At 47.1% G+C, this 66177-nt stretch overlaps 4 pseudogenes; all 4 read right to left on the minus strand.

The window, feature by feature from the left end:
* Positions 1 to 15750: 15750 nt before the first annotated feature.
* Positions 15751 to 16351, minus strand: LOC123184400 (putative invertase inhibitor; annotated as a pseudogene).
* A 13816-nt stretch (positions 16352 to 30167) lies between these two features.
* On the minus strand, positions 30168 to 30657 carry LOC123191375 (putative invertase inhibitor; annotated as a pseudogene).
* Positions 30658 to 38165: 7508 nt separating this feature from the next.
* Positions 38166 to 38654, minus strand: LOC123191376 (putative invertase inhibitor; annotated as a pseudogene).
* A 4162-nt stretch (positions 38655 to 42816) lies between these two features.
* Positions 42817 to 44153, minus strand: LOC123191377 (uncharacterized; annotated as a pseudogene).
* Positions 44154 to 66177: the final 22024 nt, after the last annotated feature.

The following is a 66177-nucleotide window of genomic DNA, read 5'->3' on the forward strand; positions in this document are numbered from 1 at the left end:
AACACAAGTATTCTTTAAATTCACAACTACTAAACTAGTATGACTCTAATATTATCACCTCCATATCTCAAAACAATTATCATGCTTCAATCTTCTCTTAGTATTCAACACACTCAAAAGAAAATTTCACAAATCATGAATACCAAGCATATTAACATTAAGCAATTTACCATGCTATTAAGACTCTCAAAATAATTTAAGTGAAGCATGAGAGATCAATAGTTTCTTTAAAACAAACCACCACCGTGCTCTAAAAGATCTAAGTGAAGCACACAGAGCAAAATTATAACGCTCAAAAGATATAAGTGAAGCACATTGAGCAAAACTACATAGCTCAAAAGATATAAGTGAAGCACATAGAGTATTCTATCAAATTCCAATTTATGTATGGCTCTCTCAAAAGGTGTGTACAGCAAGGATGATTGTGGCACACTAACAAATAGAGACACAAATAATACAAGACGCTCCAAGCAAAACACATATCATGTTGGTGAATAAAAATATAGCTCCAAGTAAATTACCGATGGAAGTGGACGAAAGAGGGGATGCCTTACGGGGCATCCCCAAGCTTTGACTTTTTGGTGTCCTTGGATTATATTGGTGGTGCCATGGGCATCCCAAGCTTAGGCTCTTGTCACTCCTTGTTCCATAATCCATCAAAAGAATTCACCCAAAACTTGAAAACTTCACAACACAAAACTCAACAGAAATCTCGTGAGCTCTGTTAGAGAAAGGAAACAAAAGACTAATTCAAAGTACTGTAATGAACTCATTATATATTTATATTGGTGTTAAACCTACTGTATTACAACTTCTCTATGGATCATAACATATTTTACTAACCATAGATTCATCAAAATAAGCAAACATCACACGAAAAACAGAATCTGTCAAAAACAGAAAAGTCTGTAGTAATCTGTAACTAACGCAAACTTCTGGAACCCAAACAATTCTACCAAAATTAGAAGACCTAGAAAATTTGTTTATTGATCAGAAGCAATTGGAATCAGTATTTTATCACTTTCTGATGATTTTTAATAATTCGGGCACTGAACACAAAGTTTCTGGAAATTACAGCAAGATCAAACAACTATCATCCAAGAAGATCCAATAGGTCTAGCTTGGCACAAACACTAATTAAAACACAAAACCACATCCAAACTGAGGGTAGATGGGTTATTTATTCCCTAACAGAAGAAAAACACAAAAAACTAAAAATAAAATTGGGTTGCCTCCCAACAAGCGCTATCGTTTAACGCCCCTAGCTAGGCATAAAAGCGAGGATAGATCTAGGTATTGCCATCTTTGGAAGGCAATCCATAAGTGGATCTCATGATAGTTTCATACGGCGATTTTATTTTATTTCTTGGAAAGTGTTCCATGCCCTTCTTTAATGGAAATTGGAATCTAATATTCCCTTCCTTCATATCAATAATCGCACCAACCGTTCTAAGGAAAGGTCTACCAAGAATAATAGGGCAAGAAGGATTGCAATCTATATCAAGAACAATGAAACTTATGGGCACATAATTCCTATTAGCAACAATAAGAATATCATTAATCCTTCCCATAGGTTTCTTAATAGTGGAATCCGCAAGATGCAAGTTTAGAGAGCAATCATCAAAATCGCGGAAATCTAGCAAATCACACAAAGTTTTGGGGATGGTTGAGACACTAGCACCCAAATCACACAAAGCATAAAACTCATGATCTTTAATTTTAATTTTAATAGTAGGTTCCCACCCACATAGAGTTTTCTAGGGATAGGAACTTTTAACTCAAGCTTTTCTTCATAAGATTGTATCAAGGCATCAACAATATGTTCCGTAAAGGCTTTCTTTTGACTATAAGCATGTGGAGAATTTAGCACGGCTTGCAACAAGGAAATACAATCAATCAAATAGCAACTTTCATAATTAAATTCCTTGAAATCCAATATAGTGGGTTTAGCAACATCTAGGGTCTTATTTCTTCCAATCCCACTTTCATCAATTTCATCATAAAGATCTAAATACTCCGAATTTTAGAACGCCTTCTAGGTAAGGGAAGATCATATTCAGTTTCATCAAGATTTATATTGCAAAACAAAGATTTGATAGGAGACACATCAATAACTTTTAGATCTTCATCTTGATTTTCATAGGTATTGGAAGAACACGCTATAATAAAGGCATCTTTGGAAGCACGCATCCTAGCGGTTCTTTCCTTGCACTCATCAATGGAAATTCTCATGGCTTTGAGAGACTCATTGATATCATGTTTAGGAGGAATAGATCTAAGCTTTAAAGAATCAACCTCAAGAGAAATTCTATCAACGTTCCTAGCCAAATCATCAACTTTAAGTAATTTCTCTTCAAGCAAAGCATTAAAATTCTTTTGTGAATTCATAAACTCTTTAACACTACTCTCAAATTCAGAGGGCATCTTATTATTATTTCCATAAGAGTTGTTGTAGGAATTTCCATAATTATTAGAAGGATTACTAGGATAAGGCCTAGGATTAAAATTCCCTCTATACGCGTTGTTACCAAAATTATTCCTACCAACAAAATTCACATCCATAGATTCATTATTATTCTCAATCAAAGTAGACAAAGGCATATCATTAGGTTCAGAAGAAACACTCTTAGTAGCAAATAATTTCATAAGTTCATCCATCTTTCCACTCAAAACATTGATTTCTTCTATCACATGCACTTTTTTATTAGAAGATCTTTCAGTGTGCCATTGAGAATAATTAACCATAATATTATCTAGGAGTTTATTAGCATATCCTAAAGTGATTTCCATAAAAGTGCCTCCCGCGGCCGAATCTAAAAGATTTCTAGAAGCAAAATTCAATCCGGCATAAAATTTTTGTATAATCATCCACAAGTTCAAACCATGAGCAGGGCAATTACGTATCATTAATTTCATTCTCTCCCAAGCTTGTGCAACATGTTCATGATCAAGTTGCTTAAAATTCGTAATGTCGTTTCTAAGAGAGATGAACTTAGCGCGAGGAAAATACTAAGAGATAAAAGCATCTTTGCACTTGTTCCAAGAATCAATACTATTTTTAGGCAAGGACGAAAACCAAGCTTTAGCACGATCTCTAAGCGAAAAAGGAAATAGCTTCAATTTAACAACGTCATTATCGACATCTTTTTTCTTTTGCATATCACATAAATCAACGAAGCTATTCAGATGAGTAGCGGCATCTTCACTAGGAAGGCCGGCGAATTGATCTTTCATAACAAGATTCAACAAAGCAGTATTGATTTCACAAGATTCAGTGTTGGCAAGAGGATCAATCGGAGTGCTAAGGAAATCATTATTGTTGGTATTGGTGAAGTCACACAATTTGGTAGTATCTTGAGCCATTGCGACAAACAAGCAACCCAACACACGAGCAAGCAAAAGGCAAGGGAGAAAAAGGTGAATGGAGAAGGAGAAGGAGAAGGAGAAGGAGAGGGCGAATAAAACGGCAAGGGTGAAGTGGGGGAGAGGAAAACGAGAGGCTGATACGTCCAAAACGTATCTATAATTTCTGCTTGCTCCATGCCTCTTTTGGGTGATATTGCTATGATATTTATACACTTCCATACAATTTTAATCATATTTGGACTAACCTATTAACTCAGTGCATCCCAGTGCCAGTTTCTGTTTTCTGCTGTTTTTGTATTTCAGGTTTTTCCATTACGAAAACTGCCAGAAAAATTCCGGAAAAAATATATAAAAAATCAGCGTTCCGGAACCTTCCAGGACCCCGAAGGAGAGCCGGAGGGGGGCCACCAGGGCCCCAGGCGCCCTGGTGGCGCGGGCCCCCTCCTGGCCGCGCCGGGGGGGGGGGCGCCTGGGCCCCCCAGGTGCCCTCTGACGTCACCGTTTGGCCTATATTTAACACTCGTCCGAAACCCTCGAGACGGGAACCCTTTTTCGCGATCTCATCTCTGTTCCGCCGCCGCCGCGCTTCCAAGATCGGGAGCGCCAGGAGAACTCTTCCCGGCACCCTGCCGGAGGGGAGGATCACCACCGGGACCTTCTCCACCACCATGGACGCCTCCCGGATGATGCGTGAGTAGTCTCCCTTGGACCATGGGTCCATGATCAGTAGCTATGTGATGTTCTCCTCCCCTTCTTGTGCTTCACTAATTAGACCTCGTGAGCTGCCCTACATGATCGAGGCACATATGTAATCCTTATGCTGTTGCTATGATGAGTTTGCTGGGATCCGATGGATTGTGAGATTATGTTCAGATTGTGTTTGAGTAATATATTTGATTTACCTCTTTTATATTTATGTTCGTAAGTAATTCTTGCATGTTCTCCGTTGCTGTTTATTGCTTTGGCCGAGTAGTAGATAGTAACTCCAAGAGGGAACGTTATGCTTGATTGTGGGTTCATGCCCCTCGATGACTAGCTTGAGTGACAGAAACATGAGTCTAGGGGATGTGCTGTTGCCACAAGGGGGAAAACAACGGTGCTTGTGCCCGCGGGTGCAAGGATTGTTTACTTTACGCAAAGTTATTTTAATGCAGTTGTCTGTTGCTTTGAGTTTACACTTTGGGTGGGGCTCGCAACTTAATACCAGCGAGATGTTCTGGATAGATATCTCAAGGTGGATGATTAGTAGTAGATGCAGATGGATTTCGGTCTACTTACCTTGGCGTACTGCCCATGCTTTGAACCTCTACCAATCTTGCAATATAGTTAGCATTGGTTTGCGCACATAATCCTGTCAATTGCCCAGCTGTAATTTGTTTACCTCGCATAGCTGTTTTATCGTCTTTTGGGAGAGACATCACTAGTGAACATCATGGCGCCCCGGTCCATATTCCTATCATTGATCACATCGCTATTTACTTTCCGCTTTTATTTACTTTTGCAGCATATCCATCACTATTATCACTTGCGTTTAATCCTTTGTAAACGACAAGGCCGGAGGGATTGACAACCTCTCTGTACTCGTTGGGAACAAAGTTATTTGTATCTGTGTGCAGGTCCACGTTGATTGCTAATACACGGTGCCGTTAGAGATTGACACCTTCTTGTTGAAACTGGGAGTCTCTGGGGATTCGATCCTTGGTATCTTTGCCAAGGGAAAACTACCGCTACACTGCATCTCAAACCTTACACTTGGGGTAACCAACGAGGGGCGAGAAGCCATCAAGGGTGTTTTCTGGCGCCGTTGCCGGGGACTCCACTCTCCGAGATAGGGGAGTTGCACGCTATATTTTACCTTTGTTTTTTGGTCTTGTTAGTTTACCTTTCAGTTTTTGCTTTAGTGTCCTTTATCGAAAATCACAAAAATAGTTATGTTGCTTGCTTGCTGCTATGGGTTCCACCAAGAACACCAAGTTGTGTGACTTCACTAGTCATAACAACGATGACTTTATCTGCACACCTATTACTGCACCTGCCACTTCAGCATCTTCTTATGAGATTAAACCTGCTTTATTGAACTTGGTCATGAAAGATCAATTCTCCGGTGCTGGAGATGATGCTGCTTTACACTTGAACAATTTTGTTGCACTCTGTGATATGCAAAAGTACCAAGAACTAGATGGTAATATTGTTAAGCTTAAGCTTTTTCCTTTCTCCTTGAGAGGAGGAGCTAAAGTTTGGTTTCAGTCTTTGCCTAGAAATAGCATAGATTCATGGGACAAGTGCAAAGATGCTTTTATTGGAAAGTACTATCCACCTGCTAAAATTATCCAACTAAGAAGTACCATAATGAATTTTAAACAATTGGATAATGAACACGTTGCCCAAGCTTGGGAACGCATGAAATCTCTTGTCAAGAACTGCCCTACTCACTGTTTGTCTACTTGGATGGTTATCCAAACTTTTTATGCAGGCTTGAACTTTACCTCGCGGAACTTGCTAGATTCGGCCGCGGGAGGAACATTTATGTCAACTACACTTGGTGCTGCCACAAAACTTCTCGATGAGATGATGACCAACTATTCCCAATGGCACACCGAACGCGCTCCAATAGGTAGGAAGGTAAACTCTGTCGAGGAGATCTCCTCCCTAAATGAAAAAGTTGACTTGATTATGTCTCTACTTTCGAAGCAATCTTCTGTTGATTGCTCAAGAACAAGTAGATGTGAACTTTGTCTCTAGAAACAATTTTAATAACAATGCTTATAGGAGTAATTTTGGTAGCAATCCTAGACCGTTCCCCTCTAACTCTTATGGGAACAACAATGCTTATCCTAGCACCAAGAACTCCACTACTGAACTAGAGATTATGCTTAAAGATTTCATCACTACTCAAAAAGCTTTTAATAAAAGTGTATAAGAGAAACTAAACAAACTAGATGATCTTTCTTCAAAGGTAGACAATTTAGCCCATGAGGTAGAATTGCTTAAAATTAGAACTTCTCCTCTTGAGGAGAGGACGGCCACTCCTATGAATGCTATTCAAGTGCAAATTAATGAAAACATTAGGATGTTGGCTAAACTTAAAGAAAGATGGGCTAGAGAAAGGGAGGAAGAAGATAGAATTAAGAGCCTTCCTACCCACCACACTGTTACTACTATCCAAGTTGTTGAAGATACCCAAACTCTTAGCACCCAACGCACTCCTGGTCCCATTGGACCTATTAATGGTGATGCTATGACTATAGAAACTACCAAACAAGTGATCCTAAAGGACACCACTACCACTTTACTTGATAGTAGTGACCTTGATTTTGATAATTGCACTCTTACCGAAGTTATTGATTTCCTTCACAAGATGTCTAGAGATCCACGCACTAGCACGCTTAACCTTGCCTTCACAGAGCATATCACTAATGCTCTCATCAAAGCTAGGGAGGAGAAACTTAAATTAGAAGCCTCCATTCCTAGAAAGCTAGAAGATGGTTGGGATCCTACGATTAAAATTAAACTGAATAACTTCTCTTGCCATGCTTTATGTGATGTTGGAGCTAGTACCTCCGTTATGCCCAAAAGGATATATGACATGCTTAATTTGAAACCTTATGATCCTTGTTCTTTTGGTATTCGTTTTGTTGATTCTTCCTTAAAGAAACCTTTGGGGAGGATTGATGATGTTCTTATTATTGTCAATGATAATTATGTTCCCGTTGATTTCACTATTATGGACATTGAGTGTGAACCTTCTTGTCCAATTATTTTGGGACGCCCTTTTCTTCGCACCGTTGGTACCATCATTGACATGAAAGAGGGGAATATAAGATTCCAATTTCCTCTCAAGAAAGGGATGGAACACTTCCCTCGAAAGAAGATTAAGTTACCGTTTGAGTCCGTGACACGGGCTAGCTATTCTCTTACTCTTGATAAGACTTGATCTCTATGCATTATGCCTAGCTTAAAGGCATAAAAGAAAGCGCTTTTGGGAGGCAACCCAAATGAATAAAATTTTATTTTGCTTTTGTTGTGTCTTGATGTTGTTACTACAGTAGCATCATCATTGTATCTTTACTTTTCAGTTTTGTGCCAGGTATAGCCTCTGATTGCAGGAAAGATCAAGAGTTGTGACGTGCTGTCCAGGAAACAGATTCTGTCCTCGTACAGAAAAATTCGCATAAAATCACCAGATCATCTTTTTGGTCTGAATTTTTTCCACAGCGTGATCTATATAATTGTCTTTCAGACGTCTGTTCTGAGTTTTTTGATTGGAGTTGCATAAGTGCCCCGAAAAAAATCATTTACTGCCTGCTGGTCTGTTTTTCACAGATTCTGTACTGTTTTGCCTTTCCTTCATTTTGCGAGCCTTAAGCTTGCTTATTCTTTGCAAAAAATTTATGGCAATCTAGAGAAACAGTATACTTTCAAGAATATATTTATTTCCAGCAAGGAACAATTATACTATTGTGGGTACTAACCTCGCTAATCAGATTATGATGAGTTTTGTATGAAGGGAGTTTTCAAGTGTTCGAGGGAAGATGATGAAAAGATTCAGGAGTGTCAAGCGCTCAAGCTTGGGGATGCCCCCGTGCACCCTCAAGAAATATTCAAGAAGACTCAAGCGTCTAAGCTTGGGGATGCCCCCCGTGCATCCCCTTCTCCATCGACATTATGAGTTCGTCTTTCGTTCCACTATATTTTTATCACTTCATGTGCTATGTGCTATGCTTGGAGAGTCTTGCTTTTAGTTTTCCTTTTAGTTTTCTTTAGCTTTTAATAACGAGTCGGAACTCGGCTTTCTTTATGTGGGAGAGAAACATGCTCCACTTCTACCTAGAACATAACATGGAATTTTCATGTCTATCTTTGCTGTGTGTGTTCTTTGTCTTTCAATAGCTACTACCTTGCTCAGCTCTTAGTTGTCATGCTTATCTTTTCAAAGAGCTTTTGTTTAGTTGGTTGCTTGAACTCTCTTACTATCATGATTATCTTATTAAGAGAGTTTGCTTCTGTTGCAATGTTGATATGTCTATGATAAAGATGCTACATGCATGATGTTGCTTGGTAATTTAAGTTTGCTTATGGTTAGTTTCAAATAGCTGGAGGGTTTCCAATGTGATATTGGAGTACCAACATGATTTGTTTGAATATGATGTGGTATGGTTAGTGATATCTTCCTTCGAGAATTTATTTTGATTGACTTGGCGTATGCTCACGCATATTCAAGACTGTAAAGAAAGTCTGTCAAGCCTTGATGATCTTTTATTTCTGAGTAGCGATATAACTTCCATGCCTGATTCAATGTTGCTTTGTCGCTCTGCATGATTATGACCGTCATTGCTCACTAAGTTGGTCGCTCCCAGTCTTTTGCTAGCCTTCGCCTGCACTAAGCGGACTGACTGCTTGTGCATCCAAATCCTTTAAACTAGTTATGCCATATGAGTCCACCATACCTTCCTATACATGGTATTTACCTGCCATTCCTAACGAAGACTTTCGTGTACCATCTCAAATATTCAAATAAAGTTCCTATATTGTGCCTCTGTTTTAAGTTTATGAGGAAGTAGTGGTTAATTCATGATCTTTTTAAGTTGGACAAGCTTCACCCCCGGGATTGCATGTATAATGTGCAACCCATAATATGAGAAGGAATTGGCATTGAGTGCACCCGGCTCATTAAAAATTAATATAACAAACGAATATTCCTTCACGCTTTGTTCATGAGAAATCAGAAAACTTTGGCAGTGATAAACAAAGGAGATTAAGAGGATGTTATGATCCTCATTCAGGAGCCATTCCTCGAAACTTGTCCAGCTCAAGAAGTAATTGGGTTAGCTGCTAGCATTCGTTGACAAAACATGCATATCAAAAAAATTATTACCCCTGTTTTTAAAACCAAGAGCTCTGGTACATGCTTTGTCTTTGTTTCCGACTACGGGTTTTCAACCTTGCCAACAAAAGCCACGGTTCGAGAGTCTCCACCTTCTTTTAAAAAGCACCGACAACTGAGAGCATGATTGTCATTCTGAGTGTAATGTGCATTGTCCCAAAGTAGCATTGTCTTTTGCATGATTGTGATATCGTTTATTCTGAAATCATTGTATCTAGTCGTCACTTAAACCTTGGAGGTGCCCCTGCATTTATGTTTTGCTTCACTAAAGGGGGCAAGCTAGATATCACTATATCATATTTACATACCATGCTCATTGCAAATCTATTTGATGCTTCAGTTTCATGTTAAAAAACTTTTAGTTCTTTGAGATTTTCTCAAAGCGACTTAATTACTATAGAATCATTGTCTCTGATAGCTTTTGTCATGTGACTATGAAAAAGTCCTATATGGTTAATAGCATGTCACCACAGAAATTATTCTTGTTATCATTTACCTACTCGAGGACGAGCAGGAAATCATTATTGTTGGTATTGGTGAAGTCACACAATTTGGTAGTATCTTGAGCCATTGCGACAAACAAGCAATCCAACACACGAGCAAGCAAAAGGCAAGGGAGAAAAAGGCGAATGGAGAAGGAGAAGGAGAAGGAGAAGGAGAGGGCGAATAAAACGGCAAGGGTGACGTGGGGGAGAGGAAAACGAGAGGCTGATACGTCCAAAATGTATCTATAATTTCTGCTTGCTCCATGCCTCTTTTGGGTGATATTGCTATGATATTTATACACTTCCATACAATTTTAATCATATTTGGACTAACCTATTAACTCAGTGCATCCCAGTGCCAGTTTCTGTTTTCTGCTGTTTTTGTATTTCAGGTTTTTCCATTACGAAAACTGCCAGAAAAATTCCGGAAAAATATATAAAAAATCAGCGTTCCGGAACCTTCCAGGACCCCGAAGGAGAGCCGGAGGGGGGCCACCAGGGCCCCAGGCGCCCTGGTGGCGCGGGCCCCCTCCTGGCCGCGCCGGGGGGGGGGGGGGCGCCTGGGTCCCCCCAGGTGCCCTCTGACGTCACCGTTTGGCCTATATTTAACACTCGTGCCGAAACCCTCGAGACGGGAACCCTTTTTCGCGATCTCATCTCTGTTCCGCCGCCGCCGCGCTTCCAAGATCTGGAGCGCCAGGAGAACTCTTCCCGGCACCCTGCCGGAGGGGAGGATCACCACCGGGACCTTCTCCACCACCATGGACGCCTCCCGGATGATGCGTGAGTAGTCTCCCTTGGACCATGGGTCCATGATCAGTAGCTATGTGATGTTCTCCTCCCCTTCTTGTGCTTCACTAATTAGACCTCGTGAGCTGCCCTACATGATCGAGGCACATATGTAATCCTTATGCTGTTGCTATGATGAGTTTGCTGGGATCCGATGGATTGTGAGATTATGTTCAGATTGTGTTTGAGTAATATATTTGATTTACCTCTTTTATATTTATGTTCGTAAGTAATTCTTGCATGTTCTCCGTTGCTGTGTATTGCTTTGGCCGAGTAGTAGATAGTAACTCCAAGAGGGAACGTTATGCTTGATTGTGGGTTCATGCCCCTCGATGACTAGCTTGAGTGACAGAAACATGAGTCTAGGGGATATGCTGTTGCCACAAGGGGGAAAACAACGGTGCTTGTGCCCGCGGGTGCAAGGATTGTTTACTTTACGCAAAGTTATTTTAATGCAGTTGTCTGTTGCTTTGAGTTTACACTTTGGGTGGGGCTCGCAACTTAATACCAGCGAGATGTTCTGGATAGATATCTCAAGGTGGATGATTAGTAGTAGATGCAGATGGATTTCGGTCTACTTACCTTGGCGTACTGCCCATGCTTTGAACCTCTACCAATCTTGCAATATAGTTAGCATTGGTTTGCGCACATAATCCTGTCAATTGCCCAGCTGTAATTTGTTTACCTCGCATAGCTGTTTTATCATCTTTTGGGAGAGACATCACTAGTGAACATCATGGCGCCCCGGTCCATATTCCTATCATTGATCACATCGCTATTTACTTGCCTGCTTTTATTTACTTTTTGCAGCTATCCATCACTATTATCACTTGCGTTTAATCCTTTGTAAACGACAAGGCCGGAGGGATTGACAACCTCTATGTACTCGTTGGGAACAAAGTTATTTGTATCTGTGTGCAGGTCCACGTTGATTGCTAATACACGGTGCCGTTAGCGATTGACACCTTCTTGTTGAAACTGGGAGTCTCTGGGGATTCGATCCTTGGTATCTTTGCCAAGGGAAAACTACCGCTACACTGCATCTCAAACCTTACACTTGGGGTAACCAACGAGGGGCGAGAAGCCATCAGAGGCAAATGGCAACTAATGTAATGCGAGAGATAGGGATTGTGATGGGTACTTGGTATGTTGACTTTTTGCGTAGACTCCCCGGCAACGGCGCCAGAAATTCTTCTTGCTACCTCTTGAGCTTGCTTGGTTTTCCCCGAAGAGGAAAGGATGATGCAGCAGAGTAGCGTAAGTATTTCCCTCAGTTTTTGAGAACCAAGGTATCAATCCAGTAGGAGGCCACGCGCAAGTCCCTCGTACCTACACAACACAAAGAGCTCAACGCAACCAACACGATTAGGGGTTGTCAATCCCTTCACGGTCACTTACGAGAGTGAGATCTGATAGATAATATTTTTGGTATTTTTGGTATAGAGATGCAAAGTAAAAGTAAAAGGGCAAAGTAAAAAGCAAAGCAAAGTAAAAGTGATGGAGATTGATGTGATGAGAATAGACCCGGGGGCCATAGGTTTCACTAGTGGCTTCTCTCAAGAGCATAAGTATTCTACGGTGGGTGAACAAATTACTGTTGAGCAATTGACAGAATTGAGCATAGTTATGAGAATATCTAGGCATGATCATGTATATAGGCACCACGTCCGTGACAAGTAGATCGAAGCGATTCTGCATCTACTACTATTACTCCACTCATCGACCGCTATCCAGCATGCATCTAGAGTATTAAGTTAAAAACAGAGTAACGCTTTAAGCAAGATGACATGATGTAGAGAGATAAATTCATGCAATATGAAATAAACCCCATCTTGTTATCCTCGATGGCAACGATACAATATGTGCCTTGCTGCCCCTTCTGTCACTGGGAAAGGACACCGCAAGATCGAACCCAAAGCTAAGCACTTCTCCCATGGCAAGAACTACCAATCTAATTGGCCAAACCAAACGGATAATTCGAAGAGACTTGCAAAGATAACCAATCATACATAAAAGAATTCAGAGAAGATTCAAATATTATTCATAGATAGACTTGATCATAAACCCACAATTCATCGGTCTCAACAAACACACCACAAAAAGAAGAAGATTACATCGAATAGATCTCCACAAGAGAGGGGGAGAACATTGTATTGAGATCCAAAAAGAGAGAAGAAGCCATCTAGCTACTAACTATGGACCCGAAGGTCTGAGGTAAACTACTCACACTTCATCGGAGAGGCTATGATAATGTAGAAGCCCTCCGTGATGACGGCCCTCTCCGGCGGAGCTCCGGAACAGGCCCCAAGATGGGATCTCGTGGATACAGAAAGTTGCGGCGGTGGAATTAGGTTTTTGGCTCCTTTTCTGTTTGTTTGGGGGTATGTGGATATATATAAGAGGAGGAAGTACATTGGTGGAGCGTCGAGGGGCCCACGAGGCAGGGGGCGCGCCCTAGGGGGGGGGGGGGGGCGCCCCTACCCTCGTTACCGCCCCCGGCGTTCCTTGGCGTAGGGTCCAAGTTTCCTGTGTCATATTCGGGAAGAAAATCACGTTCCAAAAAGGATTTTTCTGTTTGGACTCCGTTTGATATTCCGTTTCTTCGAAACACTGAAATAGGCAAAAAACAACAATTCTGGGTTGTGCCTCCGGTTAATAGGTTAGTCCCAAAAACAATATAAAAGTGGAAAATAAAGCCCAATATAGTCCAAAACAGTAGATAATATAGCATGGAGCAATCAAAAATTATAGATACGTTGGAGACGTATCACTGATCTTTTAAAGTACTTAACGAATGAATACATTCGAAAGCAATAAGTGCGTTATCTGAAATTAACCTTCCAGGGATAAAGGAACAGAGATCATACCATCCAGAATAGGTCTCAGTCTATTCACTAGGCACTTCGAAATAATTTTATAAATGACATTGCAAAGGCTGATCGGTCTGAATTCCTCGATGGACTGAGGATTTTTCACTTTGGGAATAAGAACAATGGTAGTATCATTTACAACTTCGGGCATAATTCCTGATATAAAGAATTGCTGAACCGCCTTAACAATGTCCTGATTAATTAAACCCGGTCACTCTATTATTAGTACTTCACTTCGTTGTCACCCCGCTCCAAATCCTTTTGGTGTTCCCTCCAAATTTGACAATTTGTTGAGTCCCATCATCCTAGATAATTGCTCGTGCATCTCAACGGGGCACAAATATTTATCCTCATGCATATGTTGCAATTGTCAATTGTTTAACCTTTTTTAGCCAAAATGTTTATGTTAAATCAGTTAGAATTGAATAGCACCCTATCTAGAAACATTGACCTGCCAACAAATATGGAGGTAATGAGATGCGTCTCTCATTTATATACACATAATAGTTAAAACATTTGCATTCAAGCAAATATGGGATGTAATGAGAGGCGCACCTCTCATGTTTACACACAACAGTTACAGTAGCAGGTGATGAAACCCCTAGATTCTGGAACATTTTCCCGTCGATGAAAATGCGGATACGTAGGCCTCTTTGGGAGGCAAAAGCATTTCAATGTTTCATTTTCTTTTCAACCACATACCCAAGTGCGACTCATATTTTTGTTACTTTTAGCGTTTTTGAGTTGTTTGTAAATTGCGATCCCTAATCCCATTCCACTAACAATTAATCAATCCATTCTTTGTAGTTGCACCTCATAATTGTGCAGAGCCCTAATCCCATTCTACTACCCATTAATCAATCCACGCTTTGTAGTTGCAACTCATAACTGTGCAGAGCCCTAATCCCATTTCACTACCCATTAACCAACCCATTCTTTGTAGTTGCATCTCATTGTTTCTAAATTGCGAGCCCTAATCACATTCCACTGCCCATTAATCAATCCATCTCACAAGTTTAGTACATTTTTTTCCACAAGTATAGCAGTTGAATAATGCCCAAGAACCTGAAATCATTCACTTACAAAGAAAGAGGGAAGACACAATACCGTCTTGTTAGCTCACCAGTAAACAATTTGAGTCGGTGACGAAGTGGATTACCAAAGAGAACACAGGGGAAACCATCGTATCAGTGTGTGGCATACTCGACTCCTTCCTTTCTCATCACTATCGTTGTTCATGTTCTCTGCTGGTTGCTGTTCAAGAAAGAACATTTGTGAGGCCAAATAACAAAAAAAAAAATCTTGTTTATATAGACATAATAAAATAAATGGTGAACTACACAAAAATGTCTGATTAATCATACAATAAGCTGGCCCTACTCACATGAAAAATACAGGAAACAATATGTATATAATGATTTTACCTCATAATGAATTTTTGAGAATCATATTATATATGTAGATGGCTGCACTCCAAAAGTATGAAACTCCTCAAGTTGAAAACCTAAAATAAGGGAAATTCCTTCGAACATTTCAACAAAAGTAGAAAAGGTTATATTAGCGACCAATCGGGATTCTGGAAAGTTCAGCACATCAGTCTCTTTCAGGAAATGTACACCTGCAAAGCAATTATTTCACTGAGTGAACCCTGAACTCTTTTGTGTAACATGTAAACGATTTTTTTGTAACATCTAAATATAACATTAAATTACAGTAGAGAAACATGGTGTACATGCATGTGCCGTAGGTGGGCCTATGGGCCTACCAGAATCACAAGAAAGGCATTTAGTTATGAGAACGTCTTTTTTGTAAAGGCCAGAGAGGTTACATAATGAAAAGGAGATTCAGCGAAAAGTACCACGTACACAAGACACATGTAGCTGGAGAATCACTGAACCCTCAATCAAAAAGCTAATTGTCAGTGAAAATCGAACGGTAACCTTCCTCGCCTGATCTGAATGAACTTTTGTGAATCAGAAAAAATCTTCAGCGTCATTTTTCAAATAAATAAATACTGATAAGACCACAGCGTCCTACAATCTGGACGCAGCTCCTCTGACGTACGGCCCACACACTGCCGTGTGGGCCCGGACCCACCTGTCAGTGGCCCACGTCAGGGGCCGTACGTCAGGGGATCCTGCTCCCTACAATCTCCATTGGAAATTGTCAAGTTATTTATTATTACTCATTATATTGTTGCACGTCACATATTTCATTGCCGGAAAAGATGGCCATTTCTCTTCCGGAGGTAGAAGAAGGCCTCTGCTACTTGCTCATTTTTCCCTATTGTTTACGGCATGCCACAAGATATTAAACGCCAGCTCGATCACACTGTCCAGCTCGCGGTCCGCGTCGGTCAGCGGCGACCTCTCGCCGGCCCAGAGGACGAACATCTTGTCACAGCGCACCGGCGTGCCACGAACCTCCAGCAAGGCGGTCACCTCCCTCAGCCTGTCCTCGTCCCCGCCCGTGGCGAAGTCCTTGACGGCGCGCTCCAGCCGGCGCACCGTCCAGGCGTAATCCTTGGCGCACTCGTCCAGCCCCAGACGCCGCCGGGGCGACGTCTCGGCGGCCCGCAGCTGGGCGATGCGGTCGCCGGTGGCCTTGGCCGTCACCCTGGCCATCCTCAACGCGATGACGGCCAGGCCGAGCTCGTCGGCCGTCGCGCTCGCCGGGTGCGCCCCCAGCGTCTTCACGCAGAAGTCGTAGTCCTGCGACCCGCCGGTGCCGACGAGCCTGCACGTGTCCTCCAGCGTGCTCGCCCTCGCCGTGCGCGCGTGCTGCGTGAGGAGCAGGAGGACGAGGACGGAGGAGAGGGCTTGGAGAGGAGCCATGGTCGTCGTCTGATTTGTTTCTCTCTCGACTCGACCTATATATACCGTAAGACGTATGAGTAATTAGATTAGATGGTGGCGCTAGCTATAAATTTGTGTTTATGGTTTCAAACGTTTCCATTCGTTGCTCATGCATCAAAGTGAAACTCTTTTAGTAGTTAAAATCACATTGAACAAAATTGAATGTGTAATAAAACAGTTTTACTAAGTACTCCGTCGACTGAGACATGCGTTACGTCTCAATCGATACTATATTCTTTTGATCTTCCATTTTCATGGAGATTCATGCAAAAAAGGAAAAATCATCTTCATTTTTTTCTTTTTCTTCTTGTACTACATCACTGACTGAGACTTCTCAGTCGACTGAGACATAGCCACATCTACAATAAAATTTTGACAAATGTAATTAACAAATGGTAAAAAAAATAGAGAAACTATTCACCGATCACGGACAGCGTTCCGCTGTCCACATAGCATTGGATCCCATCTGATCCTACCGCACATGTTCACATATGTTTTTACTAGCCCCAACCAGCCATGTGCCCCTTACCTTATCTTCAAAAACCTCCGTTGTCTTCTCCCAGCCATTTCCCTCTCTTTCTTCGAGCTCTCATCCTCGCAGGACGCATGTTCCATCTGTAGCCGCCCCAAGTCCTCAAGTCGCGTCCGCCGTATCGGGAGCACTGGCGTCCGCATCCACGGGGAGCAGCGTCTGCCGTCGCCCCGCCCTCCCGAGGGAGCACCTGCGTGGACAAGCATGCATGGTTGTTGCCTCCTCGAGCTCAGTCACAACCGCTGGTGCCGTCATAACAACAGTTCCCTCAAGTGTGCTAGTGTTGTGCTACGCGACAACGTTTATGCAACAAGACCTATGTTGCAAAAGGGTTCTCACAACACGACTTCTGTTACAAAAGCGAGGAAGACACTCGGCCGTGAGATCATGTCAGATTCGACGGCTCAGAACCCGACGGATTTTTTAAAAAGATCCGCCGGCCGACGCGTAGCACACCCCAAGGAATTAGCCAGAGATTGAGGGGAAATAGATCTATTAATGAAAACTAGTAGAACGCCGTGCGTTGCCACGAGCCAACAAATAATGGATCTATCACGAGCCCCTCAATTCAGCTCTTCGGGCACTCTATTATTATTACTTCACTTTGTTGTCAGCCCGCTCCAAATCAATCTGGTGTTCCCTCCAAATTTGACAATTTGTTAAGTCCCATCATCTAGATAATTGCTCGTGCATTTCAACGGGGCACAAATATTATCCGCATGCATATGTTGCAATATTGTCAATTGTGTAACCTTTTTTTAGCCAAAATGTTTATGTTAAATCAGTTAGAATTGAATAGCACCCTATCCAGAAACATTAACCTGCCAACAAATATGGAGGTAATGAGATGCGTCTCTCATTTATACTAGATGATACCCCGCGCGTTGCTGCGGAAAATATTGCCTAAAGTTGATGTTTTACATATCAACTGACTCTCCTAAAACGACAAAACGATGACTAAATGATTCTTATTTGAACATACTTTAGAATGATAGATAGGTAAGTAAGATCAAACCTTCAACTTATATCATTCAAAGATTGGACAATAGACAAACAATCCGAAGGAGAATGGTTAAACCTTTTCAATATATGCTACCATCTCCACTATCTCTGCAAGTGGAATAAACTATCAAGCTGCAGCTAAAACTTGAACACATAGCTACAACCCCAAGTCTTGATTGTGCGCAATCTGCATCCTAACACCCATGTACATTTACTTTAGTCAATCCCACAACAGGAAATAAACAAATGTCATTAGTCCCGATAGAACCTTACGGCTTTGATCTTCTAAATATACATATAGTGTCTAGTTGTACCTGCATCAGAAAGCTCCCTCTTCTGACTAATTCTGTGCATTGGATAACAAAACTCTACAGAAAGAAAATAAAATACTGTCATTATGCAACTTGTTCTTAACAATCACTCACTTCGAGTGCCAAAAGTAGCTCAATTACATAGATTAAATGCACCAGTAGGATACAGTCACGCATGCCCACTGAACCCGTTGCTTTCACACAAAGTCTGAAATTCACAATTTGTTGATTCTTCATAGAGGATTAACAGAGAGAGAGAGAGAGAGGGAGAGAGAGTTAACACAGAGAGTAGAGAGAGAAACATATTGAGAGAGAGACCGAATTAACAGAGAGAATCTCCAGTCCACTGCCGCCTAGCTCCTGGTTGATGGCCCCACTTTTGTGCACCTGCAATCAAAGGAGAAGGAATAGTACAGTGCCCTTGGAATCATCTCGGAGAGAGTAACACCAGCACAACCGGCCGGTGCATGCACGCACACCCGGACGGCACACACCACACACGCATGCTCACCCGGCCAGCGAACAACACACACCAAAAAAACTCATTACTGCTGCAAGGATTGTTGAGATGATCCAAACAGGCATACATGTCAATTACAGAAACCACATATTGGAATTTAAGGCGAGCATATCCAAATACTGTTGGAAGGATTGTTGAGATGACAACCCAAACAGGCATAGTTGTCGTCAATTACAGAAATCAACTGCTTGAATGGACATATGCAGAACTTCAGCTCGAATAAGACCTCGCGGGTGGTCCTCCTGGACTCGCATATCATTAAGACAAACGCAAACTTGTCCAAGTATTTCACATTCCATTATGACAATTCCTGCAAGAAACAGTTTGGAGAAACCAGCCAAATTGACCGAAATCAGATGAAATAAATCATTTCACAGATACAAGGCACCGTATGACCTGCGCGGTGGAATCAGTGGCTGTGGAAAGTACAGCTGAATGCTCCATCTATAGTGATGACTGTTGGCCTGATGATGAAGTAACGAACTGACTGATACCAACAGACAGGAGAACTAATCGGCAGGAAACGGAGTTGCAGACGACACGGGAGGTGGTGCCGATGTGTGGGTGGGCGGCGAAGGCCTCCAGCCATCCAGTCACATCCACCTAGGTTTGATTGTTCCTTCCCAGTCGCACACATGGCCGGCGCGGAGCACACAGACCATCCAGAGGGATCTAGGGATCTAGAGAGAGAGAGAGAGAGAGAGAGAGAGAGAGAGAGAGAGAGAGAGAGCAGGAGATGGACTCACCTTGATCCGGTGCTAAAGGCCTCCATTCGCTGCTGATGTGTGCCCACGCTCCGTAGCTGCCGCAAGTCTCGAGAGGGGAGGGAGGAAGAGCACACTCAATTTTCCGTGAGGTGAGGGAACCGCCCCGTCGTCCCCAGGCCTCCGCCGCCTGATTCCCTCAAGCCGCTGCCACATCTTCATACACAGACGCCGCTAGGGAGAAGTCGCCTCGTGAAGTACATCGGGGCGAGGATGTGAAGGAAAACTGTTTTTATTCGAAGCCTTGAAGGCAAATTTTGTGGAGATATATTGATTCAGGGAAGATGAAGAGGAACCATCGGGATAGGCTTCTGAATATGGGCGACGTCACTACTCCGGCCGGCCGCTCAAATGCCTCCTCAATTAATCTTATGGAACGTGTGGGATAGTGGGAATTAACTGAAAGTACATAGTGGATGGTGGCTTGAGGTCGCGACGCGCTGGTAAAAAACCATCGGGGGGAAATATGCCAGCAAGGATGCTATGTGAGCCTGGAGAAGAAACAAATAATGAAGAGATGAAGTGACCGGGACTCCTGCATCACCCCGACCCGGCGGCCTCGCGCCATGCGGCGGCCAATCATAGCCGCCCTGCCGCCCGCCGTCGCCGGCTTCATCTCGGACTCCGCCGCCACCCCGTCTCCATCGAGCGGCGTCCCCAACCTCGCGCGCGATCGGTTTGATCACCCGCTCGCCGCCGCGATCCGCCTCATCTACGCCGCGCGACCGACCTGGCCCGTCGGTTACGCGCGCCTCCGCGGGTCCCGTGAAGGTCGTCCCCGAGTTCAGCGCGCCTCTCCACCGATCGAGCATTGGGCTGCCACTGCGTCGCCCCGTCGGGCCGCAGCGCCGCCGCCACGTGGTTCTCCTCACGGCTGCACCGACCCGCGTCACCGCTGCGTCGCCCCCTCGGGCCGTAGTGCTGCGGCCCGCGGTCCACCGCCGCCCCGGGGCCGTCCGCTCCAGACCGTCCCCGTGGCTGCACCGACCCTCGCGCCGCCACTGCGTCGCCCCGTCGGGCCGTAGCGAGCGTGGCACGCGGTCCACGCCGCCGTCACGAGGCCGTTCCCGCGGTTGCACCGACTCGCGAACCGCCGTTGCGTCGCCCCTTCGGGCCGCAGCGTCGCGGCCCGCGGTCCCTGCCGCTGCCCTGAGGTCTTCCGTCGTCGCCCCGACCCGCCTGCCGCCGCTGCGTCGCCTTTTCGGGCCATAGCGCCGCGGCCCGCGGTCCACTCCGCCGGCACCATGCGTCGACCTCCCGTGGTATGCGCCGCGCCGTCTTCCTTGGCGCGGGAACGCCACCGTCCGCGCCGGTCTTCGTCACGCTGTCGGGTTCTATCGCCTACTTCGAGCACCGCCGCCGCACTACTAACCTAGCCGCCGCCGCCGCCGTAAGGCCGCCGCCGCCGCTCTTCTTTGGCCGCCGCCGCCGCTACCGCCGTAGCCGCCGCCGCCGCCCGCCACCTCCATCGTCTTCGTCCAGCACCAGCTCGTCGCCAGCGTCGCCGTCATCTACCCCGACCGCTTCATCTACTCCGACAACCGCGAGCGACATTGGCGCCGCGCCGATTGGCGCCGCAACCGTCGTCGAGTCCTTCTCTGCTGGCCTCTCCGACTTCTTCGACATGGCGTACAGCTCGTGCAGGTCCCAGTCTACGCATGCCCGGTGCTGGCAACACCGATGCGTGCCTTCATCCACGACGTGTCCCCGGGCCTGGCAAGCCTGGTCGGCGCTTCGTCAACTTCGTCTTCGTCCGTCTACGCATGCCCGGTGCTGGCAACACCGGTGCGTGCCTTCGTCCACGATGTATCCCCGGGCTTGGCAAACCCGCCGCGACGCGTCGTCAACAACATCTCCTTCCCGGCGCACCACTACTTCGACACCACTGCGCCCTTGCTAACTCGGCGCCCCCTTGCGCCCGCGGCTCCACGGCGACTTCCTCGACACCGGCTACCCCGACTCGACATCGACCACGGCATTCTTCGCACGGCTACCTCGACCACGGCTCCACCACCCACGCTCTCGGCTACATCGACAAACGGCACAAAGGGCTACCGCCTTACTTGAGCAACCTCGTTGGTTTCCACTCCAGCCACGACTCCGCGATGCGTCGACCGTTACGACTGTGGGGGGGGTGTCCGTCGGCTTGCCTTCGGATTCTTCTCCAGTCTCACCGTCTGCGTCGCTACCGTTGTGACTGCGGGGGGATGTTGAGTAACGTGATTGTATTAGGAAACATAGGTTAGACTAGGAATTATTCTGGCTTGCCTTGTACTCCAAGTAGATCATGTACTCCTATATATATGCCCACGAGGCTCAAGCAATATAACAACTATTCCACCAAATCCCTCTCTCCCTTCCAACATAGATGATGATGTGGACGGGCTGCATGTTGAGAGAATTGGAATTAGTGGGGATCAACTTCTTAAGAATGTAAGATACGCACAATAGTTAAAACATTTGCATTCAAGCAAATATGGGATGTAATGAGAGGCGCACCTCTCATGTTTACACACAACAGTTACAGTAGCAGGTGATGAAACCCCCAGATTCTAGAACATTTTCCCTTCGATGAAAATTTGGGTAGGCCTCTTTGGGAGGCAGAAGCATTTCAATGATTCATTTTCTTTTCAACCACGTACCCAAGTGCGACTCATATTTTTGTTACTTTTAGCGTTTTTGAGTTGTTTGTAAATTGCGATCCCTAATCCCATTTCACTACCCATTAATCAATCCATTCTTTGTAGTTGCAACTCATAATTGTGCATAGCCCTAATCCCATTCTACTACCCATTAATCAATCCATTCTTTGTAGTTGCAACTCATAACTATGCAGAGCCCTAATCCCATTCCACTGCCCATTAATCAATCCATTCTTTGCAGTCGCAACTCATTGTTTGTAAATTGCGAGCCCTAATCCCATTCCACTGCCCATGAATCAATCCATCTCACAAGTTTAGTACATTTTTTCCCACAAGTATAGCAGTTGAATAATGCCCAAGAACATGAAATCATTCACTTACAAAGAAAGAGGGAAACCATCGTAAACAATACCGTCTTGTTAGCTCACCAGTAAACAATTTGAGTCAGTGATGAAGTGGATTACCAAAGAGAACACAGGGGAAACCATCGTATCAGTGTGTGGCATACTCGGCTCCTTCCTTTCTCATCACTATCGTTGTTCATGTTCTCTGCTGGTTGTTGTTCAAGAAAGAACATTTGTGAGGCCAAATAACAAAAAAGAAATCTTTGTTTATACAGACATAATAAAATAAATGGTGAACTACACAAAATGTCTTATTAATCATACAATAAGCTGGCCCTCCTACTGCCTTTCCCGCCGCCGAGCTCGCCCACCCCGCCGCCCACGACCCCCTCCTCTCCTGCAACTCCGGCCCGCCGCTGAGCTAGCCCGCCCTGCCACCCACGAACCCCTCCTATCCTGCAACTCCGGCCCGCCGCCGTCGAGACACGCACAGACCGCGGCCATCGTCCTCTGCCACCACCGCATCCTCCTTCCACTACCTCTTCTCACCTACTCCTTCGCCCCCTCCAACCTCCGCTGATCCGCTGCCATGGTGGCCAAGCTGCCGTCCGTCTGTCACTCCTCGCGTCCGGAACCCTAGCTCATGGCCATAGCGACCGTACGCGCCTCTGACAGGGAAGGAGCTACAACACTCCAACACGTCGACAAGGGAGGTATGAATCTGACCCGCATCCCATTCGTTGGTTTTCTACATCTCGATCTGCTATCGGGAGAGGAGGACCTTACCTCACCTTCTCTTCCTTTAATTTTCTGCAGGTCGCCATGGGCGTGGAGGTGACGACAGGAGGGCGCCAGCATTGTCCTGCTCGAGGAGGAGGAGGAGGAGGGTGGTATGGATCCCTCCTCCCTTGCCGTCGTCACAAGAGGAGAGGGAGAACAGCCAGCCATGGCAGCAGTCAAATCCACACTGGGAACAGGAGACCGACGCCAATGCCATGAAGTTGCTTTGCAGTTCGTCAAGGTAAGACCCCAGTGAGTGCAAACGCCCTTCCTCTTGCTCATCTTTGATTTCATCTTCTTGCTCTTCTTTGATTTGATTTACGTACTTCCTCTTGCTCTTCCTCGATTTAATTTGTTCATGCTTGCTTTGTAGGAAATGAATTTGATAGTCACTATGATTCTTATAGGCCCAATAATTTAATCCCTAGAATTCCCTTCTTTGTGCAGATTCATTTGTGTATGTGCCTATAAGATGCCACCAACAGCGAGATCTGGGAGAAAGAGGAGACAGAGAGGGAGATGGGGTAGGAAGAAGAGAGAGTGGAAGTATCTCCTTGGGACTTCCATGGCTAGGCCTGTTATTGCTAAGGTGAAATAGCTAAAGAAGTTGTATTTTGTGATTTGTGCACACATTACTTCTGCAACATAATTGTCTTACAAGTAAATTTGAAATGAATCTTTTGTTGATCTTCAGTTGGCAGCCCCTCACACTGTTGCACACTGCTGCATCTGTACTACCCCTAGCAGGTCCAAGTAGAGGAGTAGAGGAGATAAGGTGCATATCTCTTTTGTCGCTGCTGATATATATGATTGATTAATGCCCACAAATTTTTACTGAATTAACCATGAGATGTTATGTCTGACAAAATGCTCATGAGAGGATAAGATGCATAGGTCACACAGAACACAGTCTGTAATAAAGAGCAAGATTTCCTTATGGTGGTGAGTGTTGCATGGTACCTTTAGATTGTTACTAGCTTCTCCCTTCCTTTGCTAACTATTGTTGCTTCACGCATTGTTGTTATTCCAGGGTCAACTTTGCTGTGATTTGTGTTTATTCATTCAGAGGAAGCTACTGTTTGATGGAAATTGAGAGGAAGCAACGGATGGATGCTGCAGTTCCTATTTCCTCAGGTATTATCTTTCCTGTAAGCATTTGGGGCTTCAGGTTCAGTCATTGGAGGGTAACTGTGTATCATATGAGGAATGCGGTGACAGAAGAGCAAGTTTCTTTAATGGAGGAGCTCACGATTTTCTTCTTTTAATATAATATACTAGTCGTTTACTCATCGTCAAAAAATATTAATGTATACAAATTACTATCTTTGGACTGCACGTCCTAATATAATTTGCCTTTGCTTAATGTCTACAATATAAGGTACTACCTCTTTACCAAAATATAAGACGCTTTTGTAGGCTAAACTAGCCTACAAAAGCGTATTTTTGTACAGAGGGAGTATGTTTTAGATGCTCTGAACAACGTGACTGTCTGATGGTGATTCAGTTTAGGCTTTAAACTTTGAAAGATTTCGTTTTAGCCTTTTAGATATTCTCTCAGATGGCGTGAATGATTGTGTGCTTGATATCTAGGCATTATTGATCTACATAATGCTTATTCTTTAGTGTCCACATTAACTAGGTTTGGCTATTTTCTCTTTGATCCTTTCTGAAGGCGGGTAAGAAAAGAGGACAGAAAAATGCTTATTAATATGAGTGTTTTTATTTTGTACAAATCATTCGATTTTTATAATGTGAGATGCAACAGACAAAAAATGAGAGCACACACCCTCTGGCGGAGCTACGTTGGTAGCTGCATGGCCCCCTAGCCTGGTTAAAATATGTGAAAGTTTTTTGTTTAGAGGAGACGATTAGGAGAAATAAAGTCTTTTGGTCCCCCTAAACATCTCTATTTTGTATCCCCCCATACACACCAAAGGATCTTACCAAGCTCCACCACTGCATGAACCTTTTTTTTTTTATTTGATGGCGTTCCATTTTCTTTAGATATATTGGTAGTATATCTGGATTGTTCATGTCTTGCCCAATGGCAATCATTGTAGGTTTCATTTTGGCAAAATCTGCTAATTATTAATGTGCTCTTTACTTTCTGTTTTGGAAACTGTTATGCATATCAATCCTTTTTTCTCACTCAAATATGATTGATGGTAGCAGCTAAAATATCTAGGGCCCTGTTTGTTTGGGCTTTTGCTTCTGCTTTCGCAGCTTTTTCATGTTGGCCAAAAAGCCACAAAAGCTCCTACATAGGTGCTTTTGGAGCCAAATATTGTTATATTTATTCAACAAAAGCTCCAAAAGCTCCAAAAGCACCTATTTAGTAGCTTTTATGGCTTCTTTGTCAAAATGGAAAAGCTGCAAAAGCAGAAGCAAAAGCCCAAACAAACAGGGCCTAGGTTTCAACTCACTTTAGTTCCGAATTGCATAATTAATATTTATATTACATGGATGACAAGGTTCTCAACTAATTTATGCTTCTAATAAAATGGAAATAATACTCATGTAGCTTGATTAAGGTGGTGTTCTGTTTCCTTAATTTTAAGAATTCATGTGTTGTTTGATTCCTTGGAACTCATTCGCATAGTTATATATCCACATAAAGAGACTGTAGTGCTAATGTTGGATATGATCATGCTTCGCTAAACTTCTGAAGTTGGTGGTTTCTTCTTCATTTGGATGCACCCAGTATCTTAGTGTGTTTATGGCACTCAGTATCTTAGTGTGTTTATGTCACCCAGTATCTCTTGATTGCATTACCACTGTCTGTAGGGCTGTTGGCATATATAGTAGCTTTGATTGTGATTAGAGTTTAATTATATGATAGCCTATCGGTGCTTTCCTTTATATGTTGATCCTATGAAATTAAACTTTTACCTAATCCTCCGATCTTTTCTTTTTCGCTGTCCTGCAGGGATGTGAGGGCTTTATAATGCTAATGATGTTCCAGCTCAGAGAAGGAAAACTCACAAACATAAGCCAGGTGACGATTATTTTTTAGAACTTTTGACTTATTTTAAAAAATGGTTCAATGATGTTCCAGCTAGGAGAAGACAAACTCACATACTAACTATTTTTGCTAAATTTTTTCTTTTGCTACTATTCTTTTTTCACTGAATAATGTTATGCGATGTTATTGTTAATACTGAATAAACACTGCAACACTCAATACATGATTCTATCAGGGAGCTGCGATGGCAAGGTGAATAAAAATGTTGGAGCATGATGAATGGTAGGGAATAGAGGAGCATGATGAAGTGTTTGGCTGCTGGCAATGAAGACTAGCTGGACTTGAAGCTGTATCAATCATGAGGCTAAATTGTCCATGCCCCCAGCATTTAAATTATACACATGTGATAAATTTTCTTATCTTCTACCTCTCTTTGTTAAATTGTTTGCTTACATGCTAATCCCAACCTCTGATAACTTGTCCTGAACACTAGAGCATATATACTCTGAATTTTGCTCCATCTCGCTCCCGATTGGCTCGCCTCCTCATCTCGATCTGTAATGAACCATGGGCACCAACTTTCTCCTTACACTTTCGTGACAATCCATTTTTGTTATCCTTTTGATCAAATTTTCTCGATCTGTCATTATTGAGACAAAAGGCTAGCTGGACCTATTAATGAAAGGTGTACTAATTTACTTTATTATTCTTTGTTTTCTTTTTGTTTCGTGGCTCTCTCTCTCTCTCTCTCTCTCTACATCTACATATATTACACCAGCTGGTCTAGGTAGAGGGGCAATGGCCACAAAATTTTACTGAAATAACCATGCGAGCTTACCATCTAACAAGATTCTCATAGGAGTACAGAATGTGGGTATATATATATAAATATTATAACATTGCTGTTAGATATGTTTACTCAGATGGTCCAAGAACTGAATGAACTATTGAAACAAAGTACCTCTCTGTTGCTTTAAAAATTGTACAGTCAGCATGCTAATATTATGATTATATTATCTTCTCTACTTAAACTTTGTTTGGTGGCTGAGCTAGCGAAGGTTGGGATTTTGATTTCTAATGTGCATATCTTGCTTTTCCTAAAGCTCAACCCTTGGTCGAGCTGGTCGTTGTTTGTTTGCTTTTGTTTCTGTCTCATCTCACATATCACAGGTTGCAACTTGAAAGTGTGAGTACTATCTTTGAGCATACTGCTGTAAGTTGCAACCCAAAACTGCATTTGTATTGCGTTGTGGCATGACCATTGGATGGTGGATTAGCATCAGTGCCTAACTATGTCCCTGGGATGTATACTTTGGATTGCGGAGTTCAGTTTTGTAATCTCAGTAAATGTATAAAATATGTAGATGCAATATTTTTATTTGTGTAAGATAACTAGCATGCATCTCATATATGCTTGCATCTGTGTATATCCTGTGTCGTAGTACAAGTTAAAGGAAACCTTTCACTGACTTTTTTCTTGCGTTATAAGACTGACCATTTCGATCCAGCCAACGACAAATTTGGCTATTTTAGTAGTAAAATTAAATTATTTGTGCGTTCATTGTAGGGAGGCTGGCGAGGAATGTGCTCCATACCAGCAAGGTGCTGCTCAATGGCAAGAAGAGGCGGCTCAATTTTGGCGCAGTGGTGAGGTATCTCCTGCAACCAAACTTATCATGAGCTGCATACTCATTTTCTCAATCAAGATGTCAAGAAAATGAAATTTCAGTACTATGCTTATGATTTCTTTAATCGCTTGAAGGATTTTTCAGGCGCTCATCGATTGATTTGGAGGTTGAGGGCACTCTTTCTTTACAAAAAAAACTAACACCAACTAACAACCCATGTTCCTTTTGATTCCCTCTAATTTTTTAGTCATACTTAATTCACGACACCCTGTGCAATTTGTATCAGGCATATTAATTTTTGTGTTCCCCGTCTTCTAACAAATCATAGTTTTATGATGTTGAAGATAAATGCATTTATAAAATGCTCTCTTCTTGAGATTATGTGTAAATGTTCCTTTTGTAGGAATGCCTTGCTCTAAGAATTATGTAGTATCCTTTCTACTTGGTAAATGTCAGCAGATGCACTGCTCAAGCCTTGCTCACCTTGCATAAAAATGCCATCCTTTAATTATTTTGTGTTTGTCCTTATGGCTTGGTGAATGTAAATCTCAGTGATGCGTTACTACTATATATATATTCTCCTTTAAAATTGTACATGCCCTGTTTATCATCACCACTCTCTCTGCGATATACCTTTGAATGTCCACATATAATTGCTTTCCCATTCCCAACATCTAGGATACATAGATGGGGATGACATTGCTCAAAGGCGGACGCACGTGGCCGTGTTGAAGGAGTTGTGGCCTCTGTCTCTTCCTTAAATGTCGGTGATGGCTCTCTGTGCTAGCTCTCCCATGTCCTCTTTACTTTGTTTGTTCAGTGAATGTTGGATTAGACAAGAATGATTTATTCACGCTGGATTTGTACAACTATAAACTATTTGTGCAATCTTGTATTTAACTTTGAAATGAGAGGATGAAATGTTGGGTTTGAGCAATGGTGTTGGATGTTTTTTTTTGGTGTTGGGTTATTGATATGAATCACTGCAAGTGGAATTGTCGCACTACAAGTTATCATGTCATGAAGTGTTATGCTTGTGTATATTATCCAAGAATCTAAGATCTACTACCATTTTTATGTATTGTGAACTGGTGCATAGGCTCTTGCTCCTGAGTGATCAGTTTTTGCATGTCTATTACTTGCATATCATGACAACTCTTCCCTGAAGGAATACCATCTCTATATGAACTTTTTTGTTTACCATGTTTTCCAGTAATGCTTGCATGCTTGATCTTAATTCTTGGATAAAATGTCATTCTACCTCACGGGATGCAATAGGGCAGTACGTAATGCGCAATTGACGACTACATAATTTCTACTCCGTGTGGATGTTGTTTAACTATATATTTGTTGGCGACTGTTTCTTAAATAGTTAGCTGGCCATGTTGTGTAATTTGTTGAGCCTTTTGATGCTCCCTTCGATTGCCGATCCATTATTTGTGTCTGATTGAGCTTACCAATGCTGCCATCAATATGGCTTGCTTTTGGACTGAAGCCTTTTGTTATTTCCTGGACCAATTGCTATGTACAAAATGTGTATAATATAAACTTGATATATACGATTCAATGGCTGTATTACCAGATTGGATATGACTATACCCGACAGCATCGTTGTCGGGTGCGGCAAGTCGCATTTCCTACCTGGTACTCCCTCCGGTCCTTTTTACTCCGCGTATTAGATTTGTGTCAAGTCAAACTTTGTAATGTTTGACCAAAATTATACTAAAAACTGTCAACATCTACAATATCAAATAGATATATTATGAAACTACATTTCATAATGAATCTAACCGTATCGATTTGCCACTGGGCATGTTGATACTTTTTTCTATAAGTATGGTCAAAGTAGAAGTATTTTGACTTCGGACAAAACTTATATGCAGACTAAAAAGGACCGGAGGAAGTAACATTAAATTACAGTAGAGAAACATGGTGTACACGCATGTGTCGTAGGTGGGCCTATCAGAATCACAAGAAAGACATGTAGTTATGAGAACGTCTTTTTTGTAAAGGCCAGAGAGGTTACATACTGAAAAGAAGATTCAGAGAAAGGTAACACAAGACATGTAGCTGGAGAATCACAGAACCCTCAATAGAAAAGCTAATTGTCAGTGAAAATCGAACGGTAACATTCCTTGCCTGATCTGAATGAACTCTTGTGAATCAGAGAAAATCTTCAGCGTCATTTTTGAAATAAATAAATACTGATAAAAAGGCCACAACGTTCTACAATCTCCATTGGAAATTTTGCAAAGTTATTATTATTATATTTGTTGCACATCACAAGTTTTGCTGTCCGGAAAGATGATCATTTTCTTCCGGAGGTAGAAGAAGGCCTCGTGCTACTTGCTCATTTTGCCCCGTTGTTTAAGCAATGCCGCAAGATTTTCAACGCCAGCATGGTCACGTCGTTGAGCTCGTGGACGGCGTGGGTCAGGGGCGTCCTCTCGCCGGCCCTGAAGATGAACGCCTTGTCGCAGCGCACCGGCGTGCCACGAACCTGCTCCAGCAGGGTGGCCGCCTCCGTCAGCCGGTCCTCGTCCCCGCCCGTGGCGAAGTCTCCGGCGGCGCGCCCCAGCCGGCGCACGGTCAAGGCGCAGTCCTTGGCGCACTCGTTCAGGACCAGCCGCCGCCGGGGCGACGTCTCGACGGCCTGCAGCTGGGCGATGCGGTCGCCGGTGGCCTTGGCGGTCGCACCGGCGATCCTCACCGCGATGACGACCAGGCCGAGCTCGTCGGCCGTCACGCTCGCCGGGTCCGCCCCCAGCGTCTTCACGCAGAAGTCGTAGTCGTGCGCGGCCTCCCAGGAGGCGGTGGCGACGAGCCTACACGTGTCCTCCAGCGTGCTCGCCCTCGCCGTGCGCGCGTGCTGCACGACGAGCAGGAGGAGGAGGATGAAGGAGAGAGCTTGGAGAGGAGCCATGGTCGTCGTCTGATTTGTTTCTCTCTCGAGTCTCGACTCGACCTATATATACTGTAAGACTAGGAGTAATTAGATGGTGGCGCTGTAAATTTGGTTGTGTTTATGGTTTCAAACGTTTCCATTCGTTGCTCATGCATCAACGTGAAACTCTTTTACTAGTAGTTACAATCACATTGAACAAAATTGAATGTATAATAAAACAGCTTTGCCAAGTACTCCGTCGACTGAGACTTTGTTACGTCTCAATCGATACTATATTCTTTTGATCTTGCATGAAGATTCATGCAAAAAAGGAAAAATCTTTATTTTTTTCTTTTTCTCCTTGTACTATATCACTCAATCGATACTATATTCTTTTGATCTTGCATGAAGATTCATGCAAAAAAGGAAAATCTTCATTTTTTTTCTTTTTCTCCTTGTACTATATCACTTGACTGAGACTTGGACTGAGACGTAGACATATCCACAATAAAATTTTGACAAATGTAATTAACAAATGGTAAAAAAGTTTAGAGAAACCATTCACCGATCACGGACAGCGTTCCGCCGCCCACACAGCATTGGATCCCATCTGATCCTACCGCACACGTTCACATATGTTTTTACTAGACCCAACCAGCCATGTGCCCCTTACATTATCTTCAAAAACCTCCGTTGTCTTCTCCCAGACATTTTCCTCTCTTTCTCCGAGATCTCATCCTCGCAGGACGCATGTTCCATCTGTAGCCGCCCCAAGTCCTCAAGTCGCGTCCGCCGTATCGGAAGCACTAGCGTCCGCATCCACGGGGAGCAGCGTCTGCCGTCACCCCGCCCTCCCGAGGGAGCACCGGCGTGGACAAGCATCCATGGTTGTTGCCTCCTCGAGCTCAGTCACAACTGCTGGTGCCGCCATAACAACAGTTCCCGCAAGTGTGCTAGTGTTGTGCTACGCGACGATGTTTATGCAACAAGACCTATGTTGCAAAAGGGTTCTCACAACACGACTTCTGTTATAAAAGCGAGGAAGATGCTCGGCCGCGAGATCATGTCAGATTCGACGGCTCAGAACCCGACGGATCTTTTAAAAAGATCCGCCGGCCGACGCGTAGCACGCCCCAAAGAATTATCCAGAGATTGAGGGGAAATAGATCTATTAATGAAAACTAGTAGAACGCCCGTGCGTTACCACGGTCCAACAATTGGATCTATCACGAGCCCCTCAATTTCAGCTCTTCGGTCAGTCTATTATTATTACTTCACTTTGTTGTCAGCCCGCTCCAAATCCATCCGGTGTTCCCTCCAAATTTGACAATTTGTTAGGTTCCATCATCCTAGATAATTGCTCGTGCATTTCAACGGGGCACAAATATTATCCTCATGCATATGTTGCAATATTGTCAATTGTTTAACCTTTTTTTAGCCAAAATGTTTATGTTAAATCAGTTAGAATTGAATAGCACCCTATCCAGAAACATTGACCTGCCAACAAATGTGGAGGTAATGAGATGCGTCTCTCATTTATATACACATAATAGTTAAAACATTTGCATTCAAGCAAATATGGGATGAAACCCCCAGATTCTGGAACATTTTCCCTTCGATGAAAATACGAGTAGGTCTCTTTGGGAGGCAGAAGCATTTCAATGATTCATTTTCTTTTCAACCACGTACCCAAGTGCGACTCATATTTTTGTTACTTTTAGCGTTTTTTAGTTGTTTGTAAATTGCGATCCCTAATCCCATTCCACTACCAATTAATCAATCCATTCTTTGTATTGCAACTCACAATTGTGCAGAGCCCTAATCCCATTCTACTACCCATTAATCAATCCATTCTTTGTAGTTGCAACTCATAACTATGCAGAGCCCTAATCGCATTCCACTGCCCATTAATCAATCCATTCTTTGTAGTTGCAACTCATTGTTTGTAAATTGCGAGCCCTAATCCCATTCCACTGCCCATTAATCAATCCATCTCACAAGTTTAGTACATTTTTTTCCACAAATATAGCAGTTGAATAATGCCCAAGAACCTGAAATCATTCACTTACAAAGAAAGAGGGAAGACACAATACCGTTTTGTTAGCTCACCAGTAAACAATTTGAGTAAGTGACGAAGTGGATTACCAAAGAGAACACAGGGGAAACCATCGTATCAGTGTGTGGCATACTCGGCTCCTTCCTTTCTAATCACTATCATTGTTCATGTTCTCTGCCGGTTGATGTTCAAGAAATAACATTTGTGAGGCCAAATAACAAAAAAACATCTTGTTTATACAAACATAATAAAATAAATGGTGGACTACACAAAAATGTCTTATTAATCATACAATAAGCTGGCCCTACTCACATAAAAAATACATGAAACATTATGTATATAATGATTTTACCTCATAATGAATTTTTGAGAATAATATTATATATGTGGATGGTTCCACTCCAAAAGTATTAAACTTCTCAAGTTGAAAACCTAAAATAAGGGAAATTCCTTCGAACATTTCAACAAAAGGATAAAAGGTTATATTAGCGACTAATCGGAATTCCGGAAAGTTCAGCACATCAGCGAAAAACTTCTTTGGTGCACGGCGTCCAGTGGTATGCTTATCGGCACCACTCGTTTGTATGTGGATCGCCATAGCGCAATTATGAACCAATGTATAACAGCGTAGCGGTTCTTTTACATCATGCAGTATATCACGGGTAAAGCACATTGTTTGGTCCTGGATTCGTTCACTAGTAGTAGCAAATGTTCCCCGATCCATCCCCTTAGTATGACAAAATCTGGAAATGGTTGCAACAAGTACCACACTCAGCACAATTTGTCCCTTGTTAGCCTGTCCTACCACACTCGGCCGTCTTGTCACTCGAGCATGCAATAAATTTCTTTTTTGTTTGCAGACTAGGCGATGCAATTTCTTTTTCAAACTCTTAATGTACAATTCGTCATGGCGAACCACGCTTAATGAGTCTGAAGGCAGTAGTCAAGTTTTATGAAACTCTCAATGTACCGTTTAAGACAGATCCATGTTCTTTTTAATCAACACAATGCAAGTTGTAATAGTCATTAGCGAAGAGCAAGGTTTTGGCATACAATGCAGCACTTTATGACTTGGTTTTAATTTCCATCTCATGCACATTCCACCAGTGCTAATCGTCACTAGGACAATAGCACTAGTCACCACACAGGTCAGGAGGATTTGAATGTTTTCCTACACAAGAAATTCCATGCATTCTTTTCGTACATATTCAATTAATGGGTTGGCTGATGCATGCACCATTTAACTCTCCGTTTTGGCGACTCGTTTGGCGACCTCAGCACCTGGGCTCCCGCCGTCGATCTCGTCAGGTCCCCTAGCTTCCGCTGCTCTCGTCGGCGTCGTGAGGTGAGGGGGCCCAGATCCATGTGTGGGTTGTGTATATAGCGTAGTTTGGTGGCTCTGTACCTAGGCTTTTGCTGTCGTTGTGGGCTCCTAGGTGTAGCAATTGGCTCTGGTCGGGCGGCGAGGGTGGCGGAGACGCCCACGACTTGGTGTGCTCCGGGGGCTGCGTTGTCTCGTCGCCTGTCGATCTAAGTATTCGAAATAGAAATCAGGATAGAAAAAAACAAAATCCAACCAAGAACAAATAAGTTCTTAACACTTCACCTTAGCTGACTCTCCATGTCGATCCAGATGTATCCCCGAGCCCCCTCCCCCCCCCCCCCCCCCGCCGCCGTGCAGTATGTGATTTTTTTAGCTGCTAGCCGGGAATGGGTCCAAGCCAACAAATGCGCGTCCCAAAACATGTACCAGGTCTTGGTTGGGCCATATCACACGCCGCATGCAAAGCAGACATGTGCCAGGTTTCACATCCGGTACGAGCAACCGTGGAACAAGTACCCGACGAAGGGGGGCAGTTGGACAGTAAAGTGAGTTAAACGTACCACCTCCATGCAGTATATGCCTCGCGTATTGCTGATATATTAGAGCATGGGGCACATTGGACCAATCACGATGCATGTAGCGCACGGCATGGATAAAGTGCGCCAATGCCGCCGTGCACTGAAAGTGCGCTCTGAGCACATTAGTCTCTTTTAGGAAATGTATACCTGCAAAGTAATTATTTCTCTGAGTGAACCCGGAACTCTTTTATGTAACATGTAATTAATTTTTTTTGTAACATCTAAATATAAAATGGAGAGGACAGAAGGCGAAGGAGGTGGAGGATACCGGCTTCAAGCTGTGGTACACGGGGACGGCTGCAAACAGAAATGGCGTAGGCATCTTGATCAACAAGAGCCTCAAGTATGGAGTGGTAGACGTCAAGAGACGTGGAGACCGGATTATCCTGGTCAATCTGGTAGTTGAGGACTTGGTTCTCAATGTTATCAGCGTGTATGCCCCGCAAGTAGGCCACAATGAGAACACCAAGAGGGAGTTCTGGGAAGGCTTGGAAGACATGGTTAGGAGTGTACCGATTGGTGAGAAGCTCTTCATAGGAGGAGACCTCAATGGCCACGTGAGTACATCTAACACAGGTTTTGAAGGGGCGCATGGTGGCTTTGGCTATGGCATCAGGAATCAAGAATGAGAAGATGTCTTAAGCTTTGCTCTAGCCTACAACATGATTGTAGCTAACACCCTCTTTAGAAAGAGAGAATCACATCTGGTGACTTTTAGTAGTGGCCAACACTCTAGCCAGATTGATTTCATCCTCTCGAGAAGAGAAGATAGGCGTGCGTTCCTAGACTGTAAGGTGATACCTGGAGAGAGTGTTGTACCCCAGCATAAGCTGGTGGTTGCTGACTTCCGCTTTTGGATTCGTGTCCAGTGAGATAAGCGTGCCAAAGTCGCTAGAACGAAGTGGTGGAAGCTCAAGGGGGAGGTAGCTCAGGTGTTCAAGGAGAGGGTCATTAAGGAGGGCCCTTGGGAGGAAGGGGGGGATGCGGACAATGTGTGGATGAAGATGGCGACTTGCATTTGTAAGGTGGCCTCGGAGGAGTTTGGAGTGTCCAGGGGAAGGAGAAGCGAAGATAAGGATACCTGGTGGTGGAATGATGACGTCCAGAAGGCGATTAAAGAGAAGAAAGATTGCTTCAGACGCCTATACTTGGATAGGAGTGCAGACAACATAGAGAAGTACAAGATGGCGAAGAAGGCCGCAAAGCGAGCTCTTGGTGAAGCAAGGGGTCGGGCATATGAGGACCTCTACCAACGGTTAGGCACGAAGGAAGGTGAAAGGGTCATCTATAAGATGGCCAAGATCCGAGAGAGGAAGACGAGGGACATTGGCCAAGTCAAATGCATCAAGGACGGAGCAGGCCAACTCTTGGTGAAGGACGAGGAGATTAAGCATAGATGGCGGGAGTACTTCGACAAGCTGTTCAATGGGGAGAATGAGAGTTCTACCATTGAACTGCACGACTCCTTTGATGAGACCAGCATGCGTTTTGTGCGGCGAATCCAGGAGTCTGAGGTGAAGGAGGTTTTAAAAAGGATGAAAGGAGGCAAGGCGATGGGCCCTGATTGTATCCCCATTGAGGTGTGGAAAGGTCTCGGGGACATAGCAATAGTATGGCTAACCAAGCTTTTCAACCGCATTTTTCGGGCAAACAAGATGCCAGAAGAATGGAGAAGGAGTATATTAGTACCAATCTTCAAGAACAAGGGGGATGTTCACAGTTGTACTAATTACCGTGGAATTAAGCTGATGAGCCATACAATGAAGCTATGGGAGAGAGTCATTGAGCACCGCTTAAGAAGAATGACAAGCGTGACCAAAAATCAGTTTGGTTTCATGCCTGGGAGGTCAACCATGGAAGCAATTTTCTTGGTACGACAACTTATGGAGAGATATAGGGAGCAAAAGAAGGACTTGCATATGGTGTTCATTGACTTGGAGAAGGCCTATGATAAGATACCGCGGAATGTCATGTGGTGGGTCTTGGAGAAACACAAAGTCCCAGCAAAGTACATTACCCTTATCAAGGACATGCACGATAATGTTGTGACAAGTGTTCGAACAAGTGATGTCGACACCGATGACTTCCCGATTAAGATAGGACTGCATCAGGGGTCAGCTTTGAGCCCTTATCTTTTTGCATTGGTGATGGATGAGGTCACAAGGGATATACAAGGAGATATCCCATGGTGTATGCTCTTTGCGGATGATGTGGTGCTAGTTGATGATAGTCGGACGGGGGTAAATAGGAAGTTAGAGTTATGGAGACAAACCTTGGAATCGAAAGGGTTTAGGCTTAGTAGAACTAAAACCGAGTACATGATGTGCGGTTTCAGTACTACTAGGTGTGAGGAGGAGGAGGTTAGCCTTGATGGCCAGGTGGTACCTCGGAAGGACACCTTTCGGTATTTGGGGTCAATGTTGCAGGAGGATGGGGGTATTGATGAAGATGTGAACCATCGAATCAAAGCCAGATGGATGAAGTGGCGCCAAGCTTCTGGCATTCTCTGTGACAAGAGAGTGCCACAAAAGCTAAAAGGCAAGTTCTACAGGACGGCGGTTCGACCCGCAGTGTTGTATGGCGTAGAGTGTTGGCCGACTAAAAGGCGACATGTTCAACAGTTAGATGTGGCGGAGATGCGTATGTTGAGATGGATGTGTGGCCACACGAGGAAGGATTGAGTCCGGAATGATGATATACGAGATAGAGTTGGGGTAGCACCAATTGAGGAGAAGCTTGTCCAACATCGTCTGAGATGGTTTGGGCATATTCAGCGCAGGCCTCCAGAAGCTCCAGTGCATAGCGGACGGCTAAAGCGTGTGGAGAATGTCAAGAGAGGGTAGGGTAGACCGAATTTCACATGGGAGGAGTCCGTTAAGAGAGACCTAAAGGATTGGAGTATCACCAAAGAGCTAGCTATGGACAGGGGTGCGTGGAAGCTTGCTATCCATGTGCCACAACCATGAGTTGGTTGCGAGATCTTATGGGTTTCACCTCTAGCCTACCCCAACTTGTTTGAGACTAAAGGCTTTGTTGTTGTTGTTGTTGTTGTTGTATCTAAATATAAAATTAAATTACAATAGAGAAACATGGTGTACATGCATGTGTCGTAGGTGGGCCTATCAGAATCACAAGAAAGACATTTAGTTATGAGAACGTCTTTTTTGTAAAGCCCAGAGAGGTTACATAATGAAAAGAAGATTCAGAGAAAGGTAACACAAGACATGTAGCTGGAGAATCACAGAACCCTCAATCAAAAAGCTAATTTTCAGTGAACTCGTACAGTAACCTTCCTCGCCTGATCTGAATGAACTCTTGTGAATTAGAGAAAATCTTCAGCGTCATTTTTGAAATAATTAAATACTGATAAGATCACCGCGTTCTACAATCTCCATTGGAAATTTTGCAAAGTAATTATTATTATATTTGTTGCACATCACAAGTTTTGCTGTCCGGAAAGATGATCATTTTATTCCGGAGGTAGAAGAAGGCCTCGTGCTACTTGCTCATTTTGCCCCGTTGTTTAAGCAATGCCGCAAGATTTTCAACGCCAGCACGGTCACGTCGTTGAGCTCGTGGTCTGCGTCAGTCAGCGGCGTCCTCTCACGGGCCTGGAAGACGAACGCCTTGTCGCAGCGCGTCGGCGTGCCACAAACCTGCTCCAGCAGGGTGGCCGCCTTCGTCAGCAGGTCCTCGTCCCCGCCCACGGCAAAGTCCCTGGCGGCGCGCCCCAGCTGGCGCACGGTCAAGGCGTAGTCCTTGGCGCACTCGTACAGGACCAGCCGCCGCCGGGGCGACGTCTCGACGACCTGCAGCTGGGCGATGCGGTCGCCGGTGGCCTTGGCGGTAGCCCCGACGATCCTCACCGCGATGACGACCAAACCGAGCTCGTCGGTCGTCGCACTCGCCGGGTCCGCCCCCAGCGTCTTCACGCAGAAGTCGTAGTCGTGCGCTGCCTCCCAGGAGGCGGTGGCGACGAGCCTGCACGTGTCCTCCAGCGTGCTCGCCCTCGCCCTCCAGCGTGCTGCACGACGAGCAGGAGGACGAGGGCGGAGGAGAGAGCTTGGAGAGTAGCCATGGTCGTGGTCTTATTTGTTTCTCTGCCCGACTCGAATCGAGCTATATATAAAGATGTACGTAGGATTAATTAGATGGTGGCACTATAACTTTGTGTTTATGGTTGAAACGTTTCCATTCGTTGCAACAACTGAAATCTGTATTTAAAGTACTCGTCAGTCGGTCGTTCGATACCACCACTGGTAGAAAAAAGCCCTTTAGTCCCGGTTCGCAACAGCCTTTAGTCCCGGCTGTGCAATCGGGACTAAATATGCGCGACTAAAGACCCCCCCTTTAGCTGCGGCTCTTACGGACTGCGACAAAAGTCTTTAGTCCCGGTTCTTGTGGCTGACCGGGACTAAAGGCCCGCAACGTGGGCGCCCGTGGTTCGTCGGGGCCGAGGACCTTTAGTCCCGGTTCTCGTGGCTAACCGGGACTAAAGGCCTCCTCCGCAGGTTTAAATTTTTCTGCGATTTTTTTTTGCAAATTTTTACAATTTTTTTTATTTTCAAATTTCTGAATTATTTTAACTTCTAATCTCTAATCACCACCCCTCATCACTGCTCAATTTATCCTCTAATCTCTAATCACCCCTCATCATTCCAAATCATCTAACTTCCCGAACGGTCACCCATCTTCCCACTCCCCCAGCCTGAGCACGCTTAACTTCCGGGTTCTATTCTCCCTCGTTTCCAAGTCTGCACTTGTTGTTTTCCTGACAATAGTAGGATGTCAATTCTATTAACCCTCAGGTATTTAGCTTGAGCATGAAGTGACACATTTCACTGTTTGAGTTTGAAACTATTGTTTTAAAAAACAGTAATTATTTAGTAACACTAATATTTCTGGAATAATTAGTTTGACCATTTTTTGACCACAGTTTGACCAGATTTGACCAAAATTTAAAAAAACTGAAATAATTATTTAGTTACAATAATATTCTAGAATAATTAGTTTGACCATTGGTTGACCACAGTTTGACCAGAATTTGAATTTTTTTGAATTTTTTTGCCTCTCCAGAACTTAAAAGCCCCGTATCTTTTTTTCTGTTAGGTTTTTGGGGATTCTAAAAATGTTTAACGGGGCTCCCCCAGTTAAATTTGAATGTAACTTTTCGAGTAGATGATTTTTTATATAAAAAACTTGTTCATCCGAGTTAGTATGCAAAAGTTATGCCCATTTTTACAAATTCTCGAGAGATTTTGCAAATGAAGTCGAAATTCATATTTGCAAATTTTCCCAACAACTAGACCACATATCACATGGAAAACTTATTTTATTTTATTTTTTTGACATTTCCATAATTTTCTTTTGTTTTTTCTAAAACTGAAAAGGCGATCGGGGGGGGGTAGAGTTTGAAAATGAGGCCTCAAATCCCTTTAGTCGCGGTTGGCCAGACCAACCGGGACTAAAGGTCTAACCTTTAATCCCGGTTGGCCTGTCCAACCGGGACTAAAGGTCAAATCCCTTTAGTCGCGGTTGGCCAGACCAACCGGGTCTAAAGGTCTAACCTTTAATCCCGGTTGGCCTGGCCAACCGCGACTAAAGGCCTTCGGGCCAGCCTGAGGACCTTTAGTCCCGGTTGGCCAGGCCAACCGAGACTAAAGCCCCTCCCGTCCGCCAGCTGTCAACCGAGCGCGCTGGGCCCAGATAGTTGGTCGCGGATCTCCTCCCGAACCGCGACTAAAGACCCCTTTAGTCCCGGTTCTATTATTTTGGGGACTAATGGGGGCGTATGGAAGCCTCTTTTTCTACTAGTGCTTGCATCAAAGTGAAACTCTTTTAGTAGTTACATCAACACTGAACAAAACCGAATGTAATAAAATTTTCACAAATGTAATTAATGAATGGTAAAAAATCACCACATATTAACCATGCATATTAATCATCGGAATATTAGTAAATATTTCTGACGCCCAAGAGCCTACTGAATATATAATATCTTGAGAATTCAGACAAAACAAAAGGAAAAGAAAAAAAATGAAACAGCTTGCGGGCTAGTATTGGGCCCACAACCCATTTTCACCATTGAACCCTATCTTTCCGTCCCTCAAATCCCACCCCCACAGTCACTCCCCCCCCCCCCCCTCTGTTCTCTTTCCCCCTTCTTGCAAATCCGGCCCTTCTCTCGCACATCGATCTCGGAGGGTTCAGGTGACCTTCAGCTGCACTGCCATGAGGAAGCCATGGTGGTCAAGCCGCCGCATCGGAGCTCGCCTTCCGCCCTACCATCTAATCGTGTGTTGTTAAGATACAATCAGTTAGGTAGATTGCACTAACTAGTACGTGATGTTGGCTAGGTGATTCGAACTTGTGTTGATCGTATTTTCTTAAGGGAACGGCTAGATGTGAGGTGACTGAATTTATAATTTGGGTAAGTCACTCTTTGACTACCGTTAGATCAATGGACAGATGGCGTTAATCTACAACAAAAAATGGCTGACCTAAATAATCTTTTTTCTAGGGGTAGCTAGGTCAGTCATTATTTAGGCTGACCTAAATAATCTATCAGTCGATTCTGTGCTATTGCCTTTCTAATCAGGATGTGGGTAATCCGAGGGCCTGACTTGACTAAGAGTAGTATGCATGGTCAATTTTCAGCTACTTTTCTCCCGCAGTTTGTGTGCCCGTTTCTGGCGATGCCGCACTATAAACCTAGGATGTCCAGTTAAAAAAACCTATGATGTCAAGTACAAGTTATCTAAATATTTAAATATTTTCTTTGTGCATGCAAAATGCTTGTATCGAGAGAGATTTGCACAAAAACCGTGTAGTCAATTGACCACACAGCAAAAGCGTGGCTTTGCCACGTTTGTAGCATGAAACGTCTGCATGTACGGTCTAAGAGCAAGAGAAAAATAACTAACATGTGCACATTACTAACCAATTTTAAGCTGAATGCTTTATAATTTGTACTAAGTGTTACTAGTAATTTGTACGTGCTTTGCACGTTAGACTTTTTTATGTGATCAAAGTACTAAATTATTTAAATTAAAAGTAAATATCATATGTTATAATAAAATTATCATGTAATTTTCAAAAGTACATTTGTGTTTTCTGTTGGGAACGAAGCAATTTTTTGAACTATTCGTATCAAATCACGGCAGCACAACGGATTTCTATATGAATGATGCATTAAAATACCATATACTTTTATTCCAAAAGAAAATGTTACTTACGTGTTTGTGAAATATAGTTTTTTAAATTCAAGCTTCAAGTATACTCCAAACCTTCAAGTCAGCATTTTCTTATAAACTCTATTTTATTTTTGTGTTCTCGGTCGCATAATGTTTTAAATAACTTCACGCCCCATTAAGAAAAATAAAGTAAAATCTAAGTCTCAATTTTGTACTGGTTGTTTGAATATTTCTTTCCACGAATAGCACTGCTGCCATTCGTACATTTTTTTCTATGGTGTACTAATTATTTTGAGAAAAAAAATGCTTCCATGCATGCATCCAACAGTACTCATGTGAGGAGCAAATTGCTACTGTGGTAATATAGGCTGCTACCCTCAATGTGCACATTTGTTTAGATGCTTCTAGTCTATACTGGAGTACTACCTTGTCTAACAGGGCCAGTTCACAACATACAGCCTCACGTGGAAGTTCTCCAGCAAAGTCAGGTCAGATGCCAGGTGTGGTTACCTCTAGAAAGATGGCCCGACCTCGTTTTGGCGCCCGGCCGTGCCCAACGAATCCAACAAACCTTGACCGTTCGATCAGTTGGGTTCAACATTGGTAAATGGCAACGATTCACCCTGTGAAATAAATCAACAGCTAGCAAATGCTTCTATGTCACCATGGGTGGCTAATCCAGGTTTGAAATTTTGTGTACTATAGTAGTAGAGATCTTAGTTAGAGCAATGCTGTTTCAGTACAAAATTCACAGTAGACACTAAAAAATCAATGGATTATCAAATCCACTGTAATATGTAAGACACATTTGATCAAAAAATCATAAAGTAATGTACCAATGATTAAGTGACAAGTTCTTTGCGAATATCTTGTGTATCTAGATTTGTTTATTTGCATGCGTGTAATCAAGGACCACTGTAAAAAAATATTTCGTCTATCATATACTTTCGAGATCCCTAATAAGATATTTAAGAACACACACAAAGTGATATACACGACATTCATGCAATAGTTAGAAATTAATCTAAGAATGTATAATGTGTTCATTTTAAATATGTTTTAAGATGTAATGTGTTAAAAATGATTCATTTATTAGAAAACAAAGTGTAAATTTATCATACTATATTACAATGTTTGTGATTTGATAAAAATATATTTGTAATAAGTACTAAAAATTAGTATAAATGATTATATTTATTAAAATTAATGTTGGGCCAAATATTTGGTTGAGTCGGTCTTTAAGAGCGAAATGTGTAATTTGTGAATAAGTGCCCTAAACTTCATAATGCACACCCATGTGTATCCTCCTCGGGTACAACAACATATAGTGACCGAGTTAAAATGAGGGCAACATTTCACACAATAAGAATAGTCAAAACCGACAATAAGAAATGAGTTACTTAGAGGTATCAAATGAGTTACCACAGCGGTCTACAATAATCTCTATTGGAAATTTTGCAAGTTATTAGTATTAGATTTGTTGCACATCATAAGTTTTGCTGTCCGGAAAGATGATCATTTTCTTCCGGAGGTAGAAGAAGAAGGCCCCGTGCTACTTTCTCATTTTGTCCCCTTGTTTAAGCTATACCACAAGATTTTAAACGCCAGCACGATCACGCCGTCGAGCTCGCGGTCCGCGTCGGTCGGCGGCGACCTCTCGCCGGCCCCTAACACGAACGCCTTGTCGCAGCGCGCTAGCGTGCCACGAACGTGCTCCAGTAGGGTGGCCGCCTCCGTCAGCTGGTCCTCTTTGAAACAGGCTTTTGCCCCGCTTTGTAGATAAAAGATACGTCCATACAACCACATCTCAAGCACAGTCATAAAAGAGAAATGCTGGGCCACAAGACAAATACGCCCAAATGAAAGAAGAAGAAACAAAAAGGCCTCCAAGGGTGAGCTACGAAACATGTGAGCGGTCGGAGAGCCGAGTGCGCGGTAGACACCAGGGTGTCCAGGAATAGCTGAAGTCGACCACGATCCCTCGGCCCAGCGAGCGGATGCCAGTGCTGCAAAGTCCCTGGTAGTGCGCCCCAGCCGGCGCACGGTCGCGGCGTAGTCCTTGGCGCACACGTCCAGGGCCTGCCGCCGCTTGGGCGACATCTCGGCGGCCTGCAGCCAGACGATGCGGTCGCCGGTGGCCTTGGCGTTCGCCCTGGCGGTCCTCAACGTGATGACGGCCGGCCGAGCTTGTTGGCCGTCGCGCTCTCCGGGTCCGCCCCCAGCGTCTTCACGCACATGTCGTAGTAGTCGTGCGCCGCCTCCTCACCAGCGCCGGAGGCGACGAGCCTGCACGTGTCCTCCAGAGTGCTCGCCCTTGCTGTGCGCACGTGCTGTGCAAGGAGCAGCAAGACGAGGACGGAGGAGAGAGCTTGGAGAGTAGCCATGGTCGATTTGTTTCTCTGTCCACTCAGAGCTATATATAAGAAGATGTACTAAGATTAATTAGATGGTGGCGCTCTGTAAATTTGTGTTTATGTTGAAACGTTTCCATTCGTTGCTCATGCATCAAAGTGAAACTATTTTACGATTACAATCACATTGAACAAAATTGAATGTAATAAAGGGTAAAAAAATTAGCCACATAATAACCGTGTATATTAATCATCGCAATGTTAGTAAGCACTGGCGGAGCTTGACTGAAATACTTTGGGGGGGGGGGGGGGGGGGGGATGCACAGCCCCTCAGGGATGATGGCAATAAGCCATGCACATGGTGATGGCGACGGGCGTGAAGATGACCAGATCGAGTCTGTAGCGTGTGTGTCCCCCGGCGTGAGCCCGTGGTTGCGTTCGTGGAGTGAAGGAGCTGCATGCGCAGAGCCGTTGCGATCTGTTGGAGTCAGGTGCGATGTGCGCGCGGCTGGAGGGAGTTAGTTGCAAGCTAGCTAGATGGTTGGCCGGGTCATGCTAGTGCATGCATGGGCTAGCCCGGCGGGTCATGTGGTCATGCATGGATATGGATCGTGCATGTAGTGGTTAGCTTAGTGCGTGAGTTAGTTGCCGGGTGTGCAGGCCGTGTGGTGTGTGTGCACGGGTATAAAAACCCCTCCTCCATGTACTGATCGAGTTGAGCCGGTGTGTAGCCATGTAGCCACTGTAAGGAAGAAAAGGATTGGGGCGTTCGTGCGCCCGTGGCGGCGTTCGTGCGCCGGCCGGAAAATCTTGTGTCTTCTTCTACCTCTAGTCGGGTGTGAGAGAGGGCTGCGGTTCCAACAATTGGCATCAGAGCTTCGAGTTCGGAGGAGCTCGCCGGCGATGGCGCTCGTCCCGTGCGGCGGCGGAGCACGGTGATGTCGTGCGTGCGGGGAGCGCGGCGGCCGCGGCGGACCAGCGCGGTGGCGCAGAGGCTGCGGTGGCGCGGCGTGGCTCGGCGGAGGGAAGGCCAAGCTCCGGGACACGCCGGATCGGCCGCGTTGATCGCGTCGGAGCGCGATCATGGCGCGAGCTGGAGGCGTGCGGAGTGTGGCGAATAAGCCGCGACGACGGGTCTGGCATGTCTAGCGCGTGTATGGGCACGAGCTGGACGCGTCGGGCGCGTCGGGACCGCGGGAGTGGACTGCGTCGAGGCGCTGGACGCCTGGACCTGGTTGCGCAGATCGCGTACGTGCGCGGCGGGAGCGCGGGACGGGAGCGCGGGGACGTGGGGAGTGCGCGCGAAGGGCACGACGGTCGCGGAGACGAGGAGGTCGCGAAGGACCTGCGTGGTGGCGCAGAGGTCGCGACGGCTCGGGGCGACAACCGTGGAAGGTGCGTGGCACGGAGGCACAGCGTGGCGGCTGCCATGGCGGACACGGAGGCGGCACACGGTGAGCGTCTGGTGCTGTCGGGCTCGTCGGGCGCGTCGGGTGCGCGCGGGACGTGCGAGGCGCCGAGGGACGTCAGGCGTGTGTCGCCAGCGGAGAAGGAGCTCGGCGTGTGCGCCGGAGTCGTGACGGAGCACGGTGCGACCGGCGTCGTTGCGCCAGGTCGGGTCCGCGGGCTGGGTCACGGTCGTGACGAGATCGATGACAGGAGCTGCAACAACTCCGACGACGACGATGTCATGGCTTAGGGGGTGAGTGATGGCAATAAGCCATGCACATGGTGATGGCGACGGGCGTGAAGATGACCAGATCGAGTCTGTAGCGTGTGTGTCCCCCGGCGTGAGCCCGTGGTTGCGTTCGTGGAGTGAAGGAGCTGCATGCGCAGAGCCGTTGCGATCTGTTGGAGTCAGGTGCGATGTGCGCGCGGCTGGAGGGAGTTAGTTGCAAGCTAGCTAGATGGTTGGCCGGGTCATGCTAGTGCATGCATGGGCTAGCCCGGCGGGTCATGTGGTCATGCATGGATATGGATCGTGCATGTAGTGGTTAGCTTAGTGCGTGAGTTAGTTGCCGGGTGTGCAGGCCGTGTGGTGTGTGTGCACGGGTATAAAAACCCCTCCTCCATGTACTGATCGAGTTGAGCCGGTGTGTAGCCATGTAGCCACTGTAAGGAAGAAAAGGATTGGGGCGTTCGTGCGCCCGTGGCGGCGTTCGTGCGCCGGCCGGAAAATCTTGTGTCTTCTTCTACCTCTAGTCGGGTGTGAGAGAGGGCTGCGGTTCCAACAATTGGCATCAGAGCTTCGAGTTCGGAGGAGCTCGCCGGCGATGGCGCTCGTCCCGTGCGGCGGCGGAGCACGGTGATGTCGTGCGTGCGGGGAGCGCGGCGGCCGCGGCGGACCAGCGCGGTGGCGCAGAGGCTGCGGTGGCGCGGCGTGGCTCGGCGGAGGGAAGGCCAAGCTCCGGGACACGCCGGATCGGCCGCGTTGATCGCGTCGGAGCGCGATCATGGCGCGAGCTGGAGGCGTGCGGAGTGTGGCGAATAAGCCGCGACGACGGGTCTGGCATGTCTAGCGCGTGTATGGGCACGAGCTGGACGCGTCGGGCGCGTCGGGACCGCGGGAGTGGACTGCGTCGAGGCGCTGGACGCCTGGACCTGGTTGCGCAGATCGCGTACGTGCGCGGCGGGAGCGCGGGACGGGAGCGCGGGGACGTGGGGAGTGCGCGCGAAGGGCACGACGGTCGCGGAGACGAGGAGGTCGCGAAGGACCTGCGTGGTGGCGCAGAGGTCGCGACGGCTCGGGGCGACAACCGTGGAAGGTGCGTGGCACGGAGGCACAGCGTGGCGGCTGCCATGGCGGACACGGAGGCGGCACACGGTGAGCGTCTGGTGCTGTCGGGCTCGTCGGGCGCGTCGGGTGCGCGCGGGACGTGCGAGGCGCCGAGGGACGTCAGGCGTGTGTCGCCAGCGGAGAAGGAGCTCGGCGTGTGCGCCGGAGTCGTGACGGAGCACGGTGCGACCGGCGTCGTTGCGCCAGGTCGGGTCCGCGGGCTGGGTCACGGTCGTGACGAGATCGATGACAGGAGCTGCAACAACTCCGACGACGACGATGTCATGGCTTAGGGGGTGAGTGATGGCAATAAGCCATGCACATGGTGATGGCGACGGGCGTGAAGATGACCAGATCGAGTCTGTAGCGTGTGTGTCCCCCGGCGTGAGCCCGTGGTTGCGTTCGTGGAGTGAAGGAGCTGCATGCGCAGAGCCGTTGCGATCTGTTGGAGTCAGGTGCGATGTGCGCGCGGCTGGAGGGAGTTAGTTGCAAGCTAGCTAGATGGTTGGCCGGGTCATGCTAGTGCATGCATGGGCTAGCCCGGCGGGTCATGTGGTCATGCATGGATATGGATCGTGCATGTAGTGGTTAGCTTAGTGCGTGAGTTAGTTGCCGGGTGTGCAGGCCGTGTGGTGTGTGTGCACGGGTATAAAAACCCCTCCTCCATGTACTGATCGAGTTGAGCCGGTGTGTAGCCATGTAGCCACTGTAAGGAAGAAAAGGATTGGGGCGTTTGTGCGCCCGTGGCGGCGTTCGTGCGCCGGCCGGAAAATCTTGTGTCTTTTTCTACCTCTAGTCGGGTGTGAGAGAGGGCTGCGGTTCCAACAAGGGATACACATAGCCCCGCCTCTGTTAGTAAGTTTCTGACATTAAGAGCTTATTGAAAATATGATTTCTTGAGAATCCGGACAAAACAAAAGACCTAATTTATAGTAGGAACACTAGTATAAAAACAAGCATATGTCGACCGAGAGTGGCGTTTTGGCACATGGGAGCATATGCTCCGGGATTTTAAAATGTGTTTAAACATATTTTGAAATGTCATAAAATTCTGACAGAATGATCTCGCGTACATCTCGACATTCTACGTGCATACAAACTCGTGTTTCGTGGAAAACCGACAACTTTTGTGTCACATGCAAAAAAGACAAAATTTAGTGTTAAAAAAGGCTTTTCATGAGACATTGTTTTGTCTTTCTTACACAAGGCGTATAAAATGTCATTTTTTCACGAAACTTGGCGTGCACATATACAATGCTGAGATATGCGCGTCAAGTTTGTGTTCGGGATTTTTTTGACATTTTGAAATATATTTTTCGATGGCAGTAGCATATGCTCCCATGTGACAAAGTGAATTTCCGGCATCGGTGACCCAAATGAACAAAGTCGCCTGTAATAACCCTACCGCAAATGGTTTTATTTTTCACCGAGGCGGTTAATAATTTTATCAATGATCAAACGCGGCCATGAAAAATATATTAGAGCAATTATAATAAGGTTATGTAGGCGGACTGTAAGACTTCAAATATTATATTTTTGCTGAGTTAGAGGAGATAGAAGATGAGAGAGAAGAGAAGAGATAACTACAGATTAACAACTAGGTGCAAGACTTGCTCCTAGAGACTTTCTGAGAGATTGAAATGGGCCATGTATTAATAAAGTATTACTCCCTTTGTAAAGAAATATAAGAGCATTTAGATTACTAAAGTAGTGATCTAAACACTCTTATATTTGTTTACAGAGGGAGTACATATTTAATTCTACCTATTATACTTGTCGTTTATAAGCTTCATTATAGATGACATGGCAACATCATATCTCCAACAGCCGGACATACTACTCCCTCTGTTTCTTTTTTACTTTGCATATAAAATTTGGCCAATGTCAAACTAAACAAAGTTTGACCAAATTTATTTCAAAAGATAACAACATCTACAATACTAAATTTATATGGTATGAAAGTTGATTTCATCATGCATCTAATAATATTGATTTCATATTATGATTTTTTTATAAAGTTAGTCAAACTTTACAAAGATTGACTTTGACCAAATTTTACATGCAAACTAAAAAGAAACGGAGGGAGTATTAACCATGCTCTTAGGCCCTATATTTTTTTATGGAGGGAGTAACAAGTACTCATTATAAAGACATTTTACTCCCCCGTTCCTTTTTACTCCGTGTATAAGATTTGTGTCAAGTCAAATTTTGCAAACTTTGACCAAATTTATATTTAAAAATTAATATGTACAATACCAATTATATATAATATGAAACCACATTCTGTAGTGAATCTAATAATATTGATTTGGTATTATAAACATTGGTATTATTTTCTATAAGTTTAGTAAAATTAGAGATACTTTGACTTCAGACAAAACTTATACGTAGACTAAAGAAAACGGAGGAAATATTGTAGGCACTCAAAATCAATGGGTTATCAAATCTATTGTAATATGTAAGACATATTTGACTAGAAAGTCATAAAGCAACGTGCCAATGATGAAGTGACAAGTTCCTTGTAAACATCTTGTATATTGTAGATTTGTCTATTTGCCTACATCTAATCAAAGACCGCTATAACAAAATCTTCTATCATGTACTTTAGAGATCTCTAATAAGATATTTAAGAACACACACATAGAGATTTGCACGATATTCATGCAATAGTCAGAAATTAATTTGAGATGACAGGCCTCGTCTTTATTTCACAAATTAGTGGATTCAATTTAAATATCTTTTAAGGTCTAGTTGTTCAAAAATGTAATTTTTTAACAAAATAAATGTCGGGGGAAATCGGCCTCCTCGAACACCCATGGGGCCGGAGCCCCTTTTCGGTTCGGCGGGGAGCGGAGGCTGCACAAAGAGCAGATCGAGGCGACACACACACACAAAGATTTTACCCAGCTTCGGGCTGCACGGATGCGTAAAACCCTACTGTTGCTTGTCTGGATTGATTCGAGTTCTTGCTCTGGAGCGCAAGAAGCTACAGTAAGCTTGGAGCTGGACGTGGGTGGATGTCTACTGGGTCTCCCCCCTTCCTACGTCACATGGGCCTCCTTTTATATGCTCAAGGGGTTACCCACAGGTAGCCACGCAGGCGAGGGCAAAAATGGCAACGGACTGTGCGCACAGGGCTGCATAGTGCTATCATACCTACTTCTGACGGCAGGGGACAAGGGCATTAAATGCCCGTCCCGGTCGCTCGGACAGCACCGAGGTGGACCGTTAGGTGCGCCATCGTTCGCCACGATGGCCGTTGCATGCCACCGCACACCTCAGGCTACGTGCCTTTGGGGGAGCCCCAGAGCGACGCGTGGGCGGGTGAGCTGGAGCGCGGGCCTGAGGTGGCGACTTGCCGCGGCAAGTGGCTTGCCGCGGTGGTTGTCTTTCTGCGCCTGAGAGCTTGCCGCTCATCAGGCCTTGCCGGAGCGCGTGGTGCGCCGCGGCGGGCTTCTCTTGGGGTGCCCTGGTTCGGCCTTCCCGGTGGGCTCCTCCCGCCGGGGCCTTGGTGCTTTGGCTCGGTCGTCCCGGCAAGCTCCTCTTGTCGGGGCCTTGCCTCCTTGGCCCGGCAAGCTCCTCTTGCCGGGGCCTCGTCTTCTTGGCCCGGCAAGCTCCTCTTGCCGGGGGCCTTGTCTTCTTGGCCCGGCAAGCTCCTCTTGTCGGGGGCCTTGTCTTCTTGTCTTGAATGCTTGGTCTTCGCTCGGCCCTAAAAGGGGTCGTGGAGACTCTTGGCGCTCCCCTGGCAAGCCTTGCCGCAGGGTGCTACAACTGCCCGTGCACAAGTTCGGGGTACTAAGGTACCCCTACTTTAGTACACATACAGGAGCCCCCGGGCCTGGGCCATACACGGTGCCGAGCGTTGTTGGGCCAGGCCCTAATAGTGCACGGGCACGCGTGGCCTGGGTCGCGTTGCTCCTTAACTCCGTGCCCGTCGCGCCTTCCCCAGGTGGCGCGCGCTTATCGCGGCGTCGTGGGGGCGAGGCGTGCGAGGTGTGCGTGACGTGGGTGGCGTGCGCGGTGCTGAACCCCGCAGGCATGCGTCACGTCACGCACGATTTCTTTATCTGGAAAAAAGGGGCGAAACGCCCGTTCCCTCTTTAAGTGGAGGGAGACGTGGAGGCGCGGTTCGATGAACGAACGGGGTCGAGGCGCGTCTTTCGGGGCGCCCGCTCCCCACGATCACGGGGTGGGGAGAGGTCGCCTCACCCGTCGCCTCGGCCCCGCGCGCCCGCCACGTGGTCTTCATGCACTTGGGGTCGCAGCGGTGGAGGCAGGGAACCGGGCCGACGCGGGTCGAGGTAGTGGGTCGGCCCCAGTCGCCTGCCCTTCCTCCGCTTTGATTGGTGGAGCGGGGCGGCCGAGCCCCCCACTCCGCCCCTTTATAAGGAGCGGACGGGGGCAACAGAAATCCACACTCCATCTCCTTCCTTCTTCAGCTTTTGGTTTCCTTCTCCCATCTGTGATGGAGGGAGGGAACCCTGGTCCTTCTTCGGTAGCGGCGAGGGTCGCTGCTAGGCAGCGCGCCCCTCCTCCCCTTGCGCCCGTGGTGGCGGAGCCGGCCGTTAGGTGAAGGGGGAGGGGGCGAGGTCGTGGACGAGGTCGTGGACGGGGCCGAGGCACTCGAGGCGGACGGGGCGGTGCGCCGGCCTCGCCTCCGCCAGCGGCTCCTTTGCTTCCGGCGGTTCACCTCGGGGACGACCCCTGCGAGTTCATCATCAGGCTGCGCCGGGCGACTCGCCGCCGCCTCCGCCTTCTCGCTCCGTTCGCGAGCGTGTTGGAGGTGGAGCAGCCTGAGATGCTGAACCTGCGCATGAGGGGCTGCGGGATCAGCGGTACGCGAGTCCACGTCGAATCCCGAGCCCCCGGCGTGATGTATCTTGGCCGAGGGTGGAAGTCGTTCGCCCGGATCCACAGCTTGACGGAGGGGTTCACCCTCCACTTTAAGCTGATGGGGGATGATCTCCTCTCCGTCAAGGTCTTCGGGGACTTCGGCACCCGGGCCCGGTGCTGCGTGGATAGCTCCTCCGACAGCGAAGGCTCCTCCTCGAGCGAGAGTGACGAGGAGGGGAGCGACAGCGACGATGAGGGCAGTGGTCGCCGGGATGACGGGTCCGACTAGGCGTCGGTCGCAGCTCCGTGTGGCACCGGCGACCCCATCATCCGCGTCGCTGGATCCGTGAACTCCCCTGGGTCGTCTCCTTGGGCGGCTGGCGTAGGGGGGCTGCTGAGGAGGAAGAGGGCGGGCGGCAAGGCCGTGAAGTCGGAGTACGAGCCGGCTTCGACAGCGTGCTGACGTTCCGCTGCCTCATCTTCCAGCTGCGCCCCAGACGCCGTCATCGCCCTTGCTAGCGGCGACGACCACCGGGGTCTTCTCTCCGGCCCGTCAAGCTCCTCTTGCCGGGGCTTGATCTTCTCGGGCGGCCGGAGTGGCGAGGCTGCGGAAGAGGAAGAGGCTGGCGGCAAGGCTGTCAACTGGGAGTACGAGGGCCAGATGCCCTCGACAGCGTGTTGACGTCCCGCTGCCTCATCTTCGAGCTCCGCTTCCGGTGCCTCCGTCTCCATCCAGCCTCCGGAGCCCCCGGGCGGAGCCCTGGATCTTCTCTTGGTGTCTTCTGCCACCCGTAGCTCGCCTAGGTGCCCCTTTTGCCCTTCTCGCCTTCTTGCCCTACCTCCTGGGGAGAGAGACAAGAAAGGGCTTACGGGCACCTTATCTCTTTTTATCTTGTAAGCCTTTGGGCCTTAGTTGCGTTTAAATCTTGTAATCCCATCTTTCATGTTTTTCATTCTCTCTGAACTGTACCTGAGTGGAATGTTTTTAATGAAAAGGGGATGTTTGCCGGATCATTTGTCTCGCGGGTACAACCCGCGGCAAGGAGCAAACCCCTTTGCATCGTTAAGATAGACTTTCCCCCGCCCGGCAACAGGCCCTGCCGTCTTCCCGCGCCCCTCGACCCTCCTCGCGCTCGGAGGCAGGGAGGAGGCGGGTTCTGGCCCCTTGCTTCCTCCTCTTGCCGCCGCGGCTACTATCGGAAGCGGGCCCCGGGAACGCGCTCCGGGGCTGGTCGCTTAAGAGAGCACGGTAGCTTTTAAGAGGAAGCAAGGTTTTCGTATTCCGCAGTCCATGAAAGAATGCATGAAGAGGGATGCGAAGACTTATCTGAGGTTGCAGCCCCCGGCGACTCTGGCTTGCCGGGGCGTAGCCGCTGGCTCGTCTTTCTCCCCTTCTTCGTCCTTGAGCGGCCCGGCAAGGACATGCCATTCCTGCGAGCCAAAGGGAAAGGACGGGAAAAATACGCAGACTCGACCTCTAAGTTAGGGGTTAGCGACTGTTAGGCACTATCAACCCTAACCAAGGACGAGACTCGACTCAGCATGCATGCTAAAACTTGGGGCGCCAGCGCTTCTTTATCTGCTGCCAGGGTCTGCGCCCGGCTTTGTACAAAGGATTACATGCAACTGCGGCAAGACTTGTACAAAGAGTTGGTTGCCGGACAGGGTCCGACAACCGCGCCTTACGGATGAAACTTGTGAAGATGCTCAATATTCCAGGAATTGCTCACCGGAGTGCCATCTTCGGTCTCGAGGCGGACGACGCCGGGCCTCGTGACTCGTCTCACCCGGTAAGGGCCTTCCCACTTCGGCGTCAACTTGTTGTGATTCTTGGCCGACTGAACGCGCTGAAGAACAAGGTCGCCTTCCTCGAAGCTCCTGGCTCTAACTCTGCGGCTATGGTAGCGACACAGAGCTTGCTGGTAGCGAGCGGATCGCACAACAGCCTGGAGACGATCTTCCTCAAGGAGCAGTGCGTCATCTTCACGCGACCGCTCTTGCTCAAGCTCATCATAAGCGAGCACTCGAGGTGACCCGTATACGAGTTCCGTGGGGGTAACTGCTTCTGCTCCATAGACTAGAGCAAATGGTGTCTGTCTAGTGGCTCGATTTGGCGTCGTTCTGATCGACCAAAGAACCGCTGGCAGCTCCTCGATCCAGTTCCGTCCGCGCTTGAGCAGCTTGTCAAAACTTCTGGTCTTGAGCCCGCGCAGCACCTCGGCGTTGGCCCTCTCCGCTTGACCGTTGCTCCTGGGGTGAGCAACAGAAGCGAAGCAGACCTTGGTGCCGAGGTCTTGGGTATACTGCATGAAGGTGTGGCTTGTGAACTGCGTACCGTTGTCGGTGATGATTCTGTTGGGGATCCCGAAACGGCAAACAATCGACCTGAAGAATTTGATCGCGGACTGGGCCGTCACCTTCCTCACTGGTTCCACTTCTGGCCACTTTTTGAACTTGTCGATAGCAATGTACAAGTACTCAAAGCCCCCGACGGCTCGGGGGAAGGGGCCGAGAATGTCGAGCCCCCAGACCGAGAAGGGCCAGGATAAAGGGATCGTCTGGAGAGCTTGAGCTGGTTGATGTATCTGCTTGGAATGGAACTGGCACACTTCACACTTGGTTACTTGTGCAGTTGCATCCTGGAGGCCGGTCGGCCAGAAGAAACCTTGTCGGAACGCTTTGCCGGCAAGTGCTCTGGCGCCAATGTGGTGTCCATATATGCCTCCATGTATCTCCGCCAACAGCTTCTGTCCGTCTTCCCGGTTGATACATTTCAATTTCACCCCATTGCGTCCTCTTCTGTATAGTGCGCTGTCGATGAACTGATACATACTGGACTGCCGGGCTACTCTTTCTGCTTCTTCTTGTTCTTCGGGAAGCTCTCCTGTCTGGAGGAAACGGACGATCTGCTGTGCCCACGTCGGAGCCTGTGGCTCGACGACGAGGACTAAAGGCATGTCTGCGGCTGCGGGAACATCAGCTTCCACGGCGAGGATCTGGGGCTCAGCCGGAGCTTGACGTTCCCCGGCAAGCTTGCCGGGGCAGAGCTTGCCGGGAGCGCCTGCTTCGTCGGGACAAACCCTGGGGTTTGCCGGAGCAGGTTGCTCCTCAGCACTCTTGGCGTCGATCCCGGGGACTCTCTTGGCGGCGGCTCCGGGAAGCTCTGCCGGAAGATAGTCGCCGGAGACCGACTTCCTCTTCTTGCTCGACCCAGTTGATGGCGTCACGGATGGCTGAGTCAGCTTGAGCACAAAAGTCCCTGGTTCCACAGGTAGCTTTAGTGCGGCGCACTTCGACAGGCCATCGGCAATGTCATTTTCTGCTCTTGGAACGTGTTCCATTTGCAGGCCGTCAAAGCGCTCTTCCAGCTTTCTCACTTCATCAACGTAAGCCTCCATCAACGGGCTCTGGTAATCCTTGCTCACTTGGCGGACGACGAGCTGCGAGTCACCCCTGACAACAAGCTTCTTAATCCCAAGTTCTGCCGCGATCCTGAGACCGGCGAGCAAACCTTCATACTCTGCCGTATTATTGGTTGCCTGCTCCTTGGGAAAGTGCATTTGGACGACGTACTTGAGGTGCTCTCCGGTGGGCGCGATGATCAGCACGCCAGCACCGGCGCCTTCCAGCGAGAAGGCACCGTCAAAGTACATCAGCCACTCTTTGTTTGCTTCTTTGCCGGGGATGCTTGTTTCTGGGGTTTCTTCGTCGGGCGTCGGCGTCCACTCTGCTATGAACTCTGCCAATGCTCTGCTCTGGATGGTCGAGGTGCTCTCGAACTTGAGGCCAAAGCTTGACAGTTCCAGTGCCCACTCAACAATCCTGCCTGTTCCTTCGGGATTCTGCAGTATCCTCTTAAGCGGAAAGCGAGTGACCACTGTTATCTCGTGTGCCTGGAAGTAATGGCGCAGCTTCCTCGAGGCCATGAGGAGGCCGAAGAGCAATTTGTGCACACCAGAGTACCTCGACCTAGCCCCCTGCAAGAGGGAGCTGACGAAGTAAACTGGGCACTGCACCATTTTCTTCTGCAGCACCTTCCCTTGCGCTTGCGCGGATTCGCCTTTGTCGGGGCCAGAGCTTGCCGGGGAAGCCCCCTGCTTGTCGTCGGACGCGCTTGCCATGGTTGCTGGCTCGTCATCAGCTTCCCTCTCCGCTACTAACGCAGCACTGACCACTTGATTGGTTGCCGCTAGGTAGAGCAGCAACCTCTCTTGTGGTCTAGGCGCGACAAGTATTGGAGCGGAGGACATGTATTTCTTCAAGTCTTGTAGCGCAGCCTCCGCTTCCGGAGTCCATTTCATTGGACCCGCCTTTTTCAAGATTTTGAAAAACGGCAGGGCGCGTTCCGCAGACCGGGAGATAAACCTGCTGAGAGCCGCCACGCAACCGGCAAGTCTTCGCACATCCTTGACACGTGCTGGCGCTTCAATCTGCTCGATGGCCTTGATCTTGTCGGGGTTGGCTTCGATCCCACGCTGGGACACGAAGAACCCGAGAAGCTTGCCGGAGGGGACTCCGAACACGCACTTCTCGGGGTTGAGCTTGAGGCTGATCTTGCGCAAGTTCGCAAAGGTCTCTTCTAAGTCTTGGACCAGGGTCGCCCTGTCTTTGCTTTTGACCACTATATCATCCATGTAGGCCTCCACATTTATGTGGATCTGTGGCTCAAAAGCAGTGTGGACAACCCTGGCAAACGTTGAACCCGCGTTCTTCAGTCCAAATGGCATCCGCACAAAACAGTACGTGCCGCGTGGAGTGATGAACGCAGTCTTCTCTTCATCTTCTTCGGCCATGAAAATCTGGTGGTACCCGGAGTAGGCGTCAAGAAATGAAAGCAGGTCGCATCCGGCCGTGGATTCCACAATCTAGTCAATGTGCGGCAAGGGAAACGGATCTTTGGGGCAAGCCTTGTTAACATCGGTGAAGTCGATGCAAAGCCTCCATTTCCCGTTCGCTTTGCGCACGACGACAGGATTGGCCAACCACGTCGGATGGAGCACGCCTCTGACGAGGCCTGCCGCTTCCAACTTCCTGATCTCCTCCGCAATGAACTCTTGGCGCTCCACCGCCTGCTTCCTGACTTTTTGCTTGACGGGCCGCGCATGAGGACAGACGGCAAGGTGGTGCTCGATCACTTTCCTGGGAACGCCGGGGATGTCAGATGGTTGCCAGGCAAACACATCGACATTCGCCCGCAGGAAAGTGACGAGCGCGCTTTCTAATTTGGGCTCGAGAGTGGCACTGATGGTGAAGGTACCACCAGTGTCGTCCTCCTTGGCGGACACCTTCTTGGTCGCTGGTGGAGCAGCCGTTGTCTTCTTGTGCTTGCCGACGGGGCTCGATGACGCGTCCTCGGCAGTAGCGCAGCACTTCGAAGAGGCGCGCTTGCCGGAGTGGGCACCAGAGCGTTCGCCGGGCTTGGTCTTCTTGCCGGTGGAGCTCGATGGCACGTCCTCGACGGCAGCGCAGCACTCCGAAGAGGCGCGCTTGCCGGAGTGGGCACCAGAGCACTCGCTGGACTTGGCCTTCTTCTTTCCCCCGGGAGCTCCAGCGGCAAGTGGGTCACGGACCGTTGCGGCTGTCGCGTCCCGGTATATCTGGTCGGCGCAGATAAGGGCATCCTTCTTGTCCCCGGGGACAGAGATGACGCTTATCGGGCCGGGCATCTTTAGCATGTTGTACGCATAGTGAGAGGCCGCCATGAACTTGGCGAGCGCTGGTCGGCCGAGGATTCCATTGTAAGGCAACGGAAAGTCGGCGACGTCAAAGGTGACCCTCTCAGTCCTGAAATTCAGCTCGCTACCGAATGTTACCGGCAGCGTGATCTTTCCCTTCGGCTTGCTCCTTCCCGGGTTGATTCCTTGGAATGTGCCGGTTTCTTCGAGCTCGCTGTCGGGAACTTGGAGCCTCCGTAGGACAGCAGAGGAGATCAGATTCAAGCCTGCCCGCCGTCAACTAGCATCTTAGTGACCTTGAGGTTGCGGACTGTTGGGGAAACCAACATCGGCAAGCACCCGACCGTGGTTGTGCGATCAGGGTGGTCCTCAATATCGAAGATGATAGGCGTGCTGGACCATTTCAGAGGCCTGCGCGATTCGACGGGCGGTTCCGCTGCGTTGACTTCCCGCACCCACTGTTTAAGTTGGTGGCGGGAAGCGTGCAGGGAAGCACCACCGTCCACACACAAGACCTTGGTGGCTTTCTGAAACTCCTGCTCGCTGGTCTCGGGGTCCTCCATGTCGTCGTCGTCGTCGTCGTCATCTTTGTCGCGGCCTCGGGGAGGCCTATCCGCTTGCCGCTGCTTGTCCTTGCCGCGGCGCTCCCCTTGGCCGGGACGCTTCGTGCCAGATCCGCCGCCGCCAGCTTGGGCCCTCTCCTTGTTGCGCCGTTCGAACTCGGCCTTCTGCAGCTCAACGAGCCGCTCGACCTGCTTGCAAGTCTAGAGGTCGTGGCCCCTGGTGCGGTGGATCTTGTAGTACTTCTTGTCGGTACCGTCCCGCTTGTCGGCAACCGCCACTGCCTGGCAGTTGGCGCACCCGGCAACCTCCTTGCCGAAGCCGCCAGCCTGGGCTTTCTTGGCGGTGCCCTCGCTGCTGGACTTCTCGACAACCAGTACCTCTTGATTCTTCTTCTTTTTGCCGTTCCGCCGCCGGCCTTTCCTTGCCGGGGCGGTGCCTTCACTTTCGGACTCTCCATCTCCGATACTTTCTCCGGGGAGTTTCCTCCCCTCTTCAGCGCGTGCGCACTTGTCGGCCAGGGCATAAAGCTCGCTGACCTCCTTGATTTTGCACATCGCCATCTCCTCCCGCATCCTGCGGTTACGCACGTTCTGATGGAACGCGCTGATCACCGCGGCGGGATGGACGTCTGGGATGTTGTAGTGCACGCGGCTGAACCTCTGGATGAACTTGCGCAGAGACTCCCCTTCCTTCTGAACGAGCAGATGAAGGTCGCTCGCTTGGCCGTGGGGTTTGTGGCCGCCCGTGAAGGCGCCAACAAACTGATGGCATAGATCTGGCCAGGAGGATATGGAGCCGTCCGGCAAGTGCATGAGCCAGGACCTGACGTTGGGTTTGAGTACCAGCGGGAAGTAGTTGGCAAGGATCTTGTCGTCTCGTCCCCCGGCAGCCTGCACCGCAATGGTGTAGATGCTGAGGAACTCCGACGGATGCGACTTTCCATCGTACTTCTCGGGTACGTCGGGCTTGAAGTTCTTGGTGCTAGGCCACTGGACTTGCCGCAGCTCGCGGGTAAACGCAGGGCAGCCTACCGAATACGGCAGGTCGCCTGGCTCCCCCGGTGCATGCACGTCGCCAGATGGCTCAGCGCGCTGGTCTGATTGACGTCGCGCTTCTCTTCTGCGCTCGATGCGGGTTCGAGCGTCCTCTTCCTTCCGCTCGTGAAGGACTTGGCGTTGGTCGCGACGAGTTCGCGGGTTCGACGACGCAGTGGAGTCGTTGTCGTGGTTGGTCCGGCGAGTCGGCGACCGTTGCCGCTGGTGCGGAGAGTGCATGGTGGTCGCACCCCCGCCAGTCTTGGCTCCATCGGTTCTCGCCTGGGCGGCCGGCCGTGGCTGCGACGCACTGGGCTGCCGCGGCGTGTCGCCGTTGGCGAAACCGATGAGGCTCTGGATGGTGGCCCTCCAGCCGTCGAGCTTGTCCGCCATTGGAGGGTAGTCTAGGAGTAGCTGAGCTCGCGCGAGAGCTTCCGCTGTGGTGGGAAGAGGCGGCGAATGGCGCGTGGAGCGGGATGTGCTCGAACTCCTAACCACGTTAGAAGGAGCAGTACCCGGTCCAGGCAGCCGCACCACGCTCGCTCCAGCACGCTGTTGCGCTTGCTGGCCCTGAGCGCTTTGGGACCCACCGGCCCGATCTGGGTCCAGCGAGCGTATGGCACCATGGGCACCAGTACGCTGCTGGTTCCGCACCTCCTGGGAGGGGCGCGGAGCGAGTTCGGACGCCGCGGGACCAAGAACTGGTTCGGCGACGCCCGTTCCTCCGCCGGCGCCTTCCCCACCCCCGCCTGCTCCAGGGGCGATGGGTTTGACGCAGACGGACCGGTTACCTCCGGAGCTTTCTTCTTCAGCGGCATGTCGATGAAGACGACGGTGGTCTAGCTCGTGTAGACGCCGGATCAGGTTCGCACAACCTCGACGCCCCCTACCTGGCGCGCCAAAGATGTCGGGGGAAATCGGCCTCCTCGAACACCTATGGGGCCGGAGCCCCTTTTCGGTTCGGCGGGGAGCGAAGGCTGCACAAAGAGCAGATCGAGGCGACACACATACACACAAAGATTTTACCCAGCTTCGGGCCGCACGGATGCGTAAAACCCTACTCCTGCTTGTCCGGATTGATTCGAGTTCTTGCTCTGGAGCGCAAGAAGCTACAGTAAGCTTGGAGCTGGACGTGGGTGGATGTCTACTGGGTCTCCCCCCCCCCTTCCTACGGCGCATGGGCCTCCTTTTATATGCTCAAGGGGTTACCCACAGGTAGCGACGCAGGCGAGGGCAAAAATGGCAACAGACTGTGCGCACAGGGTGAAGGAAATATGCCCTAGAGGCAATAATAAAGTTATTATTTATTTCCTTATTTCATGATAAATGTTTATTATTCATGCTAGAATTGTATTAACCGGAAACATAATACATGTGTGAATACATAGACAAACAGAGTGTCACTAGTATGCCTCTACTTGACTAGCTCGTTAATCAAAGATGGTTATGTTTCCTAACCATGGACAAAGAGTTGTTATTTGATTAACGAGGTCACATCATTGGTTGAATGATCTGATTGACATGACCCATTTCCATTAGCTTAGCACCTGATCGTTTAGTGTGTTGCTATTGCTTTCATCCATGACTTATACATGTTCCTATGACTATGAGATTATGCAACTCCCGTCTGCCGGAGGAACACTTTGGGTACTACCAAACGTCACAACGTAACTGGGTGATTATAAAGGAGTACTACAGGTGTCTCCAAAGGTAGATGTTGGGTTGGCGTATTTCGAGATTAGGATTTGTCACTCCGATTGTCGGAGAGGTATCTCTGGGCCCTCTCGGTAATGCACATCACATAAGCCTTGCAAGCACTGCAACTAATATGTTAGTTGTGAGATGATGTATTACGGAACGAGTAAAGAGACTTGCCGGTAACGAGATTAAACTAGGTATTGGATACCGATGATCGAATCTCGGGTAAGTAACATACCGATGACAAAGGGAACAACGTATGTTGTTATGCGGTCTGACCGAAAAAGATCTTCGTAGAATATGTAGGAGCCAATATGGGCATCCAGGTCCCGCTATTGGTTATTGACTGGAGACGTGTCTCGGTCATGTCTACATTGTTCTCGAACCGTAGGGTCCACACGCTTAAGGTTTCGATGACGGTTATTATGAGTTTGTGTATTTTGATGTACCGAAGGAGTTCGGAGTCCCGGATGTGATCACGGACGTGACGAGGAGTCTCGAAATGGTCGAGACATAAAGATTGATATATTGGAAGCCTATGTTTGGACATCGGAATGGTTCCGAGTGAAAACGGGAATTTACCAGAGTACCGGGAGGTTACCGGAACCCCCCCGGGAGCTTAATGGGCCTCATGGGCCTTAGTGGAAAAGGAGGAAGGGCAGGCCAAGGGGGCCGCGCGCCACTTCCCCCCTTCCCTAGTCCTAGTAGGACTAGGAGAAGGGGCCGGCGCCTCTCTCTCTCTCCACCTTCGGAAACCTAGTTGGACTAGGATTGGGGGGGGGGGGAATCCTACTCCCGGTGGGAGTAGGACTCCCCTAGGCGCGCCCCTTGAGGCCGGCCGGCCCCCTCCCCTTGCTCCTTTATATACAGGGGCAGGGGGGCACCCCATGACACACAAGTTGATCCTTGAGATCGTTCCTTAGCCGTGTGCGGTGCCCCCCTCCACCATATTCCACCTCGGTCGTACCGTTGCAGTGCTTAGGCGAAGCCCTGCGATAGTAGAACATCAAGATCGTCACCACGCCGTCGTGCTGACGGAACTCTCTCCCCGGAGCTTTGATGGATCGGAGCCCGAGGAGCGTCACCGAGCTGTACGTGTGCCAAGAACTCGGGGGCGCCAGAGTAACGGCGCCGGGATCGGTTGGATCGCGAGGAGAACGTACGACTACTTCCTCTACGTTGTGATCGCTTCCGCTTCAGGTCTACAAGGGTATGTAGACAACACTCTCCCCCTCGTTGCTATGCATCACCATGATCTTGTGTGTGCGTAGGAAATTTTTTGAAATTACTACGTTCCCCAACAGTGGCATCCGAGCCTAGGTTTTTATGGTTTGATGTTATATGCACGAGTAGAACACAAGTGAGTTGTGGACGATACAAGTCATACTGCCTACCAGCATGTCATACTTTGGTTCAGCGGTATTGTTGGATGAGATGACCCGGACCAACCTTACGCGTACGCTTACGCGAGACCGGTTCCCTCGACGTGCTTTGCACACAGATGGCTTGCGGGAGACATCTCACCAACTTTAGTTGAACCAAGTGTGGCTACGCCCGGTCCTTGAGAAGGTTAAAACGGAGTCTATTTGACGAACTATCGTTGTGGTTTTGATGCGTAGGTAAGATGAGTTCTTGCTTAAGCCCGTAGCAGCCACGTAAAACTTGCAACAAACAAAGTAGAGGACGTCTAACTTGTTTTTGCAGGGCATGTTGTGATGTGATATGGTCAAGACATGATGCTATATTTTATTGTATGAGATGATCATGTTTTGTAACCGAGTTATCGGCAACTGGCAGGAGCCATATGGTTGTCGCTTTATTGTATGCAATGCAATCGCCCTGTAATGCTTTACTTTATCACTAAGCGGTAGCGATAGTCGTAGAAGCATAAGATTGGCGAGACGACAACGATGCTACGATGGAGATCAAGGTGTCGCGCCGGTCACGATGGTGATCATGATGGTGCTGCAGAGATGGAGATCACGAAGCACAAGATGATGATGACCATATCATATCACTTATATTGATTGCATGTGATGTTTATCTTTTTATGCATCTTATCTTGCTTTGATTGACGGTAGCATTATAAGATGATCTCTCACTAAATTATCAAGAAGTGTTCTCCCCGAGTATGCACCGTTGCCAAAGTTCGTCGTGCCCAGACACCACGTGATGATCGGGTGTGATAAGCTCTACGTCCATCTACAATGGGTGCAAGCCAGTTTTGCACACGCAGAATACTCGGGTTATACTTGACGAGCCTAGCATATGCAGATATGGCCTCGGAACACGGAGACCGAAAGGTCGAGCGTGAATCATATAGTAGATATGATCAACATAAGATTGTTCACCATTGAAAACTAATCCATTTCACGTAAGGTTGGGTATGGGTTTGGTTGAATTTGGATCACGTGATCACTTAGAGGATTAGAGGGATGTCTATCTAAGTGGGAGTTCTTAAGTAATATGATTAATTGAACTTTAATTTATCATGAACTTAGTCCTGGTAGTATTAGCATATCTATGTTGTAGATCAATAGCTCGCGTTGTTGCTCCGTGTTTATTTTGATATGTTCCTAGAGAAAATTGTTATGAAAGATGTTAGTAGCAATGATGCGGATTGGATCCGTGATCTGAGGTTTATCCTCATTGCTGCACAGAAGAATTATGTCCTTGATGCACCGCTAGGTGACAGACCTATTGCAGGAGCAGATGCACACGTTATGAACGTTTGGCTAGCTCAATATGATGACTACTTGATAGTTTAAGTGCACCATGCTTAACGGCTTAGAATCGGGACTTCAAAGACGTTTTGAACGTCATGGACCATATGAGATGTTCCAGGAGTTGAAGTTAATATTTCAAGCAAATACCCGAGTTGGGAGATATGAAGTCTCCAACAAGTTCTATAGCTAAAAGAAGGAGGAGAATCGCTCAACTAGTGAGCATGTGCTCAGATTGTCTGGGTACTACAATCGCTTGAATCAAGTGGGAGTTAATCTTCCAGATAAGATAGTGATTGACAGAATTCTCTAGTCACCATCACCAAGTTAGTAGAACTTCGTGATGAATTATAGTATGCAAGGGATGACGAAAACAATTTCCAAGCACTTCGTGATACTGAAATCAACGAAGGTAGAAATCAAGAAAAACATCAAGTGTTGATGGTTAACGAGACCACTAGTTTTAAGAAAAGGGCAAAGGGAAGAAGAGGAACTTCAAGAAGAACGGCAAGCGAGTTGCTGCTCAAGTGAAGAAGCTCAAGTCTGGTCCTAAGCCTGAGACTAAGTGCTTCTACTGCAAAGGGACTGGTCACTGGAAGCGGAACTACCCCAAGTGATTAGCGGATAAGAAGGATGGCAAAGTGAACATAAGTATATTTGATATACATGATTATTGATGTGTACTTTACTAGTGTTTAAAGCAACCCCTTAGTATTTGATACTGGTTCAGTTGCTAAGAGTAGTAACTCGAAACGGGAGTTGCAGAATAAACAGAGACTAGTTCAGGGTGAAGTGACGATGTGTGTTGAAATTGGTTCCAAGATTGATATGATCATCATCACACTCTCCCTATACTTTCGGGATTAGTGTTAAAACTAAATAAGCGTTATTTGGTGTTTGCATTGAGCATGAATATGATTTGATCATGTTTATTGCAATACAGTTATTCATTTAAGTTAGAGAACAATTGTTGTTCTGTTTACATGAATAAAACCTTCTATGGTTATACACACCAACGAAATGGTTCGTTGAATCTCGATCGTAGTGATACACATATTCATAATATTGAAGCCAAAAGGATGCAAAGTTAATAATGATAGTGCAACTTGTTTGTGGCACTACTGTTTAAGTCATATTGGTGTAAAGCGCATGAAGAAACTCCATGCAGATGGAATTTTGGAATCACTTGATTATGAATCACTTGATGCTTGCGAACCATGCCTCATGGGCAAGATGACTAAAACGTCGTTCTCCGGAACAATGGAGCGAGCAACAGATTTGTTGGAAATCATACATACTGATGTATGTGGTCCGATGAATATTAAGGCTTGCAGCAGGTATCATTATTTTCTGACCTTCACAGATGATTTGAGCAGATATGGGTATATCTACTTGATGAAACATGAGTCTGAAATATTTGAAAAGTTCAAAGAATTTCAGAGTGAAGTGGAAAATCATCGTGACAAGAAACTAAAGTTTCTACGATCTGATCGCGGAGACGAATATTTGAGTTACGAGTTTGGTCTTCAGTTAAAAAAAATGTGAAAAAGTTTCACTACTTACGCCACCTGGAACACCACAGCATAATGGTGTGTCCGAATGTCATAACCGTACTTTATTGGATATAGTACAATCTATGATGTCTCTTACCGATCTACCACTATCGTTTTTGGGGTTATGCATTAAAGACAGCTGCATTCACGTTAAAAAGGGGCACCATCTAAGTCCGTTGAGACGACACAATCTGAATTATGGTTTGGCAAGAAACCAAAGTTGTCGTTTCTTAAAGTTTGGGGTTGCGATGCTTATGTGAAAATGTTTCAACATGATAAGCTCAAACCCAAATCGGAGAAATGTGTCTTCATAGGATACCCAAACAGTCAGTTGGGTATACCTTCTATCACAGATCCAAAGGCAAGACATTCGTTGCTAAGAATGGATACTTTCTAGAAAAAGGAGTTTCTCTCGAAAGAAGTGAGTGGGAGGAAAGTAGAAAACTTGATAAGGTAATTGTACCTTCTCCCTTATTGGAAAGTAGTTCATCACAGAAATCTGTTCTTGTGAATACTACACCAATTAGTGAGGAAGCTAATGATGATGATCATGTAACTTCAGATCAAGTTACTACTAAATCTCGTAGGTAAACCAGAGTAAGATCCGCACCAGAGTGGTACGGTAATCCTGTTCTGGAAGTCATGTTACTAGACCATGACGAACTTGCGAACTATGAGGAAGCGATGGTGAGCCCAGATTCCGCAAAATGGCTTGGAAGCCATGAAATCTGAGATGGGATCCATGTATGAGAACAAAGTGTGGACTTTGATTGACTAGCCCGATGATCGGCAAGCCATTGAGATTAAATGGATCTTCAAGAGGAAGACGGACGCTGATAGTAGTGTTACTATCTACAAAGCTGGAATTGTCGCAAAAGGTTTTCGACAAGTTCAAAGTGTTGACTACGATGAGAGTTTCTCACTCGTATCTATGCTTAAGTCTGTCCGAATCATGTTAGCAATTGCCACATTTTATGAAATCTGGCAAATGGATAACAAAACTGCATTCCTTAATGGATTTTTTAAAGAAGAATTGTATATGATGCAACCAGAAAGTTTTGTCAATCCTAAAGGTGCTAACAAAATATGCAAGCTCCAGCGATCCATCTATGGACTGGTGCAAGCATCTCGGAGTTGGAATACACGCTTTGATAAGTTGATCAAAGCATATAGTTTTATACAGACTTGCGGTGAAGCCTGT

The sequence above is a fragment of the Triticum aestivum genome, chromosome 2A (genome assembly GCF_018294505.1).
Source record: "Triticum aestivum cultivar Chinese Spring chromosome 2A, IWGSC CS RefSeq v2.1, whole genome shotgun sequence".
In the NCBI taxonomy this organism is placed as follows: domain Eukaryota; kingdom Viridiplantae; phylum Streptophyta; class Magnoliopsida; order Poales; family Poaceae; genus Triticum; species Triticum aestivum.